The following is a 72,089-nucleotide window of genomic DNA, read 5'->3' on the forward strand; positions in this document are numbered from 1 at the left end:
AATTCAGTCATACAATTGCCTATATGTGCCGAAAATTCTAAGTACCTTAAGGGCGATCCTAGTTGGTCAAGCTTAAGGCGGATCCGGACGTGCTGTGGACTATCTACGGAGGGACGACACTTGGAGTCCTAAAGACTTGTTCTTGTTCGGTTCGGGCGCAGCTAGGGAAGGCACGCAACAAAGTGTATGCATCTAAACTATGCTAAATGATTATGTGTAAATAATATGCTTTCCTGGCTTTATGGTTTTTTCCGCATGATTTATGAATTGTCATATGTATCATAACCTAACAGTTTGGACGACTAGCCACCTTGGGAATACTTCAGATGACTAGCCATTTTTCGAATTTTTACCCTACAAGTGGCGGGAGATTGCTAGCCACGTTCTTCCACGTGGCCTTCATCCTGCGCCTCATTTTTTGTGCCTATTTTGGGCCGTTGATTTCGATCGTAACTGTCTCTTCACCTGCTCGACTTAAGGGGCATGACCTTTCACATCCCCCCCTCTTTGACCTATAAGACCCCAAAACTTCTTCGAGAATTTACTTTTTCAAACATTTTTACTTCTTTTGAATTTTCGATTTCTCTCTCTTCCCTTGCGGTTTTGCGTTGAACTCCGTTGCTGTTTTACCAAGTCTTTGCTGTTGTGGTGATTTGTATTTGCCAAGGTTACTAGCCTCTTTTCCTTTTGTTACTGAATTCTGGGTTTTCCTTCCCCTCTCTTATCTTTGTGGTTGATTTTTCTTCGTTTCTGTGTTTTTTGTAGGTTTTTTCTGTGTTTCTCTTTGACGTGGTTCATTGTATTTCAAACTCCAGAAAACTCGTAGGTATCCCCCCTCTTTTCTGCTCCTCTTTGATTTCTTAGCTTTTTTCTTTTCTTTGCTGTGTTAAACTTTTTACTACCCGCCGCCTCGAAAATGACCAAAACTTTGGGCGGGGACAATCCTTCTTCTCAACCTTCTGGGTTTTCTGGTTGGAGTGTTCCTCGAGAGAGTAATTGTAGTTGGGCCCGGGAGGAGCCGTACTTTCAATCTAATTTAAGACGGACCGCCATTCGTGAGGTGTATGACGAGGGTTTGAGTCAGGCTGAGAGAGAGCGTTGCTTTGCCCTACATCAACTGCGGTCTCGAATGATAAGGGAAATGCAGTCTCATGAACGCCCTACTCCGGCTACCGAGCCCGTTTTAGATGTCTCCCCTATTTCAGTGCGATATCACATTCGCTCTTATCGGGAATTTTTGGATTCCGCCGGTAGTGGCCATGGGCAGTATGGAACTAATACTGGCAACTTCGGTGTTTCTTTTAGTCAGGCTGATAGGATGGCACCAGAACAACCGGCTAGCACTAGCGGCCGCCGCCCTGGTAAAGAGCCTGTTACTGACGATGTTGATATGGCTATTGGCGAATATTCTGATGGTGACTCCATTTTTGAGGATTCCGCCGGTAAGGGTGTTGACGAACACAGAAGTGGTGGTGGCGATGAAGCCGGCGTGTCTGGTAGGGATGGTATGGAAACCAACGATGAGGGTATGGAAGCCAACGATGAGGGTATTGGCTCAGATGATGATGATCCTGCCGATGTTATAGTGGCCGAAGTTCTTGCGGATGAGGCTACGGAGCAGCCTTATTTTACCGACGACGCCACGGACGTTCACATGAAAGAAGAGCTTCCCCCTTTAGAGACTCTTCCTCGTACGACAAAGATTTTGACGACATGGCGCGAGTTGATTATTAAGAAGAATCATGTAGTGCATGGGGGGGTTTTTCTTGGCCTACCGGCTGAATATAAGTTGGTAGTGCCGGCTGAAGGTGCTACAATTTTTGATTGTCCTCCCGGCCATATTGCTGTGTATGCGAAGCATTTTGATTTTGGGCTTCGCTTTCCTTTGCATCCTTTCGTTGAGAAGATATTTTGCGCCTGGAATTTCTGTTTGGCCCAGGTTACGCCTACTACTATCAGAACCGTTATTTCTTTTGTCTGGCTGTGTCTGTTTAAGCAATGGCCGCTGACATTAAATTTATTCAAGCAGTAGCTGTAGTTAAAGAAGGACGGTGAGACAGGGTGGATGTCGGCCTATAGTGCAACAAAAAGGAAGACTGTGCATCCTCCTCTGTCGAGTTGTAAAGACTGGCAGGATCGTTTTTATTTTGTTCAAGTTCCCGACAATTTTCTTCTTCGGCGGACTTTTACCAAACCTAGGCCTCGAATGGAGCAGTATAACCAGCGTGGTTTGGGCCGTCGGGAAAGAAAAGCATTTGATTATTTAGAGTGCGACATTCTTGATGTCGGCCTCAGCAAAAAGCAGGCTGTAAATAGAAATTGGCTTCCTAATGCCTATTATATTTTGGGTAGCCAACCGTTGTCTGCTGTCGGCTTATGCAATATTCATTGCTTTGGTAAACACACCATTAGTTGATTTGCCCGGCTGAAAATACTCATTTTTCCTTTATTTTGTACAAGTGTCTTTTCGGTATTAATTCCTTTGTCGTCTTTTTCAGGTACGAAAACCTTGGATAGAGAACTTCTTGGTTTTGACGAGAATTGGAGACCTGTGTGCACGCAGCCTCCTCAACCTAAAGCTAAATACGACACAATATCAACGTATTCGACACGAGCTTCCTCTCGTCGCTCTACTACCACTGTTGCGAAGAATCGCGTGAGTGCCGCCTGCAAATCCAATTCCTCCTCTGTTGTTGTTTCTCAAGCTCCGCCCTCATCCACAATGCAATCCAATCCTACAGGCCGAGGTGGAACCCGCCGAAAAAGGTCGTCTCTTAATTCCAGCCGGTCTAATCCGACTAAGAGGGAAAAGGCCACCGGTGAGGATGATGTTCTCGCCGATTTCGAGACGAATGAGCCTGTCTTGGAGTCTGCCGCCAAGAAAACTACTGATACCACCCTTCAGGTGCAGCCGTCTCCTCAAGCTTCTATTGAGATTTTGGACGAGGGTCCTGTCGGCGGATTTATTGAGGACTTCCACCGCCAAGCTACTTCTGCTGCTGTTACCGGTGGTAATTCTAGTATGCCTCCTGTCAGTCGCAGCGAGAACAAGTCTGGGGATTCTAGGCTGAATTATCACCTACCCCTCCGCACCGGTGGTTGGATCGAGGATACTCCTTTCAAAATTCCACCGCAAATGAAGTCATGGTTCGAGACTCCTGGCGGCGAACCTACCAATCAGTTTTATCCCACCATTGACCTGTTGTGTGGGGAGTCGGTGGCTACTGACTCAGCTAAGGACGGTGGTGACTTAGGCTACCGTGCTTTTAAAGATTTGATAACGCCTGCTGACAGGCCACAAGGTCAGATTGATGCCCCTGCTGCTCAACACTTTAATGACCTCTACAAGGTATGTTATCTTGTTTTTTGTATATACATTTATTATACATATATTTTTTATTTGCAATATGTTCTTTCGGTTGAGGGCCGTTTTGATTCCCTTCCTTGTTTTATATTCAGGTCGTTCAGTCCAGCATGGACTTGTACTATGTTTATCGTTGGAATCAGCTGCAGCTGACTCAGAACAACATTGATATGGCCGACTTAAGGAAGCGGGCTGAGGATGCTGAGTCTTTGCTGGAAGACAGCAAGAAGAAGTTGGATACTGCGGCTTCTGATTTGGAGGCGGCTAATAAACGGCTCAAGGATATTGAGCCTAGGCTGCAGGCTAAGACTGAGAGAGCAGACGGCTTGGATCAACAGTTGACGAGTATTAATGAAAGCTTGCCGGGAGTGAAGAAATCTGCCGCCAAGAAAGCTGTTGATAAACTTCTTCAGTCTGACTGGTTTAACTACATTCTGACTCTGCGCCATAACGGCGGTTGGTGCGCTGCGCATCGGGTCGTTTGCCATGTGAAGAAGCTGGACGAGGATGGTTGGCAAGAGTTTGAGGATGGTTATGAGGAGAAAGAGCTGTATAAGGTTGCAACCGGCTTTGAGCCTCAGGAGCTACCCGAGGCGGTGATTTGCAATGCTAATCAGAGGACCCTGCCTCCTTTGGATGTTCCGGAAGCAGCCTATTGGTCTGATGATGAGCATGCCGTTTGACGGTTTCGGCAGTCATCACCTCCCTCCTCTTGCGGATCTTCTTCTTTTCCCAGCCGGCCTCATACTTGTTAGGATTTTTATTTTTTGGCGGCTGGCTTTTGATTTTTTGGCAAATACTGTTAGGGAACTTTAATGTTGATGTAATTTTAATTTAGAACATCGTATTATTGTGGCGGTGTCGGTTTTATTCGGCATCCCTTTGTGCCTTGTTATCAGCTAATCACTTCGCAAGTTTTTTGGGTGATGGCTGTCGGTTTTTCGTGTGTTTCCTTTTGTGGCCATGTATTTATAACAAGTAATTTTTGATTTCATATTTACTTCATTTTGCGTATGATACTTCCAATTATGCCGATATTACTATCTTGCCAACTTCTTGAATGTTATATTTCGAAATGAATGTTCCTCCTACTGATATGATTTGTTTAACTTGTTGAATGTTATACTTCGAAATGGAGTGCACCTTGATGGCGTTCATTTTCTCTAAAGCTATTAGTCATATCAGTTTATTATGGATTGCTACGCTTCACAGTAAAGTGCCCATACGGAATTTAATTTCTTTACAGCTACTGATCACATCCATACACTTCGTTTACGGCTACTGATCTCATTTTTATACTTCGTTGAATGCTATGTTTCACAATGGAGTGCCCCTTAAAGGCATTTATTTTTTCCCAAAGTTACTAATTACATCAACATTATTATGGACTGCTACGCTTCACAGTAAAGTGCCCATACGGCATTTATTTTCTTTACAGCTACTGATCACATCCATACACTTCGTTGAATGCTACGCTTCACAATGGAGTGCCCCTTAACGACATTTATTTTCTCCAAAGTTACTAATCACATCAACTGATTATGGACTGCTACGCTTCACAGTAAAGTGCCCAAACGGCATTTATTTTCTTTACTGTTACTGATCACATCCATACACTTCGTTGAATGCTACGCTTCACAATGGAGTGCCCCTTAACGGCATTTATTTTCTCCAAAGTTACTAATCACATCAACTTATTATGGACTGCTACGCTTCACAGTAAAGTGCCCAAACGACATTTATTTTCTTTACTGTTACTGATCACATCCATACACTTCGTTGAATGCTACGCTTCACAATGGAGTGCCCCTAACGGCATTTATTTTCTCCAAAGTTACTAATCACATCAACTTATTATGGACTGCTACGCTTCACAGTAAAGTTCCCAAACGGCATTTATTTTCTTTACTGTTACTGATCACATCCATACACTTCGTTGAATGCTACGCTTCACAATGGAGTGCCCCTTAACGGCATTTATTTTCTCCAAAGTTACTAATCACATCAACTTATTATGGACTGCTACGCTTCACAGTAAAGTGCCCAAACGGCATTTATTTTCTTTACTGTTACTGATCACATCCATACATTACCTTTGCGTGTTGATTTATGCAGCGTTTGTTTTTTGCTTTTTTCTTCCTTCATTTATGGACTGGTCGTATTTGAGGACCGCCCTAATTATACATAACAGCAAAATGCAGACTGCTATTGCAATCAGTCTGCTCATACATCATCATTACAGTTTTTTCAAACATAGTACTTTCTCAGAGTACTGGCGTTCCAGGAGTTTTTGAGCGCGGTACCATCCATTTGCATTAACCGGTATGATCCAGGAACAATTTCCTCCCATATCTGGTATGGTCCTTCCCAATTGGCTATCAGCTTTCCTTGGGCATTTCCTTTTCCTGTTGTCGCCGTTCTCCGCAGTACCAGGTCTCCTACTCCTAGAGGTCGGTGTTTCACTTTCTTGTTGTATGCTCTGCTCATTCTGCTTTTGTATGCTGCCGAACTGATTTCTGCTTTCATGCGGATTTCTGGCATGAAATCCAACTGATGTCGCAGCAGCTGATCGTTTCTCTCCTCATCGTAATGCTGGATTCGCATGGTTGGCAGAGCCATTTATGCCGGTATGACAGCCTCAGACCCGAAGCTTAACTTAAATGGACTCTCGCCGGTAGCCTCCTTGATAGCAGTTCTGTTGCACCACAGAATTTCTGGCATAAGATCTGCCCATTTGCCTTTACAGTCTTCTAGCTTCTTTTTCAGTGCAGCCAGGATTTGCTTATTCGCCGCCTCTGCTTGCCCATTGCTCTGTGGGTGACATACTGACGAGTGAGCTAACTTTACTCTGTATAATCCCAGGAAGCATTGTATGGGTGCACAATCAAACTGTGATCCATGATCAAAAACTATTGCCTGCGGCAGCCCGAATCTTGTTATTATATTTTTCCATATGAACTTTTTCACCTAGTTTGCCGTTATTTTTGCTACCGGCTCTGCTTCTATCCACTTGGTGAAGTAGTCCACTGCTACTATTAAGAACTTGCGCCCTCCAGCCGCCATTGGGAATGGTCCAACAATATCCATTCCCCATTGTGCGAATGGGATTGGGTTCAGAATGGGCATCAAATCATTGGCTGGCAAGTTTATCACAGCTGAAAACTTTTGACATTTCTCGCACTTTTTTACATAAGCTCGACAATCTTCTAACATTGTTGGCCAGTAATAGCCTTGCCTTTGACAGATGATGGCAAGGGGTTTTCCACCGGCACGGTTCCCACATGTTCCTTCGTGCATCTCTTCGATCAGCCTTGTTGACTCGAATGCTGTCAGGCACCTTAAGAATGGCAGGCTAAATGACTTTTTGTACAACCGTCCCCACAGGATGATGTACCAAACCGCGTCCCTTTTTGTCTTTTTGGCTTCTGCCAAATCTGCTGGTAGGGCTCCAGTCTGTATGTTTGGATATTATCGTACCATTCTGAGGTAGTTGTGATGGCCATGACCCGTATTACCTCCGACTCCGTACTTCGCTTATTCATGACTTCCATCATGACTGTTCTTTTCAAGTCGGCGACATTTGAACTTGCTAACTTTGATAGTGCGTCTGCCAGTGTGTTTTCTGCTCGGGGTACCAGATTAATGCTGAATTTCTCTAGCTGAGCCGACACTGACCTCAACTTCTCCAGGTATTTGACCATTGAAGGTTCTTTGGCCTCATATTCTCCGCTGAATTGACTTGCTACCAGCTGGGAGTCTGTTGTCAGTATTACTCTTTTGGCATCTGCTGCGAGACACATTTGGATGCCGGCAATTGCTGCCTCGTATTCTGCCTCGTTATTTGACGCGTTGAACATAAACTTTATAGCATACTCAAAAATGTCTCCTGTTGGCGATTTCATGATTATTCCAGCCCCACTGCCTGTCTCTGCAGCTGAACCATCCACTGACACATCCCATACTTCAGCTTGTACTTCATCTTCTTGGTATGACACTTCAACTATGAAGTCCGCCAATGCCTGGGCTTTGATTGCAGTTCTTGGCCGGAATTCCAAGTCAAACTCGGACAACTCTATTGCCCATTTTAGCAACCGGCCTGATGTATCTAGCTTGCTGATGGCTTTTTCGAGAGGAAAGTTTGTTAGCACTTCGATTGTATGCGCATCAAAGTATGGTCTTAACTTTCTAGCCGCGATGAGGACTGCATATGCCATTTTTTCCACCAACGTGTATCTTGTTTCTGGGCCGTTTAGCACATGGCTCACAAAATATACCGGCTGCTGCCCTTTGTTTTCTGTTTCGGCTACCAGTACTGCTGCAACTGTTTTTGGCGACGCCGATATGTACAATTGTAATTTGCCGCCCTCTTTTGCCCTTGCTATTGTTGGCAGGTTCTTTAGGTGACTTTTTAGAGCTTCAAAAGCCTCTTGCTCTGCCGGCCCCCATTTGAACTTCTTGTTTTGCCTCAAGGTTGTGAAGAAGGGCATTTGCTTATCTGCTCGGAGAGCTAGAAACTGTGAAATGCATGGCCGTGCTCGGATGAATCATAGGCTATGATTATCTGTTTATTTGATCAGTTGAACTCTGAAACCGAGGAACACCTCTGGACATAATAAGGATGACAACTCTTACCTTATGTTCAAGAGCAAGCATCGAGCGACAAAGGAATTAGGAAATGCACACTTGTCCCTAAGGACAAGTGGGAGACTGAAGGAAATAATGCCCTTGGTCCAAGTATGCATTCTATGTTAAGTCTAATAAATGCGGTTCAGTATTAATTAACAAGTTAATAATTCAGTGAGATCAAGTGAGCTGAATGCCTAGCTAGAGGCCGCTTCAGTTCAAGTGGAATTAATGATATTAATCCACAGCTTACTCTTGACTGAACCCGTAGGGTCACACAAATAGTACGTAAACGGATCAAGTATTTAATGGCATTAAATACTCCATCTATGAATATTCGGAACCGACGGATCTTGGTTTCAGTGGGAGCTAAGATCGTCACAGGCAAGAAATGAATACTCCGGAAACGATGATATTGCCGGAAACGGAAATATGGATCGTATCGGAAATATGAATATTATCCAAGTCGTAGATGTTGCCGGAAACGGAAACATGGTACGTATCGGAAAATATTGTTGGAAATGGAAATATTACCAGAATCGGAAATATTGCCGGAAACGGAAATATTGTCAGAATCGGAAATATTACCGGAATCGGAAAATAATTCCGGAAACGGAAATATTAAATATTTGTTCGAAACGGAAATTAATTCCGGAATCGGAAATATTAAATATTGTTCGTATCGGAAATAGATTCCGGAAATGGAAATTTAATCGGAAGCGTATCGTACGAATTAGCATCGGACGAGGCCTGCCGGACGAAGGCCCAGCACGAAGCCAGGCCATCGCCCAGCAAGCACGCACGCCACAGCCCAGCGCGCACAAGGCCGCGCATGCGTGGGCCGCGCTGCGTGGGCTGCTGCTCGCATGCGTGGGCAGCCCTTGTGGCTGCCGTGTGTGTGTGAGTTTGAGCTCATGCGAGATTCCTGAATCTGCAAGAGTCAGTGTATGATTAAATGTCTATTCCTATTGGATAAATTGATTAAGTAGAATTCATGTAGAATTCTAATTCCAATTAATTCGCATCCTACTAGGATTACGATTCCTTTTCCATAACTCTATAAATAAAGGCCTAGGGGTCATAATTTATATACAAGTTTCAAAGTATTCAAAAGTGAGTTTTTTGAGAGAAAATTAAAACCCATCTTGCCCCAAAAGTGCCGAATTTTCTGAGTACCTTAAGGGCGATTCTAGTTGGTCAATCTTAAGGCGGATCCGGACGTGCTGTGGACTTTCTACGGAGGGACGACACTTGGAGTCCTAAAAGACTTGTTCTTGTTCGGTTCGGGCGCAGCTAGGGAAGGCACGCAACAAAGAGTATGCATCTAAACTATGCTAAATGATTATGTGTAAATAATATGTTTCCTGGGTTAATGGTTGTTTCCGCATGATTTATGTAAATGTCATATGTATCATAACCTAACAGTGGTATCACGAGCCCCTTATTATTTTCATAATCTAAATTGCATGAACATGGTTAAATATTACAAATTTGCAAGAATTAAAAGGGGTGATTAATTTTCGTAATTGTTAATTAATTGCAAATTGCGTTTATTTAATTATATGTACGCAGTTTTTCGGCAGTTTCTTCATTACTCATCCGAATTGAGTGCTTTTGTGTCAATTCCGCATGTAAAAGGCATTCTAAAATTTTGACAAAAATAGTATTTTTCTGCCGAACCCAGAATTCTCAAATTCGAAGCCTAACTATGACTTTTCGAAGGTTTTAGTTTTTCGGATGCAAAATTTCGTAAATTTAAGATGATAAATTAAATATTTGCGATTCTTGTTGATAAATCTTGAATTTTTGATTGACCTACTGCATATGTTTAACAAGTTTGAATGCCTAGTCTTGTTAATTATGCAATCTAATTTGTAATTATGATTAATTTGTTGAAAATTAGAATAATTTAGAATTAATTTGATTTTCATAATTAATTGTAATTTAATTAGAAACCTATGATTAAAAACCACCATAAAAATTGTAAATTTACGATAAATTTTAAATTTTTATGACCTAGACTTGAATCCATATCAATCGGAAATCAATTGGATAATAAATTTTCGATTTTTCGCCCTAAAATTATGAAATTAATATTATTTATTAATTTGTCATTAATTTTAAATATAAATTTTAAATTTTTATGCGATTCGTTCAAATAACTTGCACGCACGAAGCAATGGACGCTTCGTGTTACCCTTAAGGGGTGTTGTATAATGCGGGCATGCGACGACGAGCAAGGGAGCTCGTCGCCCGTGCGGCACGAATGCAATGAGCAAGGGCGTAGTGCACGAGCGCAAGGCAGCAGCCCTGCCTTGTGTCGTGTGCCACGAGCAATGAACGGATGGGCATGGGCGAGGGGCGAGCCAAGGCAGTCGCGTGTGGGCAGCAAGCGAGCTGCGCCACAGCGCGCGCTGCCTCGCACAACAGCGCGCAACCTCGTGCGCAGCGAGCGCAAGCTCGCGTGCCACGAGCGCTGCGCACAGCATCACTCGCGCGCACAGCGCGCGACGTCGCCCGCCCAGCGAGCGATGTCGCGCACCAGCGAGCGATGGCTCGCGCGCGCGCAGCGAGCGATCTCGCGCGCCAGCGAGCGATGGCTCGCGCGCACCAGCGAGCGATGCAGCGCCCCAGCGAGCGATGGCTCGCGCGCACCAGCGAGCGATCTCGCGCACCAGCGAGCGCGGTAACGCGCGCGCTGCGAGCGATAGCTCGCGTGCGGTGGGCGCTGTGCGGAGGCTTGCGTATGGGACAGCAGCAGCTATGCAACGAGCGCATGGGCTGCGCGCACATGGCCAGCAATGGCTGTGTGCGTACAACCCATGGGCGTGCAACGCGTAGGATGTTTGCGTTTCGATTAGATCGTTTTTGAATGTTTAATTTGAAAATTTCAGTTCACGTAATTTTAATTGATTTTAAAATTAATAATTTGAATTAATTTCTTGGATTTTAATTTTGAATATTATAATTATAATAAATGGCATTTATTCTAATTATTTTACTAAAATTAAAATCATAAATTAATTTAAATGTGACTGAAATTAAAATTAAATTTTTGGATTCAATTATAAATTTATATGAGCTTTAAATTTTAATTAAATTTGTATGTTTCCGGTTAGACTAGAAATACAATTTTATGTTTAAAATTAGTAAAGCATATGAATTTATTGGTTTGAGTGGGAGTGCTTTTAGTCATAAACTCTTGATTAGGTCTACAAATCCTTAAGGTTAAAACAACTCGATTAGAATTAATAAGGACTGAATAATTGGTAGATTATTGGTGACCTTGATTAATTGCTGCAAATGTTTACGTGATGCATAATGTGTTTTAACTAACCAGCTATGTGGGCCATTCATGATAATGAATGGGTGAATGGTATATATTGTATATGTACTGTTTTGCAGGTTATGAAGTGACTAGTATGGCCCAAATAGGATAGAAAATATGGTCTGCGTACCATTAATTTGAATGTAATTGGTCTAAAGCACCAAAGTTATTTTTCAATTCAAATATGGTCTGCGTACCATCAAATAGTTGTAATTAGTTATAACTTATCCTATTTGAAGAAAATGGTGCCTCCCACGGAGATTTTCAAGACGGACTTTGAAGTCAAAGCTTCAAGATGAAGTCGGGCCATACTAGATCACAAATATCTTATGCATGTTTTAAGTTATTTATTGCTTTAAATATGTCTTAAAATGCATGAGATCAAAAGCTTGATTATGTTGCATGATTAAGGATTTTAGTTCACTTAAAATCTAACCAACATAGTAAGAGCCTTAAGTTCCAAACTTAAAAATTGAGTTAAAAGGTGCCATGCCAAAATATACACTTGCTTGGATATCCTTTACATCAATCTAGTAATAGTTTTCGCTCAGCGAGGTGTTACTTATTGGTCCTAAAGGGGCAAGGTACACAAATAATTGTGAGTACATGTTAGTTTTGGTGAAACTCAACGATATAAGTAAGGAGTCCTTTTATGTCGTGGCAAATTCGATAGGTTTACCTAATAAGTTCTTAGACGTACCTATCAACCAAGAATAGTTTCTAGACTATTAGCAAAAGGCTTTTGCTTACCTAAGATGTTCTAGGATTAAGTCGACAAACTGTGCTTAGTTCTTCAATGATTTTAGGATCTTGGAATCATTTTATTCACACCTGCCGGAACACATAACTTGAATAAAATGCTTAATAAACATTGAATTATGCATGTATGCTAGAATTTAAGTTTATTAAGAGAAACTGTGAATGGTTATTTATTTGTTTATTCTTTTCAATTGTAGTTTTAATATGGCAAACAACAATCAAAACATCATCATGGGTTCTGAGCTTATGGTCAAGCTGAACCTGACAAATTTTCTTGAATGGGAAGCTAAGCTAGTTGAAATAGTCAAACTCAATGGACTTGAGTATGTACTATCACATCCCATGCCAAGCTACTATGCCAGAGACATGACCCCTGAGAGATTTTACGCCTGGGATGCGGATCTCAAAAAGGTTATGAGTCTCATGCTGAACAATATCCCTGATGATTGGGCTAGAAGGTTTGTAGCCTATGAACCTTTTACGCTCATCAAGAATCTGAGGGATATCTGTCGTGGAAGTACGGAGGACAGGGACCTGAACGTCCATGAGTTGATTGAATCAATGTCTGGGCTAAAGGTTAGTTCTCCCAACAGGTGTTATAGGATGGAGGTCCAAGAAACACATGTTCAGCTCCTTCGCACTAAACAGAGGGTAGGCGTCCCACTGAGGTTCCATGTGGATCTTATGTGTTCATATTTTGATCGCCTAAGTCTACTAGGAACACCAATAAGCGAAAGGATGGCAGTCTCTGTCTTGCTCAATTCACTACACAGTGGGTTTGGTCGCTTCAAGCAACAATACCTAAGTGAACCAAGAGAAGAAACAGTTGCAGAATTTATTCACCTTGTCAGAAAGGCTGAAATAGTACTGGACTGTGAAGCCAAAGATTTACTCAAGGCTAGAAAGAGACCATTCAAGAAAGGTGGAAAGTCCAAGGGCAATGCTAAATCAAAGCAGGACAAGTCCACATCAAGCTGTCTTTATTGTGATGGAATAGGCCATTACAAAAGAGAATGTCCAAAGCTAAAGGAAGATCAGAAGAACGGAACAGTCGTTCCATCTTCAGGTATTTTCGTTATAGACTGTATACTTGCTAATTCAACTTCTTGGGTATTAGATACAGGTTGTGGCTCACACTTATGTTCCAATCCACAGGGACTAAGAAGAAGTAGAAAGTTAAGCAAGGGAGAAGTCGACCTACGAGTGGGAAATGGAGCACGGATTGCTGCATTAGCCGTAGGAACTTACTATTTGTCGTTGCCCTCCGGGCTAGTTTTGGAACTGGAAGAATGTTTCCATGTTCCAAGTCTTACTAAAAACATCATTTCAGTTTCTTGCTTAGATGCTAAGGGATTTTCCTTTATAATAAAAGACAATAGTTGTTCGTTTTATTTTAAAGAGATGTTTTATGGATCTGCTAGATTAGTCAATGGACTTTATTTATTAGATCACGACAAACAAGTATATAACATAAATACCAAAAAGGCCAAAAGGATGATTCAGATCTCACCTATCTGTGGCATTGTCGATTAGGCCATATAAACTTGAAACGCTTAGAAAGACTTCAAAGGGAAGGAATTCTAGAACCATTTGACTTAGAGGATTATGGTAAATGCGAATCATGTTTACTTGGCAAAATGACAAAGCAACCTTTCTCTAAAGTTGGAGAAAGAGCAAATGAACTATTGGGTTTAATCCATACAGATGTATGTGGACCAATGAGTACAAATGCTAGAGGTGGTTTCAGCTACTTTATCACTTTCACTGATGACTTCAGTAGGTATGGTTATGTCTACCTAATGAAGCATAAGTCTGAATCCTTTGACAAATTCAAGGAATTTCAGAGTGAAGTAGAGAATCAATTAGGCAAGAAGATCAAGGCACTGCGGTCTGATAGAGGCGGTGAATATCTGAGCTATGAATTTGATGACCATCTGAAAGAATGTGGAATTCTATCAGAATTGACTCCTCCTGGAACACCACAATGGAACGGTGTGTCAGAACGGAGGAACAGAACCTTGCTAGACATGGTCAGGTCAATGATGGGTCAGGCCGAACTTCCATTAGAATTTTGGGGACATGCACTAAATACAGCTGCACTCACTATAAATAGAGCTCCGTCTAAAGCTGTCGAAAAGACTCCATACGAATTATGGTTTGGAAAGCCTCCAAATGTGTCTTTTCTTAAGATTTGGGGATGTGAAGTATACGTCAAACGATTAATTTCAGACAAACTTCATCCAAAATCTGACAAATGTATCCTTGTGGGCTATCCAAAGGAAACAAAGGGGTATTACTTCTACAATACATCTGAGAACAAAGTGTTTGTTGCTCGAGATGGTGTCTTTTTGGAGAAAGATCACATTTCCAAAATGACAAGTGGGAGAAAAGTAGACCTCGAAGAAATTCGAGTCGAACAACAAACTCTAGAGAATGCTCAAGATGACATTCAGGATGAAACTCAGAGATCTTTAGAAGAATCTGGTGAGAATCATGGTCAATCTAGAAATGTTACCCCGCGTAGATCGCAAAGATATAGATCTCAACCGGAAAGGTACTTAGGTATTTTGACGAACGAGAGCTATGACGTTCTATTACTTGAAAGTGATGAACCTGCGACTTACAAGCAAGCTATGACGAGCCCTAGCTCCAAGCAGTGGCAAGAAGCCATGCAATCTGAATTAGACTCCATGTCTGAAAACCAAGTATGGGATTTGGTCGATTTGCCAGATGGCTACCAAGCCATTGGAAGCAAATGGGTTTTCAAACTGAAAAAGGACAAGGATGGGAAACTTGAAGTTTTCAAAGCTAGATTGGTTGCGAAAGGTTACAGGCAAGTCCACGGTGTGGATTACGATGAAACCTTTTCACCAGTTGCAATGCTAAAGTCTATTCGAATAATATTAGCAATCGCTGCATATTACGATTACGAAATATGGCAGATGGATGTCAAAACTGCTTTCTTAAACGGCGTTTTAACAGAAACTGTGTTTATGACACAGCCTGAAGGTTTTGAGGATCCAAAGAATGCTAAAAAGGTATGCAAGCTAAAGAAGTCAATCTACGGATTGAAGCAGGCATCCAGGAGCTGGAATATACGTTTTGATGAAGCAGTCAGTGACTTTGGTTTCATCAAGAACGCGGACGAATCTTGTGTATACAAGAAGGTCAGTGGGAGCAAAATTGCTTTCCTAGTATTATATGTCGACGACATATTGCTTATCGGAAATGACATTCCTATGTTGAACTCTGTCAAGATTTGGCTTGGGAAATGTTTTTCGATGAAGGATCTAGGAGAAGCACAGTACATATTGGGCATCAAGATTTACAGAGATAGATCTAAAAAGATGATTGGACTTAGTCAAAGCACTTATATCAATAAGGTGCTTGATAGGTTCAAGATGGCGGACTCCAAGCGAGGCTACCTACCCATGTCTCATGGAATGACTCTAAGCAAGACTCAGTGCCCAAAAACACTTGATGAGCGTAGACGAATGAATGGGATTCCATATGCATCATTGATTGGTTCAATAATGTATGCTATGATATGTACACGCCCGGATGTTGCGTACGCACTCAGTGCTACGAGCAGATACCAGTCAGACCCAGGAGAGGCGCATTGGACTGCTGCCAAGAATATTCTGAAGTACCTGAAAAGGCACAAAGATGACTTCCTGGTCTATGGTGGAGATGATGAATTAATTGTTAAAGGCTATACGGACGCAAGTTTCCAAACCGACAAAGATGATTTCAGATCACAGTCTGGGTTTGTCTTCTGCCTCAACGGAGGAGCAGTAAGCTGGAAAAGTGCTAAGCAAAGCACCATTGCGGATTCTACAACTGAAGCGGAGTACATTGCTGCACATGAAGCAGCAAAGGAAGCTATATGGCTAAGGAAGTTCATAGGAGAACTTGGTGTAGTCCCCTCCATTAAAGGACCAATAGCCCTGTATTGTGATAATAACGGAGCTATTGCACAGGCAAAAGAGCCTAGACACCACCAGAGAGTCAAGCATGTACTTCGTAGATTTCACCTTCTACGAGAGTTCGTTGAAAGAAAAGAAGTCGAGATAAGCAAAATTGGAACTGATGACAACATATCAGATCCATTAACTAAACCTCTGCCGCAAGCGAAGCACAACTCGCACACTGCAGCTATGGGAATCAAGCATATTGGAGAATGGCTTTGATGTCTCTGTTTAATGTTTTAAAGTTTTAGAGTTTAAATCTTTGTAAAACATTATTGGTTAATCATTCACAATAAATGAAAGGAATTCATTTTTCCATTTAATTTGTGGTTTATTAAATGATGAGTCCCTTCAACTTGACGATATATTCAAGATAGACTGTCAGGACCAGTCCTGTGACTAAGAAATGTCTATCAAGTGAACTTGAATGTCAAAGGTTGAAAATGGTCCCTAGTCGGAGTTTTCTATAAAATTGGACGCATAGAAAACGTTAGACGATTAGAATGCAAGATGACTAGTAGTTCTGTTTCTTGAACTATGTGGACATGGCAATGTCATAATCATTTGCATAGATACTTACTTTGGGAAGACTAGTATCGGACAAGACCTATGAAACTTTACTGTAAGAGATGAAAGTCTGTCATAAGTAAATTTCATTAAATTATTAGACACTAAATCCTCAATACCTGAGTGATTTGAGATTACTTGTTTGAGAACTGGTTGCTTTGACGTTGACCAACCGTCGCACCGTAAAAGGAGGCTATAAAGGCAACGCTCAGGTAATCACCTATCAAACGAAGTCTAATCTCAAGATCGCAAGATTGGGATTGTCCTCCCATAAATCGGGATGAGATGCTTAAAAGTTGTACAAGGCCACTCGGAGAGCTAGAAACTGTGAAATGCATGGCCGTGCTCGGATGAATCATAGGCTATGATTATCTGTTTATTTGATCAGTTGAACTCTGAAACCGAGGAACACCTCTGGACATAATAAGGATGACAACTCTTACCTTATGTTCAAGAGCAAGCATCGAGCGACAAAGGAATTAGGAAATGCACACTTGTCCCTAAGGACAAGTGGGAGACTGAAGGAAATAATGCCCTTGGTCCAAGTATGCATTCTATGTTAAGTCTAATAAATGCGGTTCAGTATTAATTAACAAGTTAATAATTCAGTGAGATCAAGTGAGCTGAATGCCTAGCTAGAGGCCGCTTCAGTTCAAGTGGAATTAATGATATTAATCCACAGCTTACTCTTGACTGAACCCGTAGGGTCACACAAATAGTACGTAAACGGATCAAGTATTTAATGGCATTAAATACTCCATCTATGAATATTCGGAACCGACGGATCTTGGTTTCAGTGGGAGCTAAGATCGTCACAGGCAAGAAATGAATACTCCGGAAACGATGATATTGCCGGAAACGGAAATATGGATCGTATCGGAAATATGAATATTATCCAAGTCGTAGATGTTGCCGGAAACGGAAACATGGTACGTATCGGAAAATATTGTTGGAAATGGAAATATTACCAGAATCGGAAATATTGCCGGAAACGGAAATATTGTCAGAATCGGAAATATTACCGGAATCGGAAAATAATTCCGGAAACGGAAATATTAAATATTTGTTCGAAACGGAAATTAATTCCGGAATCGGAAATATTAAATATTGTTCGTATCGGAAATAGATTCCGGAAATGGAAATTTAATCGGAAGCGTATCGTACGAATTAGCATCGGACGAGGCCTGCCGGACGAAGGCCCAGCACGAAGCCAGGCCATCGCCCAGCAAGCACGCACGCCACAGCCCAGCGCGCACAAGGCCGCGCATGCGTGGGCCGCGCTGCGTGGGCTGCTGCTCGCATGCGTGGGCAGCCCTTGTGGCTGCCGTGTGTGTGTGAGTTTGAGCTCATGCGAGATTCCTGAATCTGCAAGAGTCAGTGTATGATTAAATGTCTATTCCTATTGGATAAATTGATTAAGTAGAATTCATGTAGAATTCTAATTCCAATTAATTCGCATCCTACTAGGATTACGATTCCTTTTCCATAACTCTATAAATAAAGGCCTAGGGGTCATAATTTATATACAAGTTTCAAAGTATTCAAAAGTGAGTTTTTTGAGAGAAAATTAAAACCCATCTTGCCCCAAAAGTGCCGAATTTTCTGAGTACCTTAAGGGCGATTCTAGTTGGTCAATCTTAAGGCGGATCCGGACGTGCTGTGGACTTTCTACGGAGGGACGACACTTGGAGTCCTAAAAGACTTGTTCTTGTTCGGTTCGGGCGCAGCTAGGGAAGGCACGCAACAAAGAGTATGCATCTAAACTATGCTAAATGATTATGTGTAAATAATATGTTTCCTGGGTTAATGGTTGTTTCCGCATGATTTATGTAAATGTCATATGTATCATAACCTAACAGAAAATACATTTCATATATGATAAATGTTCAACCCCAATGTTTTATAACCATGGGCCTCAAACCCATCTTCTAAAACAATTCATGGAATTCAAAGCTATGCTTGATTTCCAGTGCTACAACGTGAGTGTTGCTTCTCACTTGTTGCATAGGTTTAGTTATCATGCTTTGCCAATCTTAATATCCTTTTCATCGAATGTTCTTCGAGATATGATGATAAGATCTTTTCGAGTTTGTTTATTATGTGATCTAGTCTTTCTTACTTCGATGGTGGTTTTACTCATTTTGCAATGAAGAACCATCAAGTTAGCAGACGTTTTTCTTGCTTCAAGAGTGGTTCTACGCATTTTTCAATGAAGAACCATCAAGCCAGCAGATAAGTGATCTACCCAAGTTCAGTGAAGAACTTTAAACACCCCTGTTTTATTGCTTCTTAGGCAATAATTACTTTTACTTCAACTGTATAGGTTGCTAGTGATGCTTTGTTTGGATTTACCTATCCAGGCAGTTCATAGATATGTGGAAGATTCTCCAACTATATCTTAGAACATAGAAATTATTATTTTAATTTCCCACGCAACAACTCATGGTCTCCAACCCATGTTGCCATTTTCAAAACACGATGCTCTATAGCTCGTCTTTATCAATGGTTAACTCCAAAGGGTCTTGCTTGATCCTTTGCCAGTGTTTATGCGTGTAGCATCAATATTTAGCATATCTTTATTTCCTTGAATCAAGAACTATTCCTATGTACCTTTTCAAGTACCATAAGTATTCTTGATCTCAATCTAGTTGATCTTTACTTAGATCAATAGAGATTGGTATATGTTCGTCATGGCTAAAGTCACACGATACATTTTTGGCGATCCTCATATTATATCATACATGATAAATTCTTTTGCAGAATAATTCCCAATTGAATTCTATTCATGTAAGTTTAGCTCATTCAATTTCAGTAGATACTGAATCCAGCTAAATTCTTTGACATATAATATAGGTGAAGAATCTCATTAGATTCTTTGATGTTTTAACTTAGTAAATGCTTATACATAGTTCAAACATTCTTTACTTAGATTTATTCACATGGGTCGAATATCTCCAATGGAGACTTTCGTGTTTGATTTAGTAAATGCCATTACTTAATCCAAAACAATATCATAAGATCTTTGTAAATAGATCTTAATACCCAGTATGTACTAAGTTTCGCCATGGTCCATCATTGATGAATAATCTCAAATCTAAGTCATTAGCATTTGAATGTTATTTTACAATAGAGAGATATGTGTGTGATACACATAGGACCAATTAAGTTTTTATGTACTCCCACTAAACTTCTTATATATCTATAAGAATCATGTATATTTTATGAAACTAAAATACTTATTAGCTTCATTAAAATATAATTCCAATCCCCAATTGCTTGCTTAAATCTGTACTTAGATTTTATAAGCTAGCTTTCTCTTTCAAGCATTTATTTGGATCCACAAATCCTATGACATACCATGTACATAGTTTATTCCAACATTTGATTGAGGAATACGTTTTGTCATTCAATTGCTATATGTACCAATATGCAATCATTGCTTGAATTATAGACTTGAGCATTACGATTATGCATGAGGTTTCAACACAATTCATACCATGAATTTGCTTGTAACCTTTAGCAACTAATCACGCTTTCTGTGTGAACACAATTTCATGTTTGATGGTTTTTATCCTTAAAACAAACTTGCAACCAATAGGTGTGAACCTATTCTTGCAAATCAACAAAATTTCAATTTTGTCATCAAAACATTGAGTATGTTTTATGGCCTTTAACCATTTAAAACATTTGAGTCTATATATGGCCTCTAACCATTTTAGGGAATTTGGGTTTCGTCATAGCTTTCTTACAAGTCACAAACTCATTAATCTACATGATAATAGTTTGACTGCAAGTTGTAGGTTTCTTCACTATTTAATAGAAGAATCTCATAGTTTCATTGACCTGATCTCTATGTTTCTTCACTATCTAATAGAAGAATCTCATAGTTTCAGTGACTTGAATTCTATGCCTACTTGGGTATAGAACATCAATAGAATATCAATAGCCACTTGAAAGTCCTTTGAATATTCTGTTCTCCTTGAAGCACTTGTAAAGTCTTCTAAGAGATGTCTATTCTTTAAAGCCACTTCTAAAGTCCTTAAAGAATAAGTTCGGATTTTCTGAAGCACTTCGAAAAGCCTCCGGAATGTCCGTTTATGTTTGTTGTTCGTCTCGAAGACTTTCGAGGTCTATTTTCTCCCACTTGTCATTTTGGAAACGAATCTCCAAAAGGACATTATTTCGAGCAAACAAACATTATGTTCTCAAAAATTTGTGGTAGAAACAATACCCTTGTGTCTCATTTGAATAAATCACAACGAAACATATATCTATACTTGGGCCTTAGTTTGTCGAATGACAAACACTAAGCTCCCACTGAGTTTTGCAACTCTCTAGATATTTTATGAAAAGTTATTCTGAAATTACTTTTCAATAGCTTTGACGAATTTGGTTTAGTTTGGTGGTAGTTGAGCATTTTGTTTTAGAAATTATAGGAAAAGTCTTTATGATCCATCATTGATCGAATCAAGTACTAATTGACTTTGATTATGCCATATCTTATGGACCTAGATTGTGAAATTACAACACACAATCATTGATGATCATATTTGGTCTCAAGTAATCATCAACATGATCTAACCTAGATCTTTATGATTTCTTGCCAAGTGGATTTTATACTTCTGAATCTTTGAACTAGCCAAACAGATTCAACTTATATCACATTTGAGTAAATAAACCTATATTCACTCAAATCCATGTGAAATAATAAAGTCATAAAATCTTTCTTTAGCTTTGAACTCTATTGTCTAGGCGTTCTAACAATAGTTCATATCTTTTGTTACTTTCAACAAGTAAGACTAGTTGTCTTAAAATGATCTAGAAATCAATCAACTTTCAAAAGTCCATCAAAATAGAGCTTATGAATGTTAACTTGTTGATATGGTCTAAGCAACAATGCCAAAGATTAGTGGAACTCAAATCAAGGGGTTGATTTGAACCTAGTAAAGTTCTTTAAAGAGTTGTTTGTTTTAATCAAGCATATTGACTCAACCTGTAATTGACCATTTCATTCAAATAAACAAACAAACATTGTCTTTGTTTTTCTTGAATGTGAGTCTTTCTGTGTTTGAAGCAGAAATTTAGGTATGCTGATTATGGAACAAAATAGCCATTAAGTTCCAGCCTTTGAAAGGACTTAAAACAAACTTAGATGACCCTACAATTAATGTAGCAATGCCATGCTTCATTTCCCACTTGTAGGTCATTAGTGTATCCTAGCTTCCATTGTTTGAGTTATTACCGAAGTAAGAACCTCAAGCGGTATATGATACCAAGGAAGTTTGATTGCTAGGTCACTTCTCTTTAAACATAAATTTATAGGTAGAAACGGAATCGTAAATTCCTTTCATTTGTTCCTTGTTTTCCTATTTCTTGTACCCTTTCTTATAGTCTTAAGAATTGAATTCTTTAGTGTTGACTTTTATACTTTGTTAGACATGTCCAATGTCACCAACAAGGTTCTTTACCATTTTAATTTATGTTGAATACTTTGTTTCAACTAGATGATCTTACCAGAAGCTTCTAAAGTTCTCTAAGCATCGATCTATTCGAATGTCTAGGGACTAGACTCATTCGAGAATTAAATGGACAAAGATATTAGGTTGTTAACCATTGGTAAAGCTGAGCGTATTAAACTCAATGCTTTATGATCTCAAAACTACATTGTATTTTGAATTCACAAGCACCAATTGGTTTGCCATTCGATTTTGATATTCGAAAACAACCATAAAAGTCGCTATAAGAAACGTACATTTTAAATTGCTCACTTTCTCTCATTTCCGTGAATCATTCTTGGATTCACTACCAATCGAGGAAATTTACTGTTACCTTTCTAAAAGGATTTATTGCAGTGCAAGATATTTAATTATAAACAATAATTAAAACATACATTGAAGCATGCAAAGTCTAAACATTTATCATGAATAATAACTTGAAAATCAAAGCAATCATGCAATTTCAACAAGTTATTAGCATTTTATTCGAATTTATTGTTCCGGCAGGTGTGAGTAAAATGATTCCAAGATCCTAAAATCATTGAAGAACTAAGCACAGTTTGTCGACTTAATCCTAAAACATCTTAGGTAAGCAAAAGCCTTTTGCTAATAGTCTAGAAACTATTCTTGGTTGATAGGTACGTCTAAGAACTTATTAGGTAAACCTATCGATTTTGCCACGACATAAAAGGACTCCTTACTTATATCGTTGAGTTTCACCAAAACTAACATGTACTCACAATTATTTGTGTACCTTGCCCCTTTAGGACCAATAAGCAACACCTCGCTGAGCGAAAACTATTACTAGATTGATGTAAAGGATATCCAAGCAAGTGTATATTTTGGCATGGCACCTTTTAACTCAATTTTTAAGTTTGGAACTTAAGGCTCTTACTATGTTGGTTAGATTTTAAGTGAACTAAAATCCTTAATCATGCAACATAATCAAGCTTTTGATCTCATGCATTTTAAGACATATTTAAAAGCAATAAATAACTTAAAACATGCATAAGATATTTGTGATCTAGTATGGCCCGACTTCATCTTGAAGCTTTAACTTCAAAGTCCGTCTTGAAAATCTCCGTGGGATGCACCATTTTCTTCAAATAGGATAAGCTATAACTAATTACAACTATTTGATGGTACGCAGACCATATTTGAATTGAAAAATAACTTTGGTTCTTTAGACCAATTACATTCAAATTAATGGTACGCAGACCATATTTTCTATCCTATTTGGGCCATACTAGTCACTTCATAACCTGCAAAACAGTACATATACAATATATACCATTCACCCATTCATTATCATGAATGGCCCACATAGCTGGTTAGTAAAACACATTATGCATCACGTAAACATTTGCAGCAATTAATCAAGGGCACCAATAATCTACCAATTATTCAGTCCTTATTAATTCTAATCAAGTTGTTTTAACCTTAAAGATTTGTAGACCTAATCAAGAGTTTATGACTAAAAAGCGCTCCCACTTAAACCAATAAATTCATATGCTTTACCAATTTTAAACATAAAAATGTATTTCTAGTCTAACCGGAAACATACAAATTTAATTAAAATTTAAAGCTCATATAAATTTATAATTGAATCCAAAAAGTTTAATTTAATTTCAATCGCATTTAAATTAATTCATGATTTTAATTTTAGTAAAATAATTAGAATAAATAACATTTATTATAATTATAATATTCAAAATTAAAATCCAAGAAAATAATTTAAATTATTAATTTTAAAATTAATTAAAATTACGTGAACTGAAATTTTCAAATTAAACATTCAAAACGATTTAATCGTAACGCAAACACCCTACGCGTTGCACGCCCATGGGCCGCACGCACACAGCCATTGCTGGCCATGTGCGCGCAGCCCATGCGCTCGTCGCATAGCTGCTGCATCCCTATCGCAAGCCTCCGCACGCATTGGTGCTCGCTGCGCGCGCCAGCGCTCATCGCACGCGGGCTATCGCTCGCAGTGCGCGCGCGACATCGCTCGCTGGGCGCGCGACATCGCTCGCTGGGCGCGCGACATCGCTCGCTGGGCGCGCGAGCCATCGCTCGCTGGGCGCGCGAGCCATCGCTCGCTGGGCGCGCGAGCCATCGCTCGCTGGGCGCGCGACATCGCTCGCTGGGCGGGCGACATCGCTCGCTGTGCACGCGCGCAATGCTAGGCGCAGCGCTCGTGGCACGCGAGCTTGCGCTCGCTGCGCGCGGGGCTGCGCGCTCTTGTGCGAGGCAGCGCGCGTTGTGGCGCAGCTCGCTTGCTGCCCACACGCGACTGCCTTGGCTCGCCCTACGCCCATGCCCATTCGTCCATTGGTCGTGGCACACGACACAAGGCAGGGCTGCTGCCTTGTGCTCGTGCACTACGCCCTTGCTCATTGCATTCGTGCCGCACGGGCGACGAGCTCCCTTGCTCGTCGTCGCATGCCCGCATTATACAACACCCCTTAAGGGTAACACGAAGCGTCCATTGCTTCGTGCGTGCAAGTTTTATGAACGAATCGCATAAAATTTTAAAATTTATATTTAAAATTAATGACAAATTAATAAATAATATTAATTTCATAATTTTAGGGCGAAAAAATCGAAAATTTATTATCCAATTGATTTCCGATTGTTATGGATTCAAGTCTAGGTCATAAAAATTTAAAATTTATCGTAAATTTACAATTTTTATGGTGGTTTTTAATCATAGGTTTCTAATTAAATTACAATTAATTATGAAAATCAAATTAATTCTAAATTATTCTAATTTTCAACAAATTAATCATAATTACAAATTAGATTGCATAATTAACAAGACTAGGCATTCAAACTTGTTAAACATATGCAGTAGGTCAATCAAAAATTCAAGATTTATCAACAAGAATCGCAAATATTTAATTTAACATCTTAAATTTACGAAATTTTACATTCGAAAAACTAAAACCTTCGAAAAGTCATAGTTAGGCTTCGAATTTGAGAATTCTGGGTTCGGCAGAAAAAAACTATTTTTGTCAAAATTTTAGAATGCCTTTTACATGCGGAATTGACACAAAAATCACTCAATTCGGATGAGTAACGAAGAAACTGCCGAAAAACTGCGTACGTATAATTAAATAAACGCAATTTGCAATTAATTAACAATTACGAAAATTAATCACCCCTTTTAATTCTTGCAAATTTGTAATATTTAACCATGTTCATGCAATTTAGATTATGAAAATAATAAGGGGCTCGTGATACCACTGTTAGGTTATGATACATATGACAATTCATAAATCATGCGGAAAAACCATAAACCCAGGAAAACATATTATTTACACATAATCATTTAGCATAGATTAGATGCATACTCTTTGTTGCGTGCCTTCCCTAGCTGCGCCCGAACCGAACAAGAACAAGTCTTTAGGACTCCAAGTGTCGTCCCTCCGTAGATAGTCCACAGCACGTCCGGATCCGCCTTAAGATTGACCAACTAGAATCGCCCTTAAGGTACTATTATTTTCGGCACTTTATAGGCAAATATGTGACTGAATTTTTCTCTCAAAAACTCACTTTGAATACTTTGAAACTTGTGTTATAAATTGTGAGCCCTAGCCTCATATTTATAGCGGTATGGAAAGGGAATCGAAATCCTATTCAGATACAAATTAATTAAACCTAGAATCCTACAAGAACTCTAATTTAATTAATTTATCAAATAGAATTAGGAATTTAATCATTAACCGAACTCTGCATGTTTTAGGAAACGTGCACGAACACAAACACTTGCACACACACGCACGGCAGCCACGATGGGCCCCATGCGTGCGCGCGAGCAGCAGCCCACTCAGCGCCCGCGCGCGCTGCGCGCTGCGCGTGCTGTGCGCGCTGTGCGCTGCGCGCAGCCTGCTGGGCCTGGCCTTGCGCTGGGCCTGGCGTGGCTGTTTGTGCGGCGCGCTTGGCTTGCTGGGCGATGGCCTGGCTTCGTGCTGGGCCTCGTCCGGCAGGCCTCGTCCGATGCTTATTCGTACGATGCGCTTCCGATTAAATTTTCCGATTCCGGAATTCATTTCCGATACGAACAATATTTAATATTTCCGATTCCGGAATTAATTTCCGTTTCGAACAAATAATTAATATTTCCGTTTCCGGAATTATTTTCCGATTCCGGTAATATTTCCGATTCTGACAATATTTCCGTTTCCGGCAATATTTCCGATTCTGGCAATATTTCCATTTCCGATAATATTTTCCGACACGTACCATGTTTCCGTTTCCGGCAACATCTACGACTTGGATAATATTTATATTTCCGATACGATCCATATTTCCGTTTCCGGCAATATCATCGTTTCCGGAGTATTCATTTCTTGCCTGTGACGATCTCAGCTCCCACTGAAACCAAGATCCGTCGGTTCCGAATATTCATAGATGGAGTATTTAATGCTATTAAATACTTGATCCGTTTACGTACTATTTGTGTGACCCTACGGGTTCAGTCAAGAGTAAGCTGTGGATTAATATCATTAATTCCACTTGAACTGAAGCGGCCTCTAGCTAGGCATTCAGCTCACTTGATCTCACTGAATTATTAACTTGTTAATTAATACTGAACCGCATTTATTAGACTTAACATAGAATGCATACTTGGACCAAGGGCATTATTTCCTTCAGGTTCGACCCCTTTTTGTGCAGCTCTTCTTTTTTGGCAGTTGTTCTTGTCTTGCCGGCTTAGTAGTCAAGTGTACCTCTTGCCTTGCCGGCTCAGTAGTCAAGTTTACTTCTGGGACCATTCTTCCCGGTGTTCTCAAAGCAGTCAAGTAACAGGATCTTGCCGCCAACTGACTTCCCCTTATCTTTGCCGGCCTTTCCAGGTTCGACATATATATCATTGTCAAGTGATAGGTGGAGACTACCGCCTGCACGTCATGTATGAATGGGGGACCGATGATCACATTGTAGGCCGCTGGTACTTTAATGATTAGGAAATCCACCATGAGATCTCGCATTTCAGATCCTTCTCTGATTTTCACCGGCAGCCGTATACTACCCTCTGGGTACACTGTAGATCCTGAGAAACCGATTACTGGGTAGTTCACCCTTTGAAGCTCGTCCTCTGGTATGTGCAATTGTTTGAAGGCTTCCCAGAAGATGATGTTTGCTGAGCTGCCGCCGTCTACCAGTACTCTGTTCACATCGGCATTTGCTATATCAATTGTAAGAACTAGCGGGTCATCATGCGGGAAAATGATGCCTCTGCAATCCGATTCCGAGAACGTCATCACTGGTATGCTGGGTGGGTTAGGCCACACTCTTGTGTTATGATAGTTTACCATGTGCCTGTGTTCCTCCAAGCTTCTACTGGCGCCGCTTATTGTCCCTCCGTGGACTGGACCGCCAGAAATTACATACACGGGTGGTTTTTTCCCGCCATCCCTCTGTTCTGCTCTGGCACTGGTTTCCGGCTGTTTTTGCTCGATTCTAGGTGGCTGATATGGCTGTTCGATTCTAGGGTATTGTTGTTGATTTTGCTGTTGTGGCCGGTAGGAATTGGCAGGGTTTCCCCCCACCGAGTTGTTGTTACCATTTCCTTGCCTCGCCCTATACTGCGAAAAATACCCCTTTCTGACCATATCCTCAATGTTGTCTTTGAGGTCCCTGCAGTCCTCTGTGAGGTGGCCGTGCTCATTATGGAAGTCACAAAATTTCTTGACATTCCTTTCCCTACTTTGCATTGGTGGCGGCCTTATCCAACCGTCCATTTTGTTGTTTATGTTATAAATTGCCGTCCGCGGTGTGTTCAGCGGAGTGTAGTTATCAAAGAGTCCTCTGGACTCCCTTCTGTCTTGCCGGGGTTTCTGCCCCTATGGATTGGCATTTCTGTTATTCTGGTTTCTCTGGCTGGCCCCTTGCTGATTATTGCTCTGATGAAAACTGTTTCCTCCTTTTCCCGCCTGCGGGTTGTAGCCTGGATTGTACCCGACATTTCCGCCGGTTCCCACAACCACATTGGAGATCTTCATCATTTCATCCCCCCTGATGTACTCATTGCCCTTGTGCAGGACGTCACCCAGATTGGTGTACGACTTCCGGCTGAGGTACTTCTTGAATTCGCACTCTTGCATTCCCCTCATCAGAGCCAGAACAGCAACCTCCTGCTGCAAATTGGGAATAGTGATTGATTCGTTGTTAAAGCAGGTGAGATAATCTCTTAAAGGCTCTCTATCTCTTTGAGCGAACGACATCAACTCTCCCGACGATTTCTTTCTCTTCTGTTTGCTCACAAATCGTGACAAAAACGACGCCTGCAGCTGTCGAAAACTGTATATGGAGTGTGCCTCTATGCCCTTATACCAGCTTGCTGCAACTCCTAAGAGCGTGGATGGGAATACTTTGCACCACATGGCATCAGAATTTGTGTACAGCATCATGTGCTGTTCGAATGTGGTGCAGTGATCCTCCGGATCCGTCGTCCCATCGTATCTCCCTGTCGGGATTTTTATCCTTTCCATCCTTTCTTCTAGGATTTCCCGGCACATAGGAGAATCCTTGGGCTGGATTGTCTGCCGTCTAGCTATCTGTAGAACCGGCGCTCTTCGCTCATATTCCGCGGTTGGGACTTGCTCTGTTTCAGGCCATTCTGTTTCCGCCGGATCCGAGCGCTTCCTTTTTTCGGGGGTGTTTTCTTGATTCAGGGCGGTTAGGAGATCCCTAACCGGTAGCTGGGGAACCGCCGACCTGGTCTTTCTTAGACTGCCGACTGAACCTGGCTGTTGCGAGGCAGGTAGCTCTGACAAAGCGGCCATCACTGCTGACAATGTTTTCAATTGCTCTCCCGAGAATACTTCCGACAGAGGAGACAGGCGCTCCTGCAGCGTCTGCTCCAGCGGAGTTTTCGGTTGTTCTCTGGCAGGCTTTCTATTTCTAACTCGTCATCGTCCTCCACTGTGAATTCCTTTTGTGCCGGTATCAAGGTGTTTTTTGTTGCTGGGCTTATAACTGATTGTGCTTGTAATGGATGGGCGGGGTTTAGAAGTGAGGGTTGGAACTTGGAGGTTGTCGCCGGTTGCGGGGTTGTTGCTTTTTCCTGACTTTTCTTTGATTTTTTACCGTCTTTCTGTGAGAGATCCATGCTGACTGTTCTAGCGTTTCAAGGGATAAGGTCCCCTCCTTCTAGCGCCAATTGTTCCGGGTGTGGAATGAGAACAATTGACTGTGGGATACTGGATTCCTGTCGAGAGTGCCGGTTGGTATCTGCACAACAGAATGGATTAACTAGCCTCGGGGTGGTTCGAGGATCCCCCCTCCGATGCTTAAGTAAGATTACTGAGAGATTAAGAGATGATTAGAGAGTAAGAAAGAAGTGTGTTTAAGTGTTTGTGTACCTCATAGCAATAAATGAGGTGCTCCTTATATAGACCAATCCAAGGGTACGATCGGGTAGGTCCCTTGTGGTTAGATAGCGACCTGTTGATAGTGACCCTTGGTTGGTTGTCTTCATGATAATGCCGGAAGGGGTCTTGCAAATAATGCCGGTAGAGGATATTTACCTAAGATGACCAGATTACCTGCAGGTTAAGTTTACATACGGGGAGTTCTGCCGGTACCATGTGGTGGTGCCGGTAGGACACCCCGTACAATATGTATTTTCAAAAAATTATTTTTTTATAATATGTAATTGAATATGTTAAATAGTCAAACGGGTGCATTGAATAATGTGAAAAACAAAGTGTGACCATAAAAAATCGAAAGGAGAACATGAATTTGAAACAATTTTTTATCTAAAAAATGAACGATAAAGCACTCAATAACTCCACTAGATTTAAATTAGGTTCCATTCTATTCGACTTATTTTGCCATAACTTATATTATCTGAACTTATTTTGTCTGAAATAACTTTATTTATTTACCTTTGAAAATCTTTCCGCCGCTCCTCTTCTTTTTCCCTCCCTTTTCTCTCTTCCTTTTTCAAAACCCTAATTTTCTAGGGGCTACCACCAACCATTAGGTTGATGGTAAGCCCCTCTTTTCTTACTTTTCATAACTTTTGATTTCATGTTCGGAATAAAAATCCCATTCTCTCCCTATTAGAGAGTTTTTACTCATTTATTGGGGTTACATGTACCCATTTATTGGCTTTATCTCTCCCCGTGAGAGTTTGAGGCCATGTTTTTAATTTCGCAGGAAAAATTAATTATTGATGAAGATTTGTACGGGGTTACAACGGATGTCATTCTTACGTCTACAATAAATTGAATCGAATTTAATTCAATACCAAAGCCACAACAGATCGATAGATACCCTCGTTGAAGGCTGTATCAAACAACGATGTGAAAGAGGGTATTCATCATTGTCAGATCTCATCTACAACGATTGTGATTTTGCCGGATTAGAATTTTGTTTGATCCAAATTGTTTTGTATTTGTTAGTTTTGATTTCTATTGTAGATGTCGTATGACTATTTTATCAATGAACTAATTTTTACCTTCAAAAAAATAAAAATTTAAAAAAAGTATCTTTATTTATATGTAAAAATGCATAAATATAACTTATTTCCTCCAATTTTTAATACTCGCAACTTTTGTGATTTCTACACTATTCGCATATTATACTTTGACCATTGTTGGTGATTTATACGTAAGATAAAACATAGTCATGTTGGATAGATTCGTCTTAATGTGTATTTTCAAAATATTAAATTTTTATAATTTTTTCTTAAAAGTGAATTAAAAATAATAATGATCAAAGTTGTGCATTGACATGCGTGAAAGTAACAAACATTGCGAGTAAAAATGAACGGATGAAGTATATGTTATGAGCTTATCTTAACTTAATTTGTTTTGCCTGAAACAAGTGAAAATAAATCGAACAGAACAGAGCTTCGGAGAAAAAAGAAGAAAAAAAAACAAGAAAATAAAATAATTTTCAATGTTAATTAGATAATGATATAGGCTTAGGGATTAGGGAGTAAATGAGAGCGTAACTGGATTGGTTTAAACTTCAGAACGTTGTACCCAAAAAAAAAAGTAAAAAAAATCCAAGGGCTCCAAGTTACGTGGCGTATAGGAATAATGATGATGCTGCAGACTGAAGTGGCTGTGGCTCCCTTTAAAAAACACAGCACCCAAAAAAGAAAAAAAAAATAAAGAAAAAAGAAAAAAGCGTGGGCGTTATACAAATCAGTGCAAAATAAATTGACGCGTGTCTAATTAAACAGCTGTATACAGCTGTATCCCAAACACCCCCTTCCGTCCCAACCAACTAACCGCTTACTTGCTACAAAGCGGTGATTACCCTTCACATCCCTTTCTCACTCTCTCTCTTCTTTACCGGCTTAACCTGTTTTCTCTCTCCTTTCTGTTATCAGTATAAATCATCTCCCCTTACCCTCCCCACTCCGTTCCATTCTCTCTCCTCTCTTCTCTGTATATATTTGTAAACTACTTCTTCAACCAAATCAAACAAAAATTAATTCAAAAAAGAAAAAAGATAAAGGAAAAAAAGATGAATACCTGTAGCAGTAGTGATAATAATAATCATACTTCTGTTAAACTGAACCGGAAAGAAGTGGACCGGATAAAAGGCCCATGGAGCCCCGAAGAAGACGATGCCCTAACAAGGCTAGTCCAAAAGCACGGCCCAAGGAATTGGACTTTGATTAGCAAATCTATTCCGGGTCGGTCTGGGAAATCGTGTCGTTTACGGTGGTGTAATCAGCTTTCACCTCAGGTGGAGCACCGTGCTTTTACACCGGAGGAAGATGATACGATTATGCGTGCTCATGCTAGGTTTGGTAACAAGTGGGCCACCATTGCTAGGCTTCTCAGTGGTCGCACTGATAACGCGATCAAAAACCACTGGAATTCCACCTTGAAGCGGAAGTGTTCAGCCATGGTTTCTCCGGCGCCGGATGATTTTCCTGGCGACTTTCCTCCGCCGTTGAAGCGTGCTATGAGTGAAGGTGCTGATGTTATTCTCAGAAACGTCTCCGGACTTAGCCTTAATACGAATCCAGGTAGTCCGGGATCGTCGGATGCGAGTGATTCTGGCTCGCATGTTTACCGACCGGTTCCGGTTCCTGGTCCGGTGAATATTCCGCCACCACCGGTGGTGGTTTCTCCAGCGACTGATCTGAGTTTATCGCTGCCTGGATCGGACTCCTGTGAGGTTTCTAACTCTGATCATGAACCGATGACCGGTTGTTCTCCGATCCAGGTATTCCCGACGTCTTCTCCGACGGCGTTCTCGCCAGTGATGTTTCCACCACCGCCGATACCATCACCACCACCGTCGGCTTTTAGTCAAGAGTTTTTGGCTGTGATGCAGGATATGATAAAGAAGGAAGTGAAGACATATATGGAAGGAGTGGAGATGAGCAACAACAATGGAGTTGTTGTTGGAGGATTCAATCATGGCGGTTTCTGTTCACAGGCGGCAGACGGCGTGATGAGAGCTGCAATGAGTAGGATTGGAATCGGAAAGATTGAGTAGTGAATCGGAAATTCGTTGAAGATGATGATGAAGAATTTATAGAAAGAGAGAAGAAGATAAAACGAACAACTTTTGTGGAAAATGTGATGATCTCTCTCTGTCCTTGTTTCTCTCTCCTCTGAAACTGTTGTAGAGAAAAATAATTTTGAAATTAGTGTACAGAAGAAGAATGAATGTCAGTTGAAAAATTTAGCAGAAAGATGGAGACGATGAAGAAGATGATGACGACGATAAAGTTTTGGTTCAAAGTTTCAAACCAAAGCATCCAAAAAAAAAATCGAAAAAAAAATTCATTAAAGAAAAGTTTTACGTTTTCTTGTCAATTTGTTCTGAATTTTATTACATTTTGTAGATTAATTAATTAATAATTGGGAATATTAGGTAATGAAAATGGAATTAGAAACAAATTACAAACGGTAATCAAATAACGTGACTCCAAAGTTCACATTCTTTTTATAAAATTACAAAAAGTAATATTAACGTCCAAGAAGAATGATCAAAGATGGTAAAACTATTTAAAAAAATGCATGCCAACTTGTTAACTAAAATGATTGATCCTTTATTCCTTTTATATTCACTAAGGAGAGTAAAGGACAAATGTTATGTGACCAATTTTCAAAGTTTGGAATGTTAATATTTTTGTGGGGGTAACTACTCTTAGGATAAGTACCATTTGGAGTACCGTCCATGAGTTAAGGTGTTTTATCATCTGTTTTTTTAGTTGATACGTTTTGACTCCTGACGCTAACTTATACACGTAGTACTCTATAGAAGGTTTACTTATTTTGACGAAATTATGGAGTATATATTTTAAGACACACCTTGTGATTTAGAGGTATCCAGAGTCAAGTTTCATCAGCCGTAAAATATTTGAAATTGACTCATACGTTAACCTACATAGCTGAAGTGACTAACTTATAGAAGGTTTACTCATTTTGACGAAATTAATGTTGGATTATTTGCATATATCATTTTAATTACTACGGAGTGTTTATATATTTTAAGACACATCTTGTGACTTGGAGGTCATAAAATCGAGTTTTATCAACTGCAAAATATTTAAAATTAGCTCAAACGTTGACCTATATAACTGAAATACTGAACTAACTAATTTATGATAGATGTTGGTTCAGTAGTTATTTTTTTACCGATTTTTTTTTGAAGAATCAAACATTGTGCAACGATATGACCATATACTCCATAATCAGTGTTACATATCACAATTAATTTCGGGCGGAGGGAATTTAATAATGGAAAATTTTGGAGATAGTCAGATAGTGAGTGGTACTAGTACATATATTTACAGTTGGATTGCACATACTTTATGGGGGATGATCTAATCTGAAAGCAATATCCCCAAAAGAAAAAAAGAAGATTAGCATTATTTGTACGAGTAGTTATACTAATACTAGAAGAAGGAAACACCTTTTTTTGGGGCAAATTTGAAACAAACTAGTTGTTGGATCGTGCGCTAAGATCCCCTAAGGTATACAAAATTATTTTTGTAAAAATGTTAATTAAAAGCTAGGAACTTACAATTTATGGTAAATGCTAGAAATGATATGTTAAAGTTAGATGTTGGATTTACATGTAACAGGAAATAGAAACTATATGCGTTTTAATTGATAGTTCAAAGGTACAATATATATAAGAAATTATAACCAAAGAAAACAATACATTTTGTATAGCAATGGAAGGGTGAAATCGTAAATGCTCTATTATTAAGAATAAGACAAAATAAAACAAAAAATGAAATGAAGGACATGCACATAGATGCACTATTGAGTTAATAGTAATTGAAGTAAGCTTTATAAGTGTTACTCCCTCCGTCCCGGAATACTTGACCTGTTTTCCTTATCGGGCCGTCCCTTAATACTTGACATGTTTCTAAAAATGGAAATATTCTAACAATATTATATTATTTCTCACTCCACCCCTATTAACCCACCTACCCCCTACTCCATACAAAAAATAATTAAAAATTCAACCCCTACTCTCCTCAATCCCGCCTCTTAACACATTTTCCACTAACTATATTAAAATAATACCCCACTATCAACTACTACCTATTAAATTAAATAAGTCAATTCAAGTACCTTAAACTCTGTGCCGGTCAAACCGGGTCGAGTATTCCGGGACGGAGGGAATAGATATTGAAAGAAAATATCCCGAGTATGGATGACAACCAAAACACCAGCAATACAGCTTGATGTGATAATGACGTGCCTTTGAAATTGAATACTCCGTACTATAAGTGGACGACTTTAGATCAAGACAAATTATGTGGCGGTTGCAGTTGAATTAAAGAATTAACGGACGGTAAGGTTAGCGATATTTTGAGCAAAAATTTGATTAACTTTTTCATTGAGTACTTCCTTTGAATTTAAATATTTTTCCATTTAAAATTTTGACAATATTTATAATGAAGAGAATCTTATTAATTACGTTTAATATATAAGAAAAATATAGTTATGTAGGATTTTGTTTGATTCGTCTCAATAAGTACTTCAACAATATGAAAAAATTGTAATTTTTAATAACACGTAACTAGAGATATTAACGATGTAAAATGTGAATTGGCATGTGTATCAAAGGGAAATGGGAAAACATTTAAATTCGGAGGGAGTATTAAGATAAAATCTTCTATTTAAGTTAGTGAGTATGATAAAAGTCTTGAAATATCAAGACTCTATTTCAGATGCTTAAGCAACAAGTTTTAAATGAGGTATGAAATGAAAACATTAGATAAGTATGAAAGGGTCTTGACAAGAATATGAGAAATTAAAAAGCTAATGTGGAAGTCTTAAGCTCAAACTCCCCACTAACTTGACTGGCTGTTAACTATTAGAGCAACTCCAATGGTTAGCCATAAGGTGATATAGCTAAATTTGCCACATCAAATTTCTAGCTACAATGTTTTTAAACTACAAAGTTTTCCATTCGTCGGCTACAATATCTACAATTCCTTACAGCTCCTTATATAATTTTATACAGAGTATAATTTATCTTTTCTACTTTTTTCGTGAACTACCTGCTCAAAATATCTACAAGATTTTAATAGCGGTTTATGTCATTGATATAGCGTTTGTTGGTTACATGCTCACATGCTTATATTTTTTATGAGCATATCCTTTTATTAACCATTGAAGTTGCTCTTAACCTTATTCTACTTATTTCAGGAAATATAAGTTCATATTAAAAATAAGCTGAAATTACATGGACCTTTTAAAAGAAATGAGACAAGATTTTGTTGATAAAGAGCATCATTACTTTAAGTGAGAAGGCTTATTGACTTATTTCACTTATTTGTTTGATTAACTGTTAACCATCTTAGCAGGATGCTTCGTACTGGGGAGCACTATTGTCTATTGGTACACTACAGAAAATGAATATGCACTATTCGTATCAATCTTCTTTTTGATAAGAAAACCCAAATCTAAGCGACTGAGATCGAGCTCTTAACCTTAGGGTAAGAAGATAGTGAACTTTTATTGATAAAAATGTGAATAAAACCAAGAAAATAGAGTAGTGGAATTTGGTTTTATTCTTTTTAAGATGAATTTAAAAAAAGTGAATTAGTTCCTCCGTATTTAACGAGCGATTTCCTTCAATATTGCATAAAGATCCAACAAATCCCATAATACATTACTTTCTAAGTTAATGCCTACCAAACAGTCCGCGTCAGCAAGGGAGAAAGAGAAGTAATTTTTTTTCCGGTTCAGCGTTGAACCGCCATCTCAAATTGGCGGTTTTGTTTTAAAGAAGATGGCGGTTCAATGCTGCTATCTGAGATTAGGGGTGCTTATGAGCTCAGCGAACTCGCGAGCTACTCGAACCCGACTCGGTCAAAGCTCGGTCAAAACTCGACTCGAATCAGCTCGACTCGAGCTCGAGATCGACTCGAAAATTTAACGAGTCGAGTCGAGCAACTTGATACTCGACTCGAAAAGCTCGAATTATATATATATAATATAATATTTTATTAAAATAGAAATTTTTTATTTTATCATTTTTATTCATCATTTTATGTTTTTTTGTTCCTTAAAAAATATACTTGTTTTTTTCTTCCTAAAATGGATGACTAAATTATTAAGGAAAAAAAAAATCGAAATCGTCCATCTAAATTACACTATTTGGCAGCCAAAAAAATTTCTATAGTTACTCCAACATTGGTATATAGATGAGAGAGGAAAGAAGGAAATAATTATATTCATTTTGTCCCACATAGGTAAATAAGTGAGGGAGGAAAGAAAGAAAAGTTATATTATCTTTGTCCCACATTGATAAATAAGTGAGGGAGGAAAGAAGGAAAGGGTTATAACTTATAAGTATTACTCTTTGAGTGTGAAAGTGTACAAATCACTTCCATTGGGCTTTCATTTGGGCTAATGGGTATAATGATTTGGGGTATAAACTTATTTTTTATAAGATTTGAACGTGATTCAAGTCGAGTTTGAGCTCAATTTTGGATTTTCAAATCGGGTTTTGAGCTCGAGCTTGAGTTTTCGAGCTGATTTCGAGCTTGAGTTTAGTTTTTGAGCTCGAGTTTGAGTTTTCGAGCTGATTTCGAGCCGATTTCGAGTCGAGTTCGAGCTTGGGTTTAGTTTCGAGTTCGAGTCGAGTTTGAAAATTTTAAGCTCGCGAGTTTTCGAGTCGAGTCGAGCTTGACTATAAGTTTTCGAGTTCGAGTCGAGCTTAGCTAAACTCGAGCTCGACTCGGCTCATTAGCATCCCTATCTGAGATAGCGGTTTGCTTTAGAACAGAACCGCTATCTCAGATGTCGGTTTGCTTTAAAACATAACGGGGGTACTGTAAGTTTTTGTTTTGGAAGTTCTCTGTACCGCTATCGGATAGCGGTTTAGTGCCGCTTTGTTAAAAAAAAAAGACTGATTTTAATGCTGCCGTGGAAGGTATGTTGGGAATTAAGTTAGAAAGTGGCGCATTTTGAGAATTTGACGTTCTTTAAGCAATATTGAAGGAAATCTCGTATTTAACAGAGAAATAAAATGTTTTTAACAGAATGAGACGTAATTCATTACTCCCTTCTTACTTTATAAATGATGCACTTTGACCGGTGTTGAGTTTAAGGAGATTGAGTTAATTTTATTAAAATAAAATACAAGTAAGATAGTGGATAATAAACAATTGTAATAAAAGATAGTGATGATAATAAATTATTCAAAATAATACTCCCTCCGCACCTAAATGTTTTTCTCGTTTGCCATTTTACGCGGTTATTAAGGAAAATGAAACATTACAAGATTAACTATTATTATTGTATTTTTATGGGGGATGATTGTTTTTTTATTCCAGTTTCACAAGAAAACAAAATAGTTGTAAGAATTTGAGGCAATTCATTAGTCCATCCAAATTTAAAGCAACCAATGAGATTACAATATCTTTTATTAATAAACCAGTAGAATTACAAGGTTAAAACTATAAAATGAAGATTAAAAAGGAAATAAAATAAATGAGAAGATCATTTTAGAACACCTTAAAAGGAAATGGGAAAAATATTTGGATACGGAAGGAGTATAAAAGGTGAGAAATAAATAATAAAATACTCCCTCCATTCCTTTTTGATCTTCCTGTTTCTATAAATGTCATTTCTATTTGATCTTTCTGTTTCTATTTTTGGACATGACTTTTTACCATAAATTTCCCCACCATCCCTTATTTAATTCATTCACAATTCCTCATTCACTCACCCAACCTCACTTTAATGATTTTTATTACTTTAATAAAAATATCTTCTCTCTCCTTCATATCTTTATTACTTTTCTTCATTTATTTATCATTTTCTCTTACATCCAATCATTACTCTTACACCCAATAATTACAAGATTCCATTTTCTTATTTTCCACCCCAAACATCAAATAGGAAGATCATTTAGGAATGGAGGGAGTAGGTAATAGTGATTAGTGAGGGCATGAGAGGGAAAATATATATTATTAAAATGTAAAAGTATACCAAAAATAAAAAGTGTATCATTAAATAAAATACGATAGGAGTATGAAAAAGAGCATACGGAGTACGTACGGAGTATGATCGTACGTGTACGTACCACACACAAAAGATATGCAAGTGAGCTCATGGACATTAATAAGGGCGCATCCCGTGCAACTATGCAAAGGACTACGTCTACCAAACAACGTAACAAAAGGCAAAAAGAAGAAAAAGGTGGAAATTGGTACGAAAGCACTCAATAAATGCACAACTAACATCCTCACCCCATTTGAAAATTTAAACGCACAACACAAACTTAGAAACACACACATTTTGATGTTGACAACAAGACGAAGAAGACTACGTAAACTACGGCGAAAACAAAATTAACCAAACCACCAACGATATCGACGTGAGCCATTCAACCACCAACCAAAAAAATTGACGTATTAAGCAGTTAAACAGTCATGGAACATGCACACGCCGTATTCAGATCCGGTGTCGTAAAATACAATAAGGATTTGTTTGGCAGAAAGGAATTGGAAGGAAAAGAAGAGAAAAGAAAAATATGATTTTAATGTTTGGTTCCAAAAATTAAACGAGATTTGATGGGAAATAGAAGGAAAACATCATTAAATGAATCTTCAGTTTTATTTCCTCCCAACAGTGAAAAATTTGGAAAAAAAGAGAAAATTAAAAGCTGTCAAATAATTTTTTTTTTCTTTTCCACCTCACTTCCTTCCATCAAGCCAAAGAACGTAAAATAAATTAAGTTTTCTTTCCCTTATTTTCCTTTCTCTTCCCTTCTTTTCCTTCTTCCTTTCCTTTATTAATGTTGTACCAAACAAAACCTAACTTGGTAATATCCGAACTGTAAATAATCATCTGCGGTAAAATAATTCATCGAGTAGAATGGCGATACAGAAATTTGCATAAAAGGAATTACTTCCAAGTTCCAAAGACTATAAACATATGCAGAAAATGAGGGAGAGTGAACACAGAGTTTTAGATAAATGTTCTCCTGCATAGTTGCATTCCAAAGCCAACTAATTAGAGGCCGGAAAAACAAATAAAGGAAGTAGATGCTTGTCATAACAAAAAAACAAGTTCACCATTTACTATGTTCCTGGGTTAGAATCAGTAGCAGAGGGAAAGAAGGGTGATTTTTCTTGCAGTCTAGTATATTATTAGACTTTACAAATGGCAAGAGTAGGAACAGAGGAGATTAGGGCAACCTAATACTAGTTTATATTTTCAATTCAATACGTGATGTACAAAAGTTACTATATCAGCATTTACACTATACGACGATAAGCTTCAAAATGGCAAAAGGCAAGAAAGCACCTTATTGCAGATGCGCTGTTTGAATGGTGCCTGAGCTGGTGACTTGTTGCTGTATTTTGTTTGTAACAGCTTTGCAATTATCGAGAAGATGATGGAGATCTTGCTTCCAAGACCACGTGGGATCGTTTAAAGCGCGTATTGAATTGGCACAAACAAGAAGGGTGCCACCTTCATGCAGAAGAACCTGCATATTTTACCAAATATGAAACCGTATCTATAAAACAGAACAGGAAACGAATAGCAGTTATAGCAGAGGTTCTTACTGTTAGCCAAAGTGGAAGATATCCTAAGACAGATGGTAGAGAGGCTAAAATAATCGCAGATAGTGCAAGGCCTACATTTTGCTTGACCTACAAGAAACAGATACAAAATTACAAATGAAACTAATGATAAATGGATTGAATGAAAGGTTTAGGTAAAGCAATGCTCAAACATACCAGTGACGTTGTTTGGCGAGCTTTGGCTATACAGAATGGAACTCCTGAAATGTTGTCTTGCAGTAGAAGGACATCTGAAACAGCAATGGCAGTGGCACTAGCACGCTGAGCAAGTACTATACTGACAGCGGCAGCTGCTAATGCAGGGGCATCGTTAATACCATCTCCAACCATTATGAGGCCTTCACCTGTGTTTTAACACAAAATAAGTCAAGGAAGGGCTCAGGAAATTTAACAGAAGGAATGAAGAGTACTAATTAGATGTGCTGGATGCATTTCTATAATCGCACATAAGAAACATATAAAGATGGTAATTAAAAGCCGATTGAGAAAATTGTGACATAATAATTCACTGTAAGGCTTAATCATACATATTAATCCATCAAGCAAAGTCTTAATGTTTTGAGTGAAAACTGAAAAGTAGTTTTGATGGAAAGAACGGATCAAAGAAGCAGATGAGCATTGACTTTAAGCAGCATGGCACACTTTCAAAAGAGTACTCTCGAGCTAGCACGTGTAGGGAAAAAGGCAAACCTAAAGCTAAATGAAAGTTCTACCGTTTCTAATTATGACGGTGTTAAGCTCACAATCTAGTGCAAGCTCATAAAACGTAGACAAATAGAAGTTCCCATCGTTTCCAATTCAAATGTGCCAAGGCTCACAATCTTAAACCCAATGTGGGACTACAAACAACTTAGAAGATGGCTCTTGACTATCATCCCAGTATCTGCTTGCCCTTACTGTTTTTTTTTCATCACTCATTCTCAACAAGATAAATGTCAGATCAATGCAGACTAAGGGCAAGGCCTTCCATTTATCGTTAGGAAAGTCCGCAATACCGGCATGCTAAACAACAGGGGAACAAAGAGGTAAATAAGATGCATATGAAAAGGTTAAATATTCTTAACCACAACCTTTTAGAACCAACACAGACTAAGGGAGGTATTCAATTTGACGTTAGGAAAGAAGGAAAATCCAGATTATGGAAAAGTGTTTCTTGTGCTGAACAGCAGGGGAAGTGGGGAACAAAGAGGTGCATACAACAAGGTTAAATATTCTTTACCACGGGAGAACATTTTAGAACCCCTTGCTACAGAGAATCCAACATTACGCTTACCTGTCTCTCTTGATATACGCACTACATGATTGAGTTTTTCTTCAGGCTTCAAGCTACAATGAACTTCAGTGATGCCCACAGCATTTGCAACTCTCAATGCACTTGATTCGTGATCGCCAGTTAACATCATCACCCGGAACTTTACATAATCTCGTAACCATCCAATGACGTCAACAACTCCAGGCCGTGGTTCATCCTCGAAATGGAACAATGTAACCTGAACGGAGTTCAAGCTAGTGTCATCACGTAAGAGACAACATAAAACATCTTGTACCTGTTAATCCAGTGTACTGGAGCCTCCACAAACTTCACCTTGCCAGTGAATTCTGAGCAGAAATCATTTATGGCAACAAACATCTAAGATTAAACAAAATGCAACACTCCTTTCTTAACATTTCTGACAAAAGAACCCTCAGGTCAAACTCACCACATACATTATTTCTACCGAAAAAGAGTTCTTTTAGAGCCCCCATTTAACTTCCTGATTAATATTGTTAAAAAAAATCCTAATTAATTTCCTCCCTTGGCCTCTTCTCCTTTTCTTCCATTTCTATGCTGACACCATTGCTGAAGATTCGTTCAATGAAGCATAGTTACCGAGTCTACTCAACAAAAACAAGGGAAGAGTATCATTATCACACGGATTTGACTTGGGTAAAGGTGAATTTCGAAGGTATTTTTCTTGCTTTTGTCCTTTCAAATGCCAAATTAGTCAAGAATGGTGTTTAATTAAATGGGAGGAATTGGAGGTTGAGTTTCTCAATTCCGATCAGTTTTGTGACTTATTTGTCGCCGTTGTGATTTAAATACCAAATTGTCACCTGTGACACTTTTTTTTTACCAATTTGGTCAAATGTTCGGGTGTTTGGCTACCAAGCACTTAACTGCTACTTTGGCGGTAGTCTGTTAACTACCATGTTTTTGAACCTTTATAATATTACCTAAAATATTAATATATCTCAAATGGAGCATATAGTAACATAGTCAAGAGTGATGCAAAAACCATGGAAAATCCCCTTTTGGGAATGTCAAGCTGCAACACTTTTGTCATCTTAATTCAATGTTATGACAATATATCTCAATTAAAAAGTTTGTTCAAAACTTAAAATACCTTTTCATTCACTGAAAGAGCAGCATGAACAAAGTCATTTCCGTAGGTTGATGTGATCACAGCTTCCTTAATCTTTCGCGATTCATCTTCAGTTTTGCAAAGTGAAGCAATATAGTCCACAGAGCCCAAAGTTGCTTTTACTGGTTCACCTCTTCCTATTCCTGACTACAAATAGTAAAAATCAGTCAACAGTATTGACACAAGTAAGTAAAAAACTAGTGCATTACAGTGATTACACAAAATGGAAAACTGCTAATAATCAAGTGATTCGTGCGTAGAAGAGGGGAGGGTTCAATGAAGAAGTTCAAAAAATATGATGTAATGCATCGGATATAGGGCAAGGACATAGTACTATAGAAGGTATTGTAAAGATTCATTTAAGCCTTAGAGGTAGCTTAAGCAATGAGAAGAAGAAAATCAGTTAGAGGAGTTCCAGTTTATAACACATGGTTGGTGTAATGCATCGGGTATAGGGGAAGGGCATTTTAGGAATAGTCATTATAATTCAGTTAGAGGCAGCTTGAGCAACAAGAAGAGAGAAATCAGTTAGTCTATAACAGGATGAGTTGAATGAGAGAAAAGGCGTAATGGATATTATTAAGAGTTTCTTTTGTTTCATTTACACTTTGGAATAGAACAAGCCTCTCGAAAGCTGGTATCATATTTTATTCCCGACTTCTTCTTCCTTCAACTTCTGCACATATTTGAAGTTCATGACACATGTCATACATGCTGATACAGATTATATTACCTCATTTCCAGATACCGTGGCAAAAAGACCTCTACCAGGAATAGATTCAAAGTTTTCAACAGAGACAGAAGGTAGGTCTCGGCCCACACTATGATCAACAATAGCTCTGCACAAGCAAGATCATGTATAAATGGTGAGTATTTGCAGAATCAAAGACAAAAAAAAATAAAGTGATAAGGTAAATCCATACAAAGGTGTAGTGCAAAATTGCAAACCACAAAACCAAGTACACGAGTCTTTTCCCCATCTCTGTTCTACAAGGTAACTTCTGAGGTCTTTGACCTTATGGTGTTCCCCTTACGAATAGTCTAAAAAGCCCCAACTAATTACAAAATATATTAATTGTAAAATACATTAAAAGGGAAAACAGAAAAATAAGTGTTTAAATGCAAAACACACAAAAAAGTAAATTACGTCATAAATGAAAATAAGGCCAAAAAAAAAACTCAAAAAGGAATATCATGTAATTAGGGAAAAAGTCAAATAATATCAAAATCAAATCTCAATTACAGCAAAATATAAACTAATCATTACATTTGACAGCAAAATACGGGCTTTAAAGCCCAATCAAATTTCTCAATCACAGCAAAGGAGAAAAAAATACCAAGAAATATTCCGGAAATTATTACAATGGTCAAAATCACCAAAGAATTAAATACGGAAGAACTAAAACTTCTTATTCGATGGCCAAGAGTGTTACATTGTTGCACTATTTAGACGTTTTTAATAGAGATGATGTCAAATTTTTCTTTAGAGGAGCTTTGTGAATAATATTTTTTACCTGTTTTTTGATGTAACTAAATGTAATAACATGACTTTGCATTTTATCAACTTCCTCACGACTTTTAATAGAAGTAAGGACACATCATAAAATGAATGTGCCAAAGCATTTGTTCATTTCTTGGCTGGTAGTGGTAGCTCTTGACAACCTGAAAAAAAGGGAGAGACTGAAGAGAGCAGGTGTATGCGAGGACAGTGCTTGCTTTCTATGTGGCACAAGTGACGAGAACACTCATCATCAATCTTCAGATGTAGCATACATATAATAAAACATCAAGAAGAATGCTGGGACAATATTCTGGACTATTTGTTGTACTCCCTCCGTCCCGGAATACTTGACCTGTTTTCCTTATCGGGCCGTCCCTTAATACTTGACCTGTTTCTAAAAATGGAAATATTCTAACAATATTATATTATTTCTCACTCCACCCATATTAACCCACCTACCCCCTACTCCATACAAAAAATAATTAAAAATTCAACCCCTACTCTCCCCCAACCCCACCCCTTTACACATTTACCACTAACTACAATAAAATAATATCCCACTATCAACTACTACCTATTAAATTAAATAAGTCAATTCAAGTCCCTTAAACTCGGTGCCGGTCAAACCGGGTCGAGTATTCCGGGACGGAGGGAGTAGCATATTTCCATAAACCAGAAAGAATTGATAGAATATGTCCGACTCAAAAGAATTGACACAGTTAACAAGTATAGCATTCTTGCACTGGGAAGAAAATTAGAAGACATCATACATCCTCAAAATTACAGTAAGACCACTTTGCTGGTGCAGCTGGTATATAAAAGGACGAGAGGAAATTAAAAGAAAGAAGGCCTTTTTCAAGGTTACTAGGGGCATATAGTTTAACGACACCGTACCTTCCAATTGGATGAGTTGTTCCCTTTTCCATGGCAGCAGCAACAGCCAGAGCTTCTTTTTCACACGTGGGTATACAGCAAGCACCAGTTTTAGATTTATCCTCAGCAACATGATGGCCGTGAATTTGTTCAATTGCCTTACATTTGAGCTCCCCAGTCGTCAGCGTTCCAGTTTTATCAAATGCAATAGTGTGGCAAGAAGCTAGAGCATCCAACACATGGCCACCTTTCAGCAGTATACCCTGAAATGACAGAAAGTAGCCAGAGAAATGGAACGTGATGTATTAGCTGGCTTAAGAGATTGAAGTAAGAACCACTCTCACCTGGAAGCTAAATTAATATAATCATAACCTCCCAAGACGAGAGAGGTTAATTTGGAAGTCCCATTTTCTGATCAAAGAAGAGGAAGACAAAGATGAACAGGTAGAGAAGCTTTCAAGTGTGATGGGGGCAACAAGGGTAGTTTGTTACAATTATGCCCATGTGATAAGCCAAAAAGTATGAGATGAAGTGGCAAGATTTTGGGATTAAACCATAGTGTACAAATTTCACTCCTCGTTGTAACCATAATAAAGTGTATTTTAAAATTTAAACCATAGGGTCCATTATTTTAAACCAAAAATTTAAACTCAGTGGAGGAAACAAAAGGTAAGGGTACATGTCTAATTTAAACCACAAAATTTGGCACTACAAAAACAACCCAAAGAAGAAAGTCGGACTGAAAAAAAACAGAGGAATTACTAAACAAGGGAAAGAGGCAAATGCAAGGGTAGTAGCAAATGCAATGGTAGTATGCTCCAGAACGTGTTTGTCAGTTTTCACTCTATAAAATAGCATGATACTTGGATTATAACAGCAATTCTACTGATTTATTTAACAGCTTGATTTTGTATACAAAGAAAGGATAGGAAGGGAATGCAAGGAAAGGGAAGCAGTGTTTCCAGTATTTGGTTTAATTGGTAGGAATTGAAACAGCTCCTTGCTTGGTTGGCTAATTATACAAGAATCAAAAGGAAGTGAAGGGAGTTTATATGATTAACTTTCTTACCTTCCAAATTCCGAGTGGGAGGAAAGTAAGAAAATTAGAAATAATTATGACCCGTCATTTCCTTTTTTTCCCTTGAAATTTCCATATAATTAACCGACGACAGTAGGGCTCCAAATAACTACCTTCTAAAACACTTTCCTTTTAATTAATTACCTATTAGCTAAAAAAAATGGCCTGATTTGACCCTCAATTGATCACCATACTCTAAATTGACCAGTGAGGGTAGTGACCATCCGGTATCACATTTGATCGATAAAGTGGTGATAAATGAAGATTTGAATAAGGATATTTTTTAGCTTAAACGCAGTAAATTAACAGAAAAAATGTTGTAAAAGGTAGTTAATAATAAAAAAAATCATAAAAGGTCTCCTCTGTCCATAAGAGTTTTCACATTTGCCTTTTCAGTCTTCAAGCCCAATTTTGACAATAACTATTTTGAATTGGCATACTAATAAAATATCATTAAAAGATAATATTTGAAAAGTACATATCACACATTATTTTCAGGATCTACATAAACCTTTATAGTAGTATATTTTATTAACTCAAATTTGATAAACTTTGACCTTGAATGTGTAAAATATTAGAGCAAAGGGAGTACTTAATTTCAAAATGGGCGCTACCAAAGGTTGTCTTATGATAAGTCGGAAGGGGGAGATTTGTTGGTTATTCCTCCTTATATGGAAAATATAATTAATAAATAATAAGAGAAAAAGAATGAGAGAAATAAAAAGAGAGAAAAAGAAAAATAAGAAACTATTATTCAGCGATAATTTGTATCATCAGTTTTTCAGTAATAGGCTGATTATAAATATGTAATTAGATTGATAGTTAACAATATTCAAAAATCGTAACATAGTTCAAATATATAGAGAAACATTACATTTTGAGAATATACCATCGAATATTAGTTTATATTTTATAAACACTTTGTGAGTTATTTTTATTATATTAAAGAGATATAATTGTTAGCCTGATTTGTTTACACACGAAGGGAAAACAAATATTATTCCCGCTGCAAGATTATTTGTAATCTTTCTCAACAGTCTGGTATCAGAGCCGGATACGTACATATATGTTGTCGTATACAACAAAATGGGACATTCGATGGTAAGCCTATCAGGAATGATTAAATTGACGTCATCCAACTATTGCATGTGGAAGTCTCGAATGGAGGATATCCTTTATTGTAAGGATTTAAAGATCAAACCATTGAAGACATACAAAAACCAGGAAAATCAAACCATTGAAGACATACAAAAACCGGAAAAATCTACAACATCCCATGAAGAATTGTCTATATAAATCAATTTCCTTCTCCAGACGCAATTGATGGTCACGGGGGAGAAGTACATCAAGATGATAAACCTCATGATGATGAGAATGTTGAACATATTCCACAACAAAAAAAATCAATCATCTCATGAAGCAGAATTAAGAAGCGAGATAGACGACTTCCACCAAAATTGGCTGGAGGCGAAGGGGGAGAACCAAAGTCCTATGAAGAGGCTTTGAGAGACGTACATCAAAAAAAGTGGGTGGAAACCATGCAAGATGAGATAAAATCAATGAGAATCACACATTTGATTTGGTGCAACTACCAAAAGGGCGACGAGCACTCAAGAATAAGTGGGTGTTTTGATTAAAGACCAAAGAAAATAATCCACAACCAAGATATAAAGCTAGCTAGTCGTGAAGGGGTTCAGTCAAAAGACATGTATTGACTTTGAAGAAATTCACCAGTGATGAAAATGTCGTCAATACATGGTCTACGCATCGTAGCATGCATGAATTTGGGAATCGAACAACTAGATGTGAAAACAGCCTTCCTAAATGGTGATTTGGAAGAAGAAATATATATGGAACAACTTGAGGGATTTCAGGTTAAGGGAAAGGAACACATGGTATGTCGTTTGAATAAGAGCTTGTATGGCTTAAAGCAAGCACCGCAACAAATGGTATCAAAGCCAATGGTACGGTTGGGAGAACGTGCATACAATGGTAGACCCCATGGTCGTGCTTGCTGGAGCACGCATGTGCAGAGCGCTGTAGCTCTAGGGCGTTGGTGCAAGTCTTTGGTGGTATTTTGTATGGTTCTCGAAGATGGGCGACTCAATTATTGCATGTTCACACGACAAATCCTCACAATAAAGGATATCCTCCATTCGAGACTTCCACATGGAATAGTTGGATGGACGTCAATTTAATCATTCCTGATAGACTTACCATCGAATCTTCCAATTTGCTATATACGACGATGCATATGTACGTATCCAACTCTGATACCAGAGTGTTGGGAAAGATTACTAATAATCTTGCAGTGTAAATAATATTCGTTTTCCCTTCTTGTGTAAACAAAATAAGCTAACAACTATATCTCTATAATATAATAAAATAACTCACAAAGTGTTTAAAAAATAAAACTAATATTCGATGGTATACTCTCAAAATGTAATATTTCTCTATATATTTGAACTATGTTACAATGTTACAATTTCTGAATATTGTTAACTATCCATCTGATTACATATTTATAATCAATCGCTGAATAATTTGCCGGTAATTGTTTCTTACTTTCTTATTTCTTTCTTTCTTTTTCTCTCCTTCTATTTCTCTCATTTTTTTCCTCTTATTCTTTACTAATTAATCTTTTCCAAATAAAGAGGAATAACCAACAAATCTCCCCCTTCCGACTTATTATAAGACTTTTGATAAACCCGCTTCCTCTCGACATACATCAAGCTTTTGCATGATATTTGGTCATCATATCTGAGCCATCTTGAGAGGTTCATATAGATATTAAAGTTAACGACATCTTAAAGTAGGCTATAATTAGTGTATTTCATCAAAGGTCATTTAGTTCCCTACTCCAAATATACAAGATGGCAGCTTCTAAGAAACCCTTGTATCCTTCCTTAAACAAAATGAACAAGCAGCTAGCTAAAGACATATTTCCAAATCCGATGGTATAAACATCATGTTGCAAACATCCCACTTAACCGGCCCTTCTCTGCCCCGAATGTAAATCAACCAACTCTTTAGAGCTAAGGCTATTGAATGGGGACCCAAGCAATTGTTTTATCCTCTTAACAGGCAACAATTTACAAAGCAAACCTTCAATCAATACCAACCTAGAGAAGGATTCTTCTTTGTCCATGCACCACCGTCCTACACACTTCTGCACCTATCCTTCGCCTCTCCAGTGACTCCTCTTCCTCTCTCTTTTTCAGATGTCAAATGTCTGGAGACAACTCATCATCACAATTCACAAACAAGTGAACCAAAATCTGTCATATCAACACCACTGCTATTACACTTAAAAGTCACGATTTGATGTGTCTACGATTTAAATGTATTTTTTGATTGCCTTTCTCTGTTCTAATAAGGAAAAGAAAAGAGGAACAGTGAGATTAGGAAAGGAGTAAACCACCTTCCCAACAAGAAAACAGGAATGAAAATATTGTGCTGCCATTGCTGAAAGTGTTTTTACTGGATGGTTGTCAGGGGTAAAAAGTACGAGGATTATGTTGGCTAAAGTTTTGTTGCTGGAATTGTTCACTGGAAGGTTGGCAGGGATTAAACTCGCTATTGTTTCGTTGCTGATTGTTCACCGTAGGGTTTCCCGAGATACTCGCTACAGTTTTGGATAAATTGTGAAGGGTGCATGGATGGAGGTTGTATAAATGACGACGCGTAATTAGGGACTTGATTCTCATTCATAGGTTAATAGGTACTCTTTATATAGTATAACCTATTTCTGCAACCAATATCACCACCCATGATAACAGCAAAATGATTTTCCCTATTAGATGTACGAGTGGAAATAAAGTCAAACACAGCATTTTGTCAGGAAGTAATGCAATTTGGGATTCAAAATAGATTGCATTCACCTGAATTGTCATTAGTACACACTAGAAAGTAGAAACCAATTGCTGACACAAAATAGAAAAATGCTTGCTATACCAACAGTAAAACTTTAATACTTACCTTCTTAGCACAAGCACTGATTGCAGTAGCATAAGCTAATGGAGCCACAGCCAAGGCACATGGAGATGCTGCAACCATAAGTCCCAGAGCTCTGTAAATAGATCCCCTGCAAACTACAAACATGTAATCATGATCAGAAAAATGACTGTAAATCATAAAAATAAATAAATCATGATAGCTAACAAGATGAATGCAATAGAAACTAATATACCAATCAAAATGAGGGTGGCATATTAAGCTTCATTGAAAATAGAGCTAGGAATGACTGTCATGTAAGTTAAATGAGATGATTCACGATTTGTTTTATTTTTGTGCGTTTAATCTATATTCAATATGAAAATGAAACAGCTCCGATCATTCAGATAGCCACAAGAAGAATTTGTTTTGTTTTGCAGGTAATTTAAAGCTATCGTGAATCATCTCATTTAACTTCTGCATTATGAAGAGCAAAGGTTACATAATACAAATTACAAAACACATCTTTCATTTATCATTCTCTACATGGATGTGCACATGCATGGCACGTACAACTGGTGGACCAGTGCATGATCCAGGTAACAAACAGTGTCAGTTTACTTTCCGTATTTAATGAAAAACTTCTAAAGAAAAAAGGCCACTCAGACACACACACACACACACACAAAGAAAGAAAGAAACTTAGAGACATCCAACAAAATAACTTTCCAAATTCCAATTCATATGCAGTATTTATCAACATCATGAATCAATGAGCAGTTCAATCTTCAAAGAGAAATTCAATCTATGTGCATACATTTCCTCTGTATTACCTGGTGTGCTGAAAAATGGCCATTTGAAAATAAGAGGTCCTATGAGAGCAATGGCAACTGATAGAACCATAACCACTTTACTGTATTGTTCACCAAAATCATCCAGCCATCTCTGAAGCTTTGGTTTATTCTGGTGAGCTTCTTCAGTCAACTGGACTATCCTGCTTAACATAGAATCCTTCCAGGTCTTCAAAACCTGATTCGAATCTTTAAGTTAGTGCAAAGCAAACAAAGCCAACAGAGATTAATGTATGCAGGGGGAAGGAAGGGGGGGGGGGGGGGGTCTAAGAATTGTACGGAGTACAACTTCTTTCTTTTAATTCTATGATACCTTTCCTCCTACAATATCCCACACAGTACCTCTGTGGTTTTAACTTCTACAAGATAATATTTGGTTGGCCTTACACAATTTATACAAAGAATACTTTTTCAACTAAAAGTTCAAATATTATTCTCTGGTTATCTTCACAGCTTCAGTTCTTAGACTGAATGACTGATCCTATTATGGGGTTAACAAGATATCACCATAAACAAACAAAACAAAGTTTAACTGATACACAAGGTAAATATTGAAGATTTGAAGAAGCAATCAAAAATTTACCAGGTTTAATTCATTACTACATAGCAGAGGTAAGTGTCCCTCTGCAAACATCCTACATCCTAGCAGGAAGCATATGGGTGATAATCCAAACCACCAATGTTCGAACCTTGCTGGTGTGTGTGTCACTGTGAGAAGATCCTTCTTCCCCTTCTCATTACCCTTCTCACGGGAATCACATATTTCTTAAGCGGGAAAGCTGGCGGAGCCGGGAATTCTGGTTTTGGGGGGTGGGGGAGGGGGGGGGGGGGGGGGGGTGGTAATACAATCCTGCCTTTTTGTACACACTTTTCATTTTGAGATGCTTTTTTATGTGCCCACTTTTACTTTATTCTATTTTGGAAAACATATCTTATTATCTTACCCCTTACCTCACAATATTTACAACTTTCCGGCGCTTCCACTCACTCTCTTACTTTATCAACATTTTCTTACACCCCTCACCTCTTCTAGAAACAAGATTCTACAATAAATGGGACATACAATTAGTAAAAGGAGTATCTTCATTTTTGGGGTGAAAAAAATAGTACAACAAGGAAGAAATAAAAGTAATTTTGATGACTATCAGTAGACCTGTCAAACGGGTCGGTCGGGTCGGGTTGTAAAAATTTACTTTCGGGTTCGGGTTGAATCGGGTCGGTCACTTTCGGGTTCGGGTTTACAAATGCTTGTTCAAGACCCAGAACTTTCGGGTTCGGGTCGACCCAACGGGTTGAGAGATTTTAAAACGCGCATTATATTTTCATTAATTTAGGTGAAAAATATACAAAATATTGGCACAAGTTAACAAATTTTCCTACGAAAGTTTATATTTTGTCAAATTCAATCATAAAATGGCGTATAATTCAAATTAAAATCATATTACACAGAACAATAGTAAAAACAACGTGTCTTTTATGCTTAAATTTTCTCATAATCTCATTTATTGCTATAAATACAATGATTTTCAATCGGTCGGGTCTAAAACGGGTTCGGTCGGGTTTTGACCCATTCCTTTTCGGGTTGTTCGGGTTCGGATAAAATCGGGTTACGGGTCACAAAATCTTGTTCAGGACCCAGTATTTTCGGGTCGGGTTCGGGTCGGTTTTCGGGTCGGGTCGATTTTTGACAGCTCTAACTATCAGATTTAAAATTGTGACTTGTGAGATAACCCAAAAAAATACAACTTTAAGATTAAACGCACAAAAATAAAGCCATAAGGAATTAAGGACTAGCATAATGTAAAAAGTACAAAAAAAAAGAATCTTGTTACTAGTCTGCATTACTAAGTTGCTTCTCATATACTACCAAGCTTGCCACTATCCAAGTGCTATGTAGTTAATATATTTGGGTAAATTTACATATTTCTTGTCAACCCCCTCTCTCCGTCTCTAAGTGGGAATTCTTGTTTAGTACAAGAGTAGGATCAGTAGGGTTATCATCAGACAATCCAGGTCTGAAGCCCACTTTATACCACTCCCCCCACCCCAGATTTTTTTTAAAGAATTAAAAATAGCAATAGCAATAGCAATGATAGGACAAAGATAAATTTAGAAGTCAATAAATTTATAGAACACTTAATGTCAGAAAAATTCAAGAAAAAGAAAGTTGAAGCAGTACCTTCACTATCAGCATGCCATCCAAATTCCTGGCACCACCAGGAATACTGTCTGCAACATCTCTTTCTATAGGTTTCATTTCCCCAGTCAAGTGCTCTATGGTGATAGTTGACCTTCCTTGTGATACTACAGAGTCCAGAGGCACAAACTAATAAAAAAGCAACATGTCTTGTCAGCACTTCCTAAATTTACATTTATTTAAGAAGAATTCAAATTTTAGAAAACAGGAAACAGTAATTCGATTGTACAACTTGCCACCAAAGGGTATTCCCATTAGCAAGAAATTAAATTCATACAATAATAACCATATAACCTCCAAACAAACAGGGTGATTTCTCTCTATCTGAAAACTGGTAGGCAGCTAATAGCCCAATATATACCTATTACTTGAACTCTTAAAGCAGCCCATGTAGACAAGTGACCCCCTCTTAAAAAAACTTAAGATCTCCCTAACTGCAGGACATTGTCAAGAGGACAATATCTGGCTATCTGCCCAACCAGCAACCAAACATCTTATACTCTAAATCAAACACTCAGCCACCTCCGGGATTCAACGAAGTCGAGAAGTAAAAATTATATATCAAATGCACAAAACCAATTATGTTGCCTTTCTAATTATTTATTTTGTCAAAAGGATTTCTATTTGTTTGCTTTTCAAATTACTTTGAATTGGTGACAGTTTTCAAAATATGTTTTAACAAGTGATTAGACAGATTAGGCCAGTTAAGAAAAACCAGTCCTTCAAGCCCTTTAAATATAATCACGACATTCTCAAAAGAAAATGTCAGTAGCACAATGCACTTTTTATTGAAAATTTTCTACATAGCCATAATGCTTTACTCTATAGCCACCGCATAGAAAAACAATAGGCACAGCACTTCACGTGGCTCCAAACAAAGCCATAATATATACATCGTTGACATACCTCACCAGCTTGAACCAGTACAAAGGAGCCAACCGCTATTTCAGTCACAGGAACCTTCTTGTAAGATAAAGAAGATAAATTAGGTGTCTCATTCTTGTCCACATCCAGAACAAGGGCGGAATCTGGATAAGTTTCCTTCAGCTCTCTGACATCAACCATTGAGCGACTTGTAAAATATTCTTCAGCTGTAGTTCGAATAAGACAATTGACAGGTCAATAAAAAGGATTCCAAAAAGAGATTGACGCAAACTATATACCCAGAGAGTGGCCAAAGACAACTTCCAAGGAACTATATTAGAGCATGTACATTGGTGAAAGCTCTCCAACTAGCTCTCCACTCTCTCTCTACCACCATCCCTCTACAAGATACTCTCAAGAACCTCTTCCAAAAAGCACCAAACATTGGTGGCTTCTTCAAAAGAGCTCTCCAATCTATTTTTTACTATTTGGTGGTCCCATATTATATTCTTTATTCATTCAACCTCACAATTTATTGCCTTTCACAAACAAAGTGACTCCACTTTGCAACAAGAACCAATTCTTGGGGGTGTCTTGGCCAAGAGCTACTCAAGAGCCTCTCAAGAGTCCCAATTTGTCCAAGAGATAGTTCTTGTTGGAGAGCTACTTGGAGAGACACTCTAAGAGCCCCAATGTAGATGCTCTTAGGCATATGAATTATATAGTCAAATTGAACATATTACCTATATGAGCCAAATTAAACATAGCAATGAGCAATCCGCCTTCCAAGGGGTTTCCCATAAACACTGATGCAAAGGCAGCAAGAGCCATGAGGACATGAATGTTAACTTTTCCACCAGAGATATCAATAAGAGCATCAAGTGATGCTGACACCTGACACACAAAACTAGTGATTATAAGATATTTATAAGGGGATACAAAAACCAAAAAACATATACTAATAAATAGTTCCCCCTTAGAAGATTATGATAATAAAGCAGAAGATGAGAAACAGCCATTTGACACCGGTAGGTAAAGGGTTCACGTATTTCTCTCAAAGTCCGCTTGAATAGTCACTAATTCTTTTAATCGCTTCTATCTTTTCATTGAAAAATAAAAATTTCAGCAGAAACTAACTACCCAAGGCCATACCCTGCCAACAACTTCTCCTATTATTGAAATGGGTGATACGGAGTACTAGTTTTGAGATGGAAGGTGTACTCGATACTCTTGGAGTTTCAATGCAATTAACATCACTGGCACACTCAATTAAAACTCAAGATTAAAATTTAAGGATCCATGCTCCACGAAAATTTAAGGATCCACGCTCCACGATCAATGATGGATCGATACTACACCTCAAAGGCTAAAACTAGGCACTACAACCTACACATAATCTATGTCTCTGATTCCATATTTCTACTTCATCACATCCAGGGAATTTTTTGACTAACTTGAAATGACAGTGTTACTCTTTTCTAAGGAAAAATAAAACAGTACTCCGCTAGTACACTTTTAGAGTGTAAACTGGTCTATGCCGGTAAGACAAGCTTACCCAATGGTGGCAAACTGTGAATCATAATAATTCCCATTACTACTGTCATTACACAGGTAACTCCGTATCATTGATACTGGAACAATTGAAAAATTACACGAAACCACGAATTAGCAATTGTTTTCTACAATTTCAACTGCAAGACACTCCAATTCAATGTGCGTAAATTTTCACCATAAAATTCATAAACCCTACCTCGAAACAACAACAATAAAACTAGAAAACGCAAATAAATTAACTGAAAAGAAGAATCGATTACCCCAACAAGAGGAAAACCGATGAAAATGAAGGCGTTTTGCAAAGGTTTAACCAGATATTTAGGAACCAAGTAAGGGGAAACAGCAGCAGCAAGAAACAATCCCATAGCACAGCAACACAACTGCATGTTTTCCCTTAAGAAATTGGCTAAGTCTACCCACCCTACCGCCTTCGCAAACTGAAACACCCTTTCCTGAGACTTGCTCAATTTCGCGTCGCCGCCTCCGTGATGGTGGTGGTGGTGGTGGCCATGACCATGATCATGGGCATGACCATGGTGATGATGATCATGGCCAAGGCCATGACCCTGGTGATGATTGTGAGACGCGACGGATTTCACAACACATTTGCGGAAATTGGGGGTGAATGAGAGGCGATTAAGATGAGGGAGGAAGGGTTTATGACGAATTGTTGAGGAGACGAAGAAATGGCGGGAATTATTGCGAAAAGGCGAGAAATTAGGATTGCAATTTAAGGATTGGAGGCCATTAGAAAGGGGGAGAGTGAGAGTTTCCATTGTTATATGAGGATTGATTTGAGCGGGTTTTCAAATGTATGGGAGAAGCATTTTTGCAGGTCGATCTCTCTCTCGGAAGTATCGACCACTATTTCACTCTCCTTCTTCAAGCTGATGAAGAGGAAGAAGACGAAGAAGTGAGAGCAGAGAAGAAAGTCGTCAGTTGAGGAGGAGGAGATGTTGCAATGGAGACCACATTATGTGCTGCAGATGTGCACATCTGCCTTTGCTAACTTGCGCATTCACTAGGGTGGGTTGGGTGACCATATTTCTACGAGTTAAAGATAAAGAATGGGGTCTCACTAGAGCTGTCAAAAATCGACCCGACCCGAAAACCGACCCGAACCCGACCCGAAAATACTGGGTCCTGAACAAGATTTTGTGACCCGTAACCCGATTTTATCCGAACCCGAACAACCCGAAAAGGAATGGGTCAAAACCCGACCGAACCCGTTTTAGACCCGACCGATTGAAAATCATTGTATTTATAGTAATAAATGAGATTATGAGAAAATTTAAGCATAAAAGACACGTTGTTTTTACTATTATTCTGTGTAATATGATTTTAATTTGAATTATACGCCATTTTATGATTGAATTTGACAAAATATAAACTTTCGTAGGAAAATTTGTTAACTTGTGCTAATATTTTGTATAATTTTCACCTAAATTAATGAAAATATAATGCGCGTTTTAAAATCTCTCAACCCGATGGGTCGACCCGAACCCGAAAGTTCTGGGTCTTGAACAAGCATTTGTAAACCCGAACCCGAAAGTGACCGACCCGATTCAACCCGAACCCGAAAGTAAATTTTTACAACCCGACCCGACCGACCCGTTTGACAGGTCTAGGTCTCACCTTTTGAGTTTTTCACCTTTTGGGACCTATACCTTTTTTTTTCACCCTTTGGGATCTCAACTTCACTTTCCGGCAAATTAACTCACCGTTAACTCACCTCTAACCATAGCATAAATAATTAAAAAAAAACAATTTAAAGCAAATTAAAATGACAAAAATTAATGAACGTTGTTGCTGCTACTTGCTTGCTTGCTGCTTCTCTGTCAAATATCTCAAAATAATACAGCAGCCATATCTTAAAAAAAATACAACATCCATATCTTAAAGAAAAATACAGCAGCTATACTTAAAAAAAAAATACAGCAGCTTTCTAGTTACTGCTCTTAAATAAAAATACAACAGTGCATAATTGTTCTAACCAAAAACAAAAGCTTGCTTAATTGTTTTACTGTAATCAGGTTCAGTTTAAGCAAAATTAGGGTCAACTGCTTTAAAAAAAACCAGGTCCAACAAGTTTAAAGAAATCAACAAAATCAGTAGGTTTGCAATCAAGTCCAGTAAGTTTGAAGAACAAAATTTGCAGAACTCGGCGAATTCATCAAGTTTGAAGCCTACATTTCATGACTGGCAGGAAAGAGAATGAATGATTACTCGATTGTTCAGCAGAATTCAACAAGTTGTAATTTTTTATGCTTTTTTTGGTAATTAATTCACTAATTATGTACAAGTAACATACTTGATAATGTAAGCCTCCATGGTCTGTAATTGCTGATGAATTTGCAACTTGATCATGTGAAGTTGTTGATGCAACACTTGTTTGTGATCCAAGTGTGTTAATGAACTACCAAATTATTTCAAATTGTGTTAGTATATATAATAAACGTTGTTGCAAATTTATTATTCATGACATATTGTAAGTAATGAAAACATACTCGATTAAACGAAGACACGATAAAACAAAGACACGAGTATTTGAGCTAAAACGAAGAATCGATACAAACACTTACCATAGCCTGCCTTTGAAAGCCTTTAGGATAAGTGTAAACCCCAACACCTTTGTTGTGCATTGGTACAAATGTCTTTGAATTCTGAGTTGGTGCAAACCCCTGCTGTGCATTCACATACATTGGTTGTTTCCCCTTAGCCTGTTTCTTTTGTTTTGGAGCAACTGAAACCCCTATTTCTGCTTGAGATGCTGTTGTTTCTATTTGTGTTGACTGAGTAGGTGTTGTTGCTGTCTTCTTAGCAACAGGTGGTCCATTTGGTACCTTAAGAGGCATAGAACACTTCCTTTTATTGTGCTCCACCTCCCCATAGTTAGAACACTTGTGAGGCAGTCCCTTCTTGCTCAACTTGATATTATCTTGCACATTTTCTCCAACTAACAGCTTTCTCTTCACAATGGGTCGATTCTGCAACTTCTTACATCCCGGTGCTTCGATGGGTTCGTACATGGATGTTGGCCACTGTTGAGGACCATTGAGAGGCTCTAAAGGAAACAAATAAGCTTTCAGATATGTTTCCTTTGAATACCAGTGGGAAACATAATGTTCGGGATGTTCCATCGCTTTCCATATTGTTGTAACAGCATGGTTGCAAGGCACACCACTTAGTTGCCAAGCATTGCAACTGCATGTTCTATCAAGTAAGCTAACAACATACCGAACTTGAGTTCAGTTCAGTTCAGTTCAGTTCAGTTCAGCTCTAAAGAACATGGCCTAAAGATATGCTACATGGTACGAGGCTCTGCCTCTCCTTTTGCAGAAAAGATCAACTACCACCTAAAACCTACTGATGCTTCACGAAGGGTCACATACTGACATACACTCCGCTCTTTCAAAGGAGTAAGTCAACAAATTATTCGTAGGAAGAAAAGAAGCATAAAGCCACTTTTTTTTAGTAAATTTGTAAACTTCTTTGTTCAAGGATCAATTTGCCAGTACTATTTGGGCATAATGTCATTACTGTGTTCTGCAAGTCATGCATTATAAGTCAAATTGAGTCCCTGCAGACCAGTGGGCACTGCCTCATTATAACATCATTTTTTGAGAGGCTAATTAGATAATCGGCAACGAAAGATTTACATAATAATGACTGGTGTATTTCATTAATCATCATCAAAGTACAAGCTAATGTTTTCGAAAGTCAAACCTATGACATTGTGTCACAAATGACCTTCACAATGTCACCCAAACTTTGACATCCAAAACACCTACCTGCTACAACTACCTACCAACAACTACAACTAACTGCTGCAACTACAAGCTTACCCCTAACTGCAGCAACTACAACTACAAGTTTACAACTACCCGTTGCACTACAATCTCACAACTAACTGTTGCACTACAATCTCACAACTAACTGCTGCACAATATATTCCATCAAAAAAACTACTGCAGCCTAAATCAATCCATCAAAGACTAAGTATCAAGGCTGTTGCTGCTACCAAAAATCAATCCAACTACCAACTACAACCTACTGCTGCTTCTACCAATGCCACCACCTCCTCCAATGACGAAAAGCCTGACAACAAGCCTTCTGATCCTCATAGGGAAGCTTTGGGAACACGCACATGCACTTCCATTCCTCAAGGCTGAACATGAGGGTTTGCTCCAACTAATCCAGACATGGTTCCTAAGGACAGACCACACCAGACATCCAGGTTAGTGAAATTATCGATTATAGGAATTTTGGTGAAATTAAATGAATGATAAGAATTGGTATTCCCCTCTGTTCTACCTCTTTCCCCTGTTCAAGTGTACACAAACCCTAACACGTCTAATGTGCGAATCACACAACTATACACATCATCTATGAAAATTTAACAATTTCTCACATAATCAATGCTAATCCAACACATAATATCAACTTCAAAAATTAAAATTTCAAATTTTTTTGGAAAACCCTAAACCCTAACATATGAAATTGAAACAATCATAATTTTACCAAAAGAACATTAAAGGAACAAAATCAAAATTTCGTACCTTGAGAATGTGGAGTAATTGCTCTGAATTTTTCTGTTTGGGGGCAAGAATCTACCACTGTCTTGGAGTAATTGAAGAGATGGAGACTTTGTTTGAGTTGAATGAACAGAGAAGATAGGAGAGGAAGATAGAGTGTTTGGCACAAAAACGAAATTGTGATTTAGCTCAGTAAAAGGAACGACGTCGTTCTTTTTTTTCCCCTTTCCCTGTGACACGTTGCAAATTCATTGGCTCATTGCTTATTTCACCGCAAATTATACGTTGACACGTGTAAGGGACTAACCTTTTAACCATGGGGACTAACCTTTTAACCATGGGGACTAACCTTTTAGAATATTAGTTAATTTTGATCGGAATATGCTTTACGGGTCCTAAACGGTGAAAAAAAAAGGTATGGGTCCTTAACGGTGAAAAATAGCAAAGGTGAGACCCCATTTGTTATCTTAACTCATATTTCTACGGTTAACTTTACGTTTTTAAACACATACTTTTACTCTTAGTATGACCAAGTTATGTGTGAATAGTGTAAAAAACAAAATAATGTGATACTTATCGAATGAAGTAAGTAACGAAAACTGTACATGATGACACGGTTTTTCTTAAAAAAATTTACTTTGTAACTTAAAAAGTTCACCACTCTCTTCCTCTCTACTCACTCTACAAGTATCATGTGTTTTTTCATTATAATTTATTCGACTTATTTGCACTCACAAATGCCGCGTTTTTGTCTGTCAACCTTCAAAGCTTGCACTAGAACGAGGAAGTCCGAATACATGCCAGACATGTATTCTGAAATACATGCCAACCCCAAATATAAAGGTAAATGTAAATGTTAAATATTTTTTGGGGGAAATGTATAACGGAAATGTAAATGTGTATAACGGGGTGGTGATTTGGCAAATCATTTACCCCCTTTCCCTTAGTTCTTCTCTCACTTACTGGGTTTCAATTATTCGAACACCACCATTTTCGCACACCACCATTTTCATTCGAGAATTTTGAACACAGAAATTCCAAAAAAAAAAATCAAACTCATTTTCATCTTCTTGTTCTCCTCTTCTTCTTCATCCACGTTTGGTGGGATTTTATGTGGGGGTTAGTTTAAGTTGTTCCATAATGTTAATTTCGGAAATGGAGGGCAGTGGGGCTGAAATTGGTGACGAAATTGGTGACGAAAATGGTGAAGGTAGTCGCGAGGTTGAAGGAGAAGAAGAAGAAGACTTCATATGGAGGTACGAACCACAATCCTCCTCCGACAAAGAGGTATGAATCTGGATCTGTTCTATAAATTATCCATTCGTTTTTCCAAAAAAATACAGAAATGTTCATCTTCTTCTTCTGGTTCTCCTCTTCTTCTTCCTCGACATTTGATTAATTGGTGGATAAGCTTTATTTTTTGTTGGGAGTTAGCTTAAAAGTTATCCATTAATGTTAATTTCGGAAATGGATGAGGGCAGTGGGGCTGGCACAGGGGGGAGGCTGAAAATGGTGACGACGGTTGTCGCGAGGTTGATGAAGAAGAAGAGTTTATATGGAGGATGAATGACACTCTATTGGCCAAAATGGTATTCATTTATATAAAAAAGGCACAAGTCATCCAAAAAATGGCATTCAAATATTATCATTTTTATGTTTATTTAAGTACTTGGAATTTTATCCAAAATAGTACTCATTTATCCAAAATGACACTCATTTAGCCAAAATGGTATTCTTAAATATATATAATGGCACTTAGTCACCTGAAAATGGCACTTATTTATCCAAAATGGTATGTAAAATGGCACTTATTCACAAAAAAATGTATTCATTTTTCAAATATGGTGTTAATGTAACCAAAAATGGTATTCAGTTTTCAAATATGGTATTCTTTAATACACTTTGAAATGTTATGTTTGATATAAGGATTATTATCATAATCCACTAACAATATAGAAATTGTAATTGGAATTAATAACTTTAATTGAATCCTAAACCAAATTTTACACCATGTTCTACACCCTAAAAACTAAATTTTACACCCTAAAAACTAAACCTAAACACCCTAAACCCTAACCCTAAAGCCTAACCCTAAACCCTAAACCCTAACCCTATCGAGTGATTAACCATGATTCTTATGTCGAATCATAAATCAAATCATTGAATCAAATCATTAACCATATTTGATTGATTAAACTATGATTTCTAAGTCATTAACCATGTTCGATTGACTAACCATGATTCTTAAGTCGAATCATATATCGAATCATCAAATCGAATCATTAGAATGATTAACCCATCCAAGATTCTTAAGCCGAATCATAAATCAAATCATCATCCTTATTCGAATGATTAACCATGAATCTTATGTCGAATCATAAATCGAATCGTTAAATCGTATCGTTAAATCGAATCATCAATAACTATTAACCCTAGTTCATGGAATCGAATCGTCATTAATCAACCTTATTAATTTGAATCATTAACTTCAATTCATCGTAGAACCGAAACATGAATCATAATTCATCCTATGATTCAAATTATTTAACTCTTAATTATAATTATTAACCCTAAATTCAAAATTAACCATATTTCACTCTTAACCATTTTCCAAAATGGTATTTAAATAGATAAAAATGGTATTATTTTATGAAAAATGATATTCATTATTTTATAAAGGAAGCAAATTATGAAAAATGGTATTTAATATTCTAAACTGATACTAGTGTTCGAAAATGGTATTAAATTACCATTAAAATGGTTTTCGTTTTTCATAAATGGTACTCTTTAATTCACTTTGAAAAATTATCATTTGAAAAATCATGTTTATTTATTATCTTGAGAAGTGTTAGATTAATTTTTGTAAGAATTGAATAATTCGAAAATTCATGTTTTGGTCTAAGTAGTTCTTGATCATTAAGTGTACTTAGAATTGAATCCAAACGAAACGAAACGAAACAAATCGTAACATTAAATCAACATAAATCGAACCCTAAATCGAATGATCACTTCAATTAGAATCATTATTAACCATGATTCGTAAGTCGAATGAGTAACCATAATATAGATCAAAACACTTGTAATTGGAACGAATAACCTAAATTGAACCCTAAAACCATAAAAATTCCAATGACTAACTTAGAACCCTAAACCCTTTGTCTAATGACCTAAACCCTAAACCCTAATCCTAATGAGTCGAATCTTATGTCGAATCATTGAAACGAATCATTATCCTTATTCGAATGATTAACCATGAATCATAAATTGAATCATTAAATCGAATCTTTAAATCGAATCATCATTAACCATACACCCTAGTTCATTGTGGAATCGATTCGTGAATCGTTCACCTTATGTCACTTTTAATTTGAATCATTAACTCCAATTCATCGTAGAATCGAATCATGAATCATAATTCATCCTATGATCGAATCATTAACCATTATGTTACTCTTAATTATAATTATTAACCCTTAGTTCACTCTAAATACAAATTATTAACCATATTCCTCCATTTATATTTACCGTTTTCCAAAATGGTATTCAAATTGTTAAAAATGGTTTTAATATTCCAAATATGGTATTTTAGTTTCCGGAATGGTATTCAGAGTAATCTAAAATGGTATCATATTTCAAAAATGGTAGAAATGTATAGTTTTCTTTTTACATAAATGATACTCATTTACCCAAAAATGATACTCATTTACCCAAAAATGATATTCATTGTTTAAAATTCATCATCATTTGGAAAAGTCACTTTTGTTTACATTGATTTTTTTTAATGAGAAATTTGAAAAGCCTAACCCTAAACCCTAAAGCCTAAAGCCTAATGCATAAGTCAAATCATAAATCGAATCATTATCCTAATTCGAATGATTAACCATGAATCTTATGTCGAATCATAAATCGAATCGTTAAATCGTATCGTTACATCGAATCATCAATAATCATTAACCCTAGTTCATTGTGGATCATCATTAACCATCCTCACTAGTTCATTGTGGAATCGAATCGTGAATCATTCACCTTATTTCACTCTCAATTTAAATCATTAACTCCAATTCATGAATCATTTACCTTAGTTCATTGTGGATCGAATCATGAATCATAATTCATCTAACCATTATTTACTCTTAATTATAATTATTAACCCTAAGTTCACTCTAAATACAAATTATTAACCATATTTTACTCTTATTTTCCAAAATTGATAAAAATAGTTTTATTATTAGAAAAATGGTATTGGTATTACAAAAATGGTACTAAACTTTTTCTAAATGAAATTCATTTTCCTTAAATGGTACTCGTTTTGTACTAAATTTTATAAAGTGGTATTAATATCACAAAAATGGTGCTAAATATTTTAAAATGATATTCATATTACAAAATTGGTACTCAATTTTTCTATATGGTATTCATTTTAATGATTATTGATGGCACGTTGGCAAACACACCTCAGTAACGGGATCCAAGTTGGCAAACGGGGTTGACTATTCAACAATTTCAAAATGGCTGGGAAATTACAAACAAGCCCATGGCATGTATTTCATAATACATGCCTGGCTGCGATTTTGACGCCCTCGCACTAGAACGATACGTTTTAGGTGGCATTATGTGAATTTTTTTTTTGCACGCCTTTGTGGGCCCACTATACTCAGAGCCGGTGAGTGTTTCTCCTCAAGTTGCGAGTATTTTCCTATTTGCTCGTGAGTTGGTAATTTGTACTCCCTCCGTCCCTTAATACTCGCACCGTTTTGACTGGACACGCTTGTCAATGCACAACTTTGACCACTAACATCTTTAACTACATATTATAAAAACTTATAAAATATTAATATTTTGAAAATATATATTAAGATGAAGCCAACAATATATTCTATACTAACATTTGTTTTCATATACTTCCTCCGTTCCGGAAATATCGCACCATGGTTGACTTTTACTCTTTGAATCATTACTTTGACTCTTTATATCTCAAATAGTGTGCAAGTAAAAAATTATAAAAAATTAATATTTAGAAAATATATATCGATACGAATCTAGGATGACCCCACATGACTAAAATTTCATTATGTACGAATCACAAAAATTGCCAAAGTCGTAGTGTGAATAGTGTAAAAAACAAATGGTGTGATATTTCCGGAACGGAGGAAGTATTAGAAATAAAATAGGGTCAAAGTGAATTATGTGAATAGTGCAAAAAGTCAAAACGGTGCGAGTATTAAGGGACAGAGGGAATAGCATTGAAGGGACTAGTCTTGGCAAAGTCATAAATCAAGTTTCGAAAAATCAAGGCTCGACCTAAGATTCAATGTGTGAGTTAAGTAAAGGCATTAAATGTGTGGTATATTAATTGAGATGTCTTAAATGAGTCTTAACAAATCTATATTATCTACTCCGTATTCCCTCCGTCCCTTAATACTTGCACCGCTTCTATAAATGAGAAATTTTTACTTATATCATATTATTTCTCACTCTTACCTACTAACCCACCTACACCCATACCCCCTACAAAAAATCATTTGAAAATTCACATTCCCAACTCCCCATTCCCCACCCCTACACATTTACCACTAACTATATTAAAAAAAATACCCCACTATTAAAAGGCGCTGCGAAGAAATACAATAAGGTTCGAATATAAGACCTCAAGTTTGGAGAATATTCTCATTACTATCTTAACCAAACACTAATTGTTATTTATCCATACACATCTATCCATCTATACTATATATTAAAAGGCGTTTATAAGAAAGCTTACATGACACGTGGCACTCAGCTTATGAGTCGCCGTTCGCATCATGTAATCTTCATATACATAAAAATGTCAAACATGTTTTGCGTAAGGTTTGAACCCTTGACCTTGAGTTTAAACATCAAAGCTTTTACCACTAAACTATTAGATGTTGATGTTACCATTGCAAAAGAAAAATATATAAGTAAATGTAAATGTCATTAATGTACTAACTCGGGGCATCGCCCGGGCCCAAAAACTAGTTAATTTATAAATACATGTTAACATGACATCTAAATAACTAAATTGTTATGTTAACCTTTATTTCTTATAGACTATATATATTGAAATAAAAATACTTCATCCGTTCCGGAAATATCGCACCATTTATTTTTTACACTATTCACACTACGACTTTGACCATTTTTCGTGATTCGTACGTAAGGAAATTTTAGTCATGTGGGGTCATGTTATATATATATATATATATAAATATATATATATATATATATATATATATATATATATATATATATATTTTATAATTTTTTTTTATAATCTTCACTTGCACAAGATTTGAGATATTAAGAGTCAAAGTTATGGTTAGAGGAGTAAAAGTCAACCATGGTGCGATATTTCCGGAACGAATGAAGTAAAATTAAAGCATTAGCAAAACCATGAATTAAACATGATATCACAAGTCTCATAAGCATCAATTATAAAAATGCATTGCATATATCTAGTTTGGTGTTTACTAATTTGAAGTACTTAGTTCTATTAGAAAATAAATTAAATGAATTGAAATAAAATCTAATTGAAAAATTACTTAGTGTACATGTGTAGTTGATGAACTTAGTGAATTTTTTTTACTTTTATGAAATATATGTATTTTGATCAAATATTGAGCTTGAAGAAAAATTTCGAATTTTAATCATTCAAAGTAGCACCGGTGCATTGCCCGGGACACACAATAGTCTATACTAATAATTAAAAAGCATTGTGAAAAAACGTATACATGTCATGTAGTACTCTCCCCTTTACGCCACATCATCCACTCTCACAAAGTGTTATGTGCCACATCATCCACTCTCACCAAGGGTTATGTCATGGCATAGGCAACGAAAATCAATACAATGAAGTTCGAACACATGACCTAAAGTGTAGATGACCTCTCATTACCATCTTAACCAACCACCAATTATGATTTATCTCTTCACAACATTATAAATAAATGTTAACATGAATTCTAAACAACTAAATTTTTATGCGACTTTTTATTTTGTATTGAGTATTTTGGAAAAATAATAATAATTAAAAATTAGGACAACCATGAAAAAACATGATGTCATAAGTCTCATAAACATCAAACACTTTGCATAGCTGTATATAGATAAACATCAAACAATCGGGATATGGTGAGAACCACCCTTTAGAACTGAGAACTAATCTCAGTCGTCGATCAATTTAATCCAACGACCCTTATCTCGCCCGACCAAATAAAAAAATAAGGGTAATACGGTAACTTTCCATGCCTTGAATTACCTCCCCATTTCTTCCAGATTTTCAGATTTACTTTCTCTCTCTTCCTTCCGTTTTCTCTTTTCTCGTCTAAATCCTCTGCGATTTTCAGTCTGCTATTTTCTCCTTCTTTTTCTTTCTTCTTCCATTTTTGCACTCAAATTCGTCTCTTCCTCTCCACTATGGCACTCGAAGTCTTCGATCTTTCTCCAGTGCTTACTCGCCTAGTATTTTCTAAGATTTACAATTGAGGTACGTGTTTTGATTGTTGAATTTGGTTTTTTAGGGTTTCAATTGAGTTTTTGTGTGTTTTATATGTTCGAATTAGGGTATTCTTTTTTCAGATACTCAATTTAATATGATTTGTTTTTAATTTGCTTGAACAATTTATTCAAATGGTTCTAGCAAGTTGATTAGGGTTTTTTTTATAAGTTTGTTGATTGTGCTATTTTTCGAATTAGAGTAGTTGCAGCTCGAACAAAAGTTATGGCTGGTAAAGATAAATGATTTGTTTTTTTTATTTTTCGATTTCATATTGATCTTTACTAATTTGAACTTAAATTATAACTTCATTTTGGTATGATTTGCTGAATATTTGCAGAACTAATTTTGAGAGAAGTAGCACAATTGTCTATTAAATGAATTACACTAGTGTACTACGTAGTTTAATTTGGTTTAAGTTGAATTTTGCTTTGTGCTTCAATGATGTTGTTAGTGTTTGTTACTTCTTTTACATGTATTTTATTTGATTGTGTGCAGGGCAAGTTGAAGAATGTAAGAGCTTTTTTAATACACTGTACAGATTCGTATACCTCATGGGAACTTATGTAAAGCCTGATGTAAGTATTTTTCTTTATTAATGTGCCTAGTTCTTGTGAACATTCTTGGTACTTTTTGGAAGCTGTTTAATTTGCCTAGGATTTTTTTGGTCTTTAATGTCTGAATGATTGCCTTGAAATTCCTGATTTTGTTTTGTGTCGGCAAAGTTGTGGAGTTGTGATTGAAGCCTCGATGTTCATCCTATGCAAATGTATCAATTCTATATGGAATTGTAGATTACGGTTGAATAATTTGATGGTGTAATTGATCTTGGAATATGATGCATGTATGACCCCTTCCACATCTTACCCCATATAGTTTTCCAACCTTTTATTAGGTGGGGGCTTACTGTGTGCCAAATGGAGGTCCAAATCTTCTGTTTTAGTTTATAAAATCCTTGAAAGATTAGTTATTTAGGTTCCATATTACTTTGCAAATGGTATTGATGTATGCAGTTCCTGTAATTGGTTGATATGAAGGATTAAATTGATTCGCACACAGAGACAAGCACTAGTGTTTCGGCTATATGCAGTTCTTATTTTCTATGGATTTTTGCTGATTTTTATTGAACATTTTTTATAAAGTTGAGGAAAACTTGGCCTAACAAAACTTTAATCTGAATTACTGTCCAGGTGCAATTGGTTCCTTACATGCCTGATGTTTTGGACGCATCCATCCTGTGGACGGAGAACAAGGACTTAGGTGTTGGATTTAGAACTATCAAGATGGTCAACAATGTTCACCATCAAATTATTCTGACCCACTGAACTGGAATCTGTTAGCAGGACTCCATAAATTATATCTGCTATGTTTTTCATCGAATGGTAACAATCTCTTTGCTTTTTTTTTAAGAGTAAGACTAAGTGCCTCTAAACCAAATCATTTAATAATTGTGACCGTGAGAGTCACAACATGTACACTGCATGTTGGCCAAATTTGACCGTTGTTAGATTCTTGGCGAGCTTTTGTTCTTTGCTCGTTTAGTGCTTCATTTGCCAAACTTTTGAAAATTTTCTAATTTACTTTTGAGATTTTCTAATTTACTTTTGAGATTATTTGAATTACTTTTGAATATTTTCATTTACTTGTATCAAACTTACATGATATTACTAGAGAATGTAGTTCATATCGAAAATTTGAATCACATACACAAAGATACTAGTTCTAACTCTAACAAAACAATAAGACCATCTTACACAGCAGGTAAATAACCAAACTATAACTAATTTTCTATTTTCATTTACTTTGTGTATTGTTTTATTTACTTATAATATGAAACTGTTTACTTTGACATCCGCACATATACTTCTAAGTATCAAAAGCACATAAGGTATCCTAGAATGAGGTCATGATAAAATATGGAAAGCACATAAAGCATCCCATACCCTATATCTGTATTATGATTCTGGATGTTTTACTTCAACTTTCCTGATTAATGATTATTTACTTTTAAATCGATTCTATTTACTTATATGAGTTATTTATCTACTTTAAAATTGAACAAAAGGAAAAATGTGTGATTGCATTATAATTATTCCTACCCTATGGTTAATTGGATAACACTAGCCTACTAGCTCAATAGGAAGAGCATTGTGCATTTGCGCAAAAGATGTGGGTTCGAATCCCACGTAGGTTCATCTTTTGTAAGTGTTGGGTAACAACAGGTTTGATATCAAGAGAGGGACTTGCATAACATGAAAGCCACAAGGATGGCAACTACTGAAGTTCCTCCATGGTAAGGTATGTTGAAAATTATGAGGCTTTTTATCAATTACCTTCTCCATGCGGAGTCGCCTTGATCGAGTAAAATTTTTACTTATTTGTCTACATTCGATTCAAGACTTGTTCTTTTGTCACAACTGTACACAACAATGCAACATACAAGCACTCGGAAACCGCTTCACTGAATCCAGGCCAGAAGGCTGCAACATCAGTAGACCTAAACCCTACCACAACAGGAGCACGAAAAGACAACTAATTCTTTTTGCTGAACTACAACACAGAAAACTGAATCAACAAGCACTGGTGTGCTCACAGGTCTGCAAACCTTCAAAAATTAACACTAAACATACCAACAAAAAAATATTGATTCCATTTCTCAAACCAAAAAAAACTACCATTATGCTGATATTTACTTTTAATAATTTCTTATTTACTTTTAATTGTTTTGAATTTACTTTTGAGTTTACTATCCACTTTTGAGATTTTTTACGCATGTAAATTACCAACCTATGTAGGATTTGAACCTACATCCATGTGCAGTGGCACATTGCTCTCCCGCTGAGCTAATAGGTTTTCACAAAAGATTTAAGAGAAATTTTAATTGACGTTTCATTGTTATTTAGTTAACTTTTATAGAGATTTTATTTACTTTTGGAGAGATTTTGTTTACTTTGGGAGATCAAATAAAATAGAACAGGCAAGCAGATCAGAAATAACAATTAGATCCAAACAGTAGCAACAAACAACAACATAATGCATATCCGAAAGAGTAGCAACAATATTTGATATAACGTAATGCAAGCAAACCAAAGCTCACTGTCTTGCTTAGAAGATCAAATTCGAGATTAGTCATGAGAACAGAAATCATAAACTCGATCTTGAAATGGCATAATTCTGTGCTAGCTACTCTCATGAGAACAATCTCTAGGAGAAAAGCTCATTGTCTTCCTTGGAAGATCAAACCCGACCTCAAGGTTGACCTGAGCCATATTCCCAAGGACCATAGGATAACCATCTATAGGCGACTTAACAAATTCCAAGAAAAGGTAATTTTCGAGTACAAAGAAGGTATTGTACGCCTTCAGTACCAAGTCACCTCCGTTTGGATGAAAGACTATGCTAGGAGGAGTTAAAATGTTGTATTTGTATCATAGAAAAAAATAGGCTCTGCCAAAGGATTATTAGAAACTGGTATTGCTCCTATGACATCGTTCATCATAACTTCGAGGTTATTGAAGATGCTCGTGTCTAGGTAATTAAGTGCGGTGCCGGTGTCAATGATGATTTCCCTGTCCGTGTTCAAGCTCATCTTCCCGATGCTAATTCCCAATAATTCGAGGTTATATAAGGTTGAAGAATCTCTGGTAACTAAAGTAGTAACACTTCCATTTCCCGATGCATCCTCAGGAACTCCGACACCACACTTACGTGACCTACACCACCTACCAACCAGAATCTACCCATATTTTGTTTACTTTTGGATCATTTCAATTTACTTTTTTCAGTTTTTGCTTTACTTTTTGAATTAGATAAATCACTAAGTGCAACAAAATTATAACAGAACAACTCCCATAAACTGACCTCAACTGAACAACACCAAGAATTTTTCTCTACAACATCTTCTAAAGCAGCTAATTCTAATTTTACACACAAATACTCTAAAACAGTTTCTAAAGACATTTTCAGCAAAAAGTAAACATAGTATCGAGTAAAATTAAACACAATATCTGTAGGGGAATACAGTTAAAAACATATTAACGCAGCGGAATAATCCCCAAAGCCAGGAACCATGTATAAAGTACAGATCAAGAAGACTTACGTTTGTAGCGTGTTTTCCCTAGATTCAACGAATCACGAACACGAACAAGAACTCCAGATGTCGTTCCTCTACTTGGTTCACCGACTCGTTCAGATCCGTCTTGAGATCGATGGTTTAGAAGTCACTCAAGATATTTTCTTTTAGGGAAGAACAGTTTGAACGGTGGCTCAAAAGAGTTTAGGGTTTCTCTTTTGATTTAGGTTAAACTGATTACGTAAAGTAAACGTGTTGGAAAAACATAAGGGGCGGGATGGTGTTATAACCATAAGGGTATAACACCAACCGGCCAAAGCACAAAGCCCAAGGCCGGCCAGCTTGCCCGCACAAGCCCACAAGCACGCACAACCACACAACTATGGGCCTTGGGCCTCGCTGTTGTGCACTGATGCTGCTGCTGTCCCGCGCGCGTCCAACCGCAGGCCTTGGGCCTTTCTCCTTGCGCTGGCGCGCTGCTGTGCCTTGCGCGCTTGGCTCGTCGATCCGACATATTTGCCTTCTCGTATTCGCGACCAATGCCTTACGGCGATTGTTTATCGTAT

At 37.5% G+C, this 72,089-nt stretch overlaps 3 protein-coding genes across 3 annotated transcripts; 1 reads left to right on the forward strand and 2 right to left on the reverse strand.

Moving 5' to 3' along the window:
- Positions 1 to 26,756: 26,756 nt before the first annotated feature.
- Positions 26,757 to 27,848, reverse strand: LOC110791885 (uncharacterized). The gene has a single exon (XM_021996656.2). The coding sequence runs from the start codon at positions 27,846 to 27,848 to the stop codon at positions 26,757 to 26,759; it is 1,092 nt and encodes a 363-aa protein (XP_021852348.2).
- A 3,555-nt stretch (positions 27,849 to 31,403) lies between these two features.
- LOC110791883 (transcription factor MYB44) lies at positions 31,404 to 32,900 on the forward strand. The gene has a single exon (XM_056840897.1). The coding sequence runs from the start codon at positions 31,591 to 31,593 to the stop codon at positions 32,575 to 32,577; it is 987 nt and encodes a 328-aa protein (XP_056696875.1). The 5' UTR covers positions 31,404 to 31,590; the 3' UTR covers positions 32,578 to 32,900.
- Positions 32,901 to 39,511: 6,611 nt separating this feature from the next.
- On the reverse strand, positions 39,512 to 56,426 carry LOC110791882 (probable cadmium/zinc-transporting ATPase HMA1, chloroplastic). The gene is made up of 13 exons (XM_021996651.2): positions 55,664 to 56,426; positions 54,593 to 54,743; positions 53,892 to 54,076; positions 52,968 to 53,114; positions 50,771 to 50,966; positions 49,983 to 50,095; positions 44,948 to 45,189; positions 43,286 to 43,391; positions 42,535 to 42,699; positions 41,424 to 41,640; positions 40,307 to 40,494; positions 40,133 to 40,219; positions 39,512 to 40,053 (listed from the first exon to the last, which is right to left on the reverse strand). The coding sequence occupies exons 1-13, from the start codon at positions 56,177 to 56,179 to the stop codon at positions 39,871 to 39,873; spliced, it is 2,496 nt and encodes an 831-aa protein (XP_021852343.1). The 5' UTR covers positions 56,180 to 56,426; the 3' UTR covers positions 39,512 to 39,870.
- Between the last annotated feature and the right edge of the window lie 15,663 nt (positions 56,427 to 72,089).

Source organism: Spinacia oleracea, chromosome 3 (assembly GCF_020520425.1).
Source record: "Spinacia oleracea cultivar Varoflay chromosome 3, BTI_SOV_V1, whole genome shotgun sequence".
Classification (NCBI taxonomy): Eukaryota; Viridiplantae; Streptophyta; class Magnoliopsida; order Caryophyllales; family Amaranthaceae; genus Spinacia; species Spinacia oleracea.

Bases quoted from the DNA above. Each gene is read 5' to 3' on its own strand.
- LOC110791883 (XM_056840897.1), top strand. From the start codon at position 31,591: ATGAATACCTGTAGCAGTAGTGATAATAATAATCATACTTCTGTTAAA.
- LOC110791882 (XM_021996651.2), bottom strand. From the start codon at position 56,179: ATGGAAACTCTCACTCTCCCCCTTTCTAATGGCCTCCAATCCTTAAAT. The intron at 42,700-43,285 runs GTAATATAATCT...TACTATTTGTAG, and splicing joins CCACGGTATCTGGAAATGAG to TCAGGAATAGGAAGAGGTGA. The intron at 40,220-40,306 runs GTATGTTTGAGC...TGTTTCTTGTAG, and splicing joins CTCGCCAAACAACGTCACTG to GTCAAGCAAAATGTAGGCCT.
- LOC110791885 (XM_021996656.2), bottom strand. From the start codon at position 27,848: ATGGACGGTTGGATAAGGCCGCCACCAATGCAAAGTAGGGAAAGGAAT.